At 37.1% G+C, this 72,089-nt stretch overlaps 4 protein-coding genes across 6 annotated transcripts; 1 reads left to right on the forward strand and 3 right to left on the reverse strand.

Moving 5' to 3' along the window:
* Window positions 1–6,708: 6,708 nt before the first annotated feature.
* LOC121806301 (patatin-like protein 2) lies at window positions 6,709–10,446 on the forward strand. Of its 2 annotated transcripts, XM_042206297.1 has the most exons (6): window positions 6,711–6,948; window positions 7,075–7,256; window positions 7,325–7,508; window positions 7,960–8,121; window positions 8,815–9,117; window positions 9,990–10,446. In XM_042206297.1, exons 1-6 carry the CDS (start codon window positions 6,781–6,783, stop codon window positions 10,212–10,214), a joined length of 1,224 nt encoding a protein of 407 aa, XP_042062231.1. In that variant the 5' UTR covers window positions 6,711–6,780; the 3' UTR covers window positions 10,215–10,446. The 2 variants fall into 2 exon arrangements, with proteins under 2 accessions (XP_042062232.1, XP_042062231.1); XM_042206298.1 differs by lacking the exon at window positions 7,960–8,121 and having other exon boundaries at window positions 6,709–6,948.
* Window positions 10,447–47,084: 36,638 nt separating this feature from the next.
* On the reverse strand, window positions 47,085–51,649 carry LOC121809034 (zinc finger MYM-type protein 1-like). Its single transcript, XM_042209584.1, has 3 exons — window positions 50,643–51,649; window positions 49,818–50,526; window positions 47,085–47,225 (listed from the first exon to the last, which is right to left on the reverse strand). Exons 1-3 carry the CDS (start codon window positions 51,647–51,649, stop codon window positions 47,085–47,087), a joined length of 1,857 nt encoding a protein of 618 aa, XP_042065518.1.
* A 1,548-nt stretch (window positions 51,650–53,197) lies between these two features.
* LOC121807484 (mitogen-activated protein kinase kinase kinase 5-like) lies at window positions 53,198–64,850 on the reverse strand. The gene is made up of 11 exons (XM_042207724.1): window positions 64,429–64,850; window positions 62,677–63,126; window positions 61,725–61,812; window positions 61,578–61,640; window positions 61,350–61,513; window positions 61,204–61,279; window positions 60,859–60,918; window positions 59,985–60,110; window positions 59,191–59,373; window positions 55,382–55,488; window positions 53,198–53,335 (listed from the first exon to the last, which is right to left on the reverse strand). The coding sequence occupies exons 1-11, from the start codon at window positions 64,809–64,811 to the stop codon at window positions 53,269–53,271; spliced, it is 1,767 nt and encodes a 588-aa protein (XP_042063658.1). The 5' UTR covers window positions 64,812–64,850; the 3' UTR covers window positions 53,198–53,268.
* Window positions 64,851–69,491: 4,641 nt separating this feature from the next.
* On the reverse strand, window positions 69,492–71,961 carry LOC121807338 (LOB domain-containing protein 36-like). Of its 2 annotated transcripts, XR_006051805.1 has the most exons (3): window positions 71,936–71,961; window positions 70,730–71,746; window positions 69,492–69,742 (listed from the first exon to the last, which is right to left on the reverse strand). XR_006051805.1 is itself a non-coding variant. In XM_042207559.1 (2 exons), exon 2 carries the CDS (start codon window positions 71,727–71,729, stop codon window positions 70,788–70,790), a length of 942 nt encoding a protein of 313 aa, XP_042063493.1. In that variant the 5' UTR covers window positions 71,730–71,746; window positions 71,936–71,961; the 3' UTR covers window positions 70,708–70,787. The 2 variants fall into 2 exon arrangements, 1 of the variants encoding a protein (XP_042063493.1); XM_042207559.1 differs by lacking the exon at window positions 69,492–69,742 and having other exon boundaries at window positions 70,708–71,746.
* Window positions 71,962–72,089: the final 128 nt, after the last annotated feature.

Genomic DNA, 72,089 nt, shown 5'->3' on the forward strand with positions numbered 1-72,089 from the left:
CGGTGAAGTCCCTATCAGAGAAACATTGGGAAGCTAGTGAAAAGATACTAAAATATCTTAAAGCCAAGAACACCTGGTCATAGACCTTTCTACTCAAGTGAAACTACTCCTACACTTAGCATTTTTTCCGATACGGATTGGGCAGCCTGCCCTGATACAAGAAAGTCTATGGCTGGCTATTGCTTGTTCATTGGCTCATCTTTGATCTCTTAGAATGCTAAGAAGCATAACACTATCTCAAGATCATCCGCCGAAGTAAAATATAGAGCCATGGCACAAGCTACTTGTGAGGTTGTTTGGTCTATTGCTTTGATGACTGACTTTAGAATCAAGATGAAAAGAGTGGTCTGATGAGGCTCGTTTCATGAATGTGTTCCGTGCCAAAACTTCTTTCAAATCCATGAACTAACGTCTATTTTTTAGCCAGATGTGTGTGAAATCCTCCATTTTCAGAAGAAATAACAAATCAGTTGGGCGGAAGCGCGAAGCAAGAAAAGAAGCAAAACACTGCGCTATTGAGTAGATCAAGTCAAAAATCAAACGGAGCTAGCAGGAGTTCCACATGAAGATAGAGCGAGAGACCCCACTACAAAATGTGAAGGACATGTCAGAGAGGATGGTACCATAGGGATCAGAGCCCTACTCCTCTCTATATAAGGAAAGCCCAACACAAGAGAAAAGAGAGTCCGGAGCGAGAGTGAAGGGGGGTCTCACAAGCACTCTTGGTTAGAATATCTTTAGGATTTCAACTCTCTTCTTGGGTTGAAATCGGAGCTCTTCACTTCTTGTTCTTGATTCCGTTGCACACACACACTTGGTCCTAGCTTAGTTTAGTTAGTTGGTAGTTGGAGCTGGTTCTCTGCGTTTTGTCAGCTTTCGGTTCTGTATTCCACTCCAAGAAGGGGCGATGAAACAATTTACTGCTTTCCTAGTTTGTTTTCAGCTTACTTTTGATGACATTGACCTTTGATGCTTTGGATTTAGTATTTTGAAGTTATGATTTCAATTCCAGCCGATGTGTTATGTTTTCATGCATGGTATTTCACATCTGCTTTTGATTACTGTTTTATGATGCATATCTTAGTTTAAAATGCTTGGTTATGTTTTGATTTGGCTAGATCTGATGTTTTATGTCTGAGTTGTCTTAGGATGTTTAGATCTGGGTGTTTATGTTTCATTTCTGCATGATCATGAGTTAGTTTTGTGTTATGTAGCGGCAACTTAGATTCTAGGAGTAGATTTAATTTCATGGATTGTTATGATGTTTCGTCTTCCTTAACTTCTCGGATCTGTTCTTTGCTCTGTTTTCCATGTTGATTTGTTAAAGAAGATGAAGTTATTAGAAAGTTTTTACTTTATCGTACACTTTGCATGGGACTGACAATCCCGTTTATTCGGTTCGTCCATTTATGGAAAGTTCAGTCGAGTTGATCAAGTAGACTAGTTAAGCTTTTATGAGGTTATCAATTTAATAGTTTAATCACTCCAGTCCAGTAGTTAACTTAACTCACACCTAGAAGCGTGGCAGCAGCCACTCCCATTTTGTGTCCAACATGCAAATTTCAAACGCCTCTTCTCTGTGGGATCGATCCTTACTTCCCTATACTAGTTAATAGTATTACTGGGTTAAGGTTTTGAAAGAACGCTCTCTTGCTATCTTATTCATCTCGCTCAAGTCGAATCAGTGTCGAGTTGATCAGCCTGAGCTTTTACTGGATCCACTCATCTGCAGTTTGCAGGTAGCAGACGTATGTAGGCTGGCTTGATCAGTTCGACGATCCAGCTTGAGCAGTCCACAACGAGACAAATACAAGAAAAAGGAACATAGCGACACGACATGCAAAGAGAGAGAGCAGTAACAACTTTCATGGTCCTACTCTTTTGTGACAATTAAGTAGCTGTGTGTATTAGTTCAAATCTAGTTTTCCATGAAGGAACGAAGCACATTAAACTTTATTATCATATAGTTTGTGAAAAGTTTCTACAAGGGATCATAAAGTCAATGAACATAAAAAATGATTTACAATTGGCAGATGTTTTTACCAAGCCTTTAAGTGTTGTTGCGTTTGAGAAAATATTGGCCAAGATGAACTTTAGTACTTTGTATAGTTCATCTTGAGGAGGGCTGTTGAACTAGTTGCGAGTTGATCAAACCAAGCTCAATATAGCCGTTGAAGGTGATGAGCTGGAATGAGCTGAATATAGCCGTTTGAATTAGTTGCAAGTTTGTTAGGTGGTTATTTGCAGCTGATCACACGAGTGTGGTGCATTGTTGTGAGTATAAATAGAAGGAAATAAGCGATGAAATAGCGATTTGTATGATCCATATTTTCAGTTTAATAAAAGTTGAAGATAAGGTTTATATTAAGATGACAACCACTTTTAAAATAATAATGTACCAGTAATGAGAATCATTTAGGAGCATATTCAATCTTAGTCTGCCACGTGGCAGATTTGCTTGCCTATGTATCGTAGATTATTTGATTATCTTTGATTTCGTATCACATATTGCTTGAAACCATGTGCTGAGTTGCTTGCCTACGTATCACAGATTGCTTGCCTAGGTTGTCATTTTAACTATGATGTCACGATAGTACTCTGATTTCGTATCTCATATTAATTGGAACCATATGTTGAATTGTTTACCTATGTATCATATATTGCTTGCATATGTATTGTAAATTGCATGTTACTTATTGTCACGTTGACACTTTAAGAGTAGTGTCATCCTCACTCACCGTGATAAAGATTGTGCCTACCGAAAATAAAACAAAAAATAATTTATCCTGTGGAATAAACAAGTAATGGCGTGTTTTTAGGAATATAACTCATATTCTTATCTTTCGTGCTGAAATTAAAAATATTATTCAGATTTTTCTTGGGAACAGTGCATTTTCTGGTGTATCAGATAAGGGACATAAATGACTTAAAATTGAATAAATATTATTTTAAATCAATTTTTATTATATCATAATTTAATGTGTAAAATCGCTGGAATGTACATAATGCCACCGCTCTCAATTTTCTCTCATTATTAATTTCTTTATCTAGTTCTTTCTTATAAAATGAAAATTTCTAATTATAAATTTCTTTTTCTAGTCCGTTAGTATAAAATGAAAATTTCTAGCTTACCTTTTTTTTTGGTTAAATTTTTCTGTCTACCGTAGGTATTGATCCATTTCTAGAATGATATAATAACCGATTTCTGATGATTTTAATCAAAGCAATGAAAAATTTGTAGTCAAATAGTATATTATAATGACCTTTTTGGAGTGCACAGGATATGATCTATTCCCCCGTTTAACACGTCGCGCCACCAGTCAAACTGTGGGGTTGGTCATAATTCACGTCTCATTCGGTTTAATTTAAATGCTTTTAGGTGAACGAGATATAATCATAATTCATTGATAATATTTTAAAAACTATTTTTTCTCTCTATAAAAAATTACCATTTTTATTAAAATCAGTATAGTCACTACTAAAATAACATTTTGGGAGAAGAAATAATAAATATAGTCATATTAAAGTGTGAGTATAGTGCATAGCAATGATCATCAGAATTTAAAGTGAATGGACAAAATAAAAGATTAAAAAGTCAGATATCAAATATATTACACAAAATATCAATAAATGATTAAAATTGGTAATATTTAAAATCTAGTAAATTTTATACTAATAAAATGACTTGGGTATGTCAACATAATAACACAAGTATATCAATAAAATTATATATTAAAAGTTATATTAATATACTGTACTTATTATGATAAATATGTTAATACCTCTTTTATCCTATTAAAATAATCTTCTTTTTTCATTTTAGTACGTCCCGTAAAAATAGTTATTTTTCTATTTTTGTAAAGTCTTTGCTTTCTTGTAAGTTGAGTCTCATTCTTTATTAGCAATACTTTAATCACTTTTTCTTTCGACAACTCTCATACTTTACCAATTTCGTATTAAAACCTGTGTCATCCTCAAAATTTCGATTATTATTGGACGGAGATGGTATTAAACTATCTATCAAAATATAAGAAAATTTATATAAAATTATCAACTTTATACATTTGACCATTATCAAACTTATGCAATTAGGATTTCGTTAGAATTCTTATGAAATTACTTTTAATTTAATGTATTTTAAAAAAATAATTTAAATCAAGAAAGTTATATTTGATGGGTGCATATATTAAAAGAAAATTTGACTCTATAAATTGAAAAAAGTTAGTAGAATGTAGATCCATACTTTCTATATACTACAATATTAGTTTTATAATAATTATAAGTATGATGTAATAGAATGTAAAGTCCATTTATTAAATATAGTGAAAGTGAAATTAAATAATCATAAAAAATACTAAAAAGAAAAAAATTAGATATTTAATAATAATTAAAGGGAGTATTTTATAAGTATTTTTCATAAATATCTGTAATCACTAACAAATAAATGAACATAAAGATAATGAAAATTTATGCACCGAAACCAAAGCGGCTACAAAATTTCAGTTTATTAACCACGATTACTCATAGCTCTTTTTGAATAATGTGTTGGAATCTTGTTTTAAGAGGTCCGGTCAATGAAGTTTGACCAATAATAAATGTGACGAGATATTTAATTTTGGAGAATTAAATGATATAGCGTCGATCTACGTTCCGCGTAGATGACCGTAGTATATTCACTTTCTTAAATCCGATTCCCGGTGAGTAAGAAATAGTGGATTAAATTTGGTCATATTGTAGCTTTTGATAAAGCTAGGAGTTGAAAGTGTAGGGAGTAATTAACTAGTGTTAATTATCCCACATAGGAGATGAGACACATCTTTAAATGTGTATTTATTAAGTGACTTATTACACTTAGTAATTATCGTGGACTAAGATGGGTGAAAGAGCCCACACGCGCGCCAAGCCGAGCTGCGCCCGTGCCCGAGCCCAAGCCCAAGCCATTGGACTTGGACTTGGACTTGGACTTGACAATTGGTCTTTGGGTTTGGTTCTTGGGCTTGGCCCTGGATCCAGACTTAATATTTTTTGGGCAGCAGCCTGATCAACCTGACATGCTGCGCCTTGATTAGCAGTTTGATCAACTCGGCCTGCTACGCCTTGAGCGATGGCTTCAGTAGCCTGATCAACTTGACCTGCTGCGCCTTGAGCGATGGCTTGATCAGCGTCTTGATCAAGTCGAAGTCCACATGTGACGGTTGAACTAGGGCGTGTACAACGTCTAGATTCAAAGTCGACCACTCCAGCTTTCAAACTCGTAACGGCCGGCGGTTACAGGCCCGCCATAATGAGCCATGATGACAGCCATCAAGGCTGAGTTGACACCTGCAGTGGACCAAGCCTATAAATAGGCTAGTCATTCCTTGCATTAGGAATAGAGCACAATAGCGCACAATTAGAACAAGCATCATACTCTCTGCATAGTCTTTATTTCCGAAGCTCTGCCCTCTCCTCCATCCAGTTCGCCGGAGCTCTATTGATTGCGGTGCTGCTTCACCAGAGACGTAGCCATTTTATCTTTGGGGACGACACGCCAAACCGAGAGCACTACTGGGGTGTATCTCGTCTTGCGGAAAGAGGACTCCTCGACTCGGCTAAGTTTATTTCCAGTTTTACAGTTTCGATTTCATTGTAATTTTCAGTTTTATTTCTTCCTTTTTGGGTTGTATTACGTCCGGTATTGTTTATGTTGGTTTCTGGATTACAAGAGATAAAAGCCGGGCGTAATACAACCCAAAAGAAGGAATACAGAATGGAAAACTGAAACTGAATTACAATGTAAAATTCGAAACAGATAAACCGTGAAACAGTAGTTAGCCGAGTCGAGGAGGCCTCTTTCCGCAAGACGAGATATGCCCCGGTAGTGCTCTCGGTTTGGCGTGTCGTCCCCAAAGATGAAACGGCTACGTCTCTGGTGAAGCAGCACCGCTATCAGCAGAGCTCCAGCGAACTGGATGGAGGAGAGGGCATAGCTTTCGACAGAAAAACAATGCAGGAGAGGGAGAGCTTATGATGCAGAATGCTTGTGTATTATATTCTAAAGATGCATGGAATGGCTAGCCAATAGGCTCAGTCCACTGCTGGGGGGTCAACAGCCACGATGGTTGTCATCATTGCGAGAGTGTAACTGCGCGTGTGTGCTCTTTCACCCATCTTGGTCCACTATAATTATTACGTAACATAAAGTCACTTAATTTAAGCACATTAAAATATGTGTTACTTCTCCTATGTGGGATAATTAACACTAGTTAATTATTTCCTAAGCTCAAACTCCAAGCTTTAATTAAAAGCCAATTATGCCCAACTTTAATCCACTATTTCTCACTCACCGGAAATCGGATTTGAGAAAGTGAATATACTACATTTATCTACGTAAAATGTAGATCGACGCTATATCATTTAATTTCAAAAAATTAAATGTCTCGTCACATTTATTATATGGTCAAAATCCATTGACCGGACATATTTAATCCATGATTTTACAGTTTATCTCTTGTAATTCGAGCATTATCCCCAACATAATGATTTTGTTTTAGACGCCAATATATTTGAAAACCAGGACTAATTAATTAATTATTGACTGGGAAAATGATAATGGAAAGATACGAAGATGGCATATTTGTTTTCACATGGACAATGACAGCAGTAGTAGAAATTTACCAAGAAACTTAAATACAATTAAAGACTACAAAATTTAAAGTCAATTTATGGTTGGGCTTTTTGTACATATATAGAAGCATTCACCTCGACTTCCTCCTCATTAAATTCTCGAAAGAGGAAACAATGGATAAAAAATGCATCTATCTTCCTCTTGTCGTCCTCTTGATAGTTTTTCCGACTTCGTATGCACAAACAAGAGCTAAAATGGTGACGGTTTTAAGCATCGACGGAGGCGGCGTCCGAGGCATTATTCCGGCCACAATACTAGCCCATCTCGAATCCAAACTCCAGGTTTTCATCTTTTTATTTTACTGACTGGTTAATATCTAAACTCAAAGATTCGAAGTACTATTATCATATACTATATTATTTTTAAATAGAAACTCCTATTTGCTTACTAATGTTATCAAATACTAGGAGTTAGATGGTCCGAACGCAAGAATTGTTGATTACATGGATGTGATTGCCGGAACAAGCACCGGGGGGCTTATCGCCACCATGCTGACGGCCCCTGGCGCCAACAACCGGCCTTTGTACGCTGCGACGAACATCACTAACTTCTACTTGGAGCAATGCCCCAAAATCTTCCCGGAAAAAAGGTGTGCAACATTATTAATACTACTTGTTTTTTTTTTGTGTTTTAATTAGAAATTATCGGTGGTTTTAGCCGGAGAGGCTTTGTGGGGCGGCTGACGAATTTATTCGGCGGCCCCAAATACGACGGAAAGTATCTAAAAGGGATGGTCCAAGAATTGCTAGGGAACCTCACTATGAGCCACACATTGACGAATCTTGTTATTCCTACCTTTAACATCAAACGCCTCCAGCCAGTTATCTTCTCCACCAATGATGTACGTAATTTATTAGTACATCCCTACTATCTTAATTTTAATTAAGATCATTCATTGATTTATATGTACACTAGTCCAAGCATGGACCCCTATGCATATAGTTACTATCGCACTTAAGTTTACATACTAGAGTGGGTCGTAATTTCATTTATACAATAAATTCAATTATTTTATTATTTTATATTATAATATACTCCCTCTGTCCCATTAAAGATGACTCATTTCGTTTTGCACACTTGTTTCGTAAAAATCATAATAAATAGTAAAGTTGAGGAAAAGTAAAGTAGCTTAGAGATTAATGTAGAAGAGAGTCACTTCTATATTATTCTCTCTCTTAATTTACTTTCCCTCTACGTTAACTATTTATTATAATTTTTACAAAACATATGCGAAAAACGAAAGGGGTCATCTTAACTGGGACGGAGGGAGTAATATGTTATGCATCATACAGGGTAAAGCAAATGTTTCTAAAAATGCTCTATTATCCGATGTGTGCCTTGGCACCTCTGCGGCTCCAACTTATCTCCCACCTCACTATTTCGAGATCAAAGACGCCGGCGGGCAAATACACACCTTCGACCTCGTGGACGGCGGCGTGGCAGCAAACAATCCCGTGAGCACCTACATATTATTACCATACGTTACAAATTACTCCTTTCGTCCACGAAAAATAGTCTCATTTTGCCATTTTGGGATATCCACAAAACTTAGTCTCATTTCTAAAAGTGGAAAATTTCTCTCTTATACTTTTTCCACTTTTTTCCCTTTTGTCATACTTTACCAACTTTTTCTCATCCTCTCTCTTACTCAGGGACGGATCTAACTCCACAAGGGACAAATGCCCCACCTAAAAAAATCATATATGCTCTTTTGATCATAGAATTCAACGTCGAACTAACTTTAAAGACCGAGCTAAAGACCAAATCTCAGCCATCCATTTATCTAATCTAGGGGATGATTTTACTTCGTTGTATACGGACTTCATTATTAGATCGTTTTACTTCATCACAGAAGACTGAACTAAAATGATCTTAAATGAACTGTGTTATCTATTAATGAACTATATTTTGGTTCGATGGTTCGGCACTAAAAAGTAGTTATGCCTATATCATAACCCTTTGATCATAGAATTCTTGCCTATATCATAACCCTTTGATCATAGAATTCTTGGCTCCGTCCTGCTCTTACTTTACCAATTTCTCATTAAAACTCATACGATTAGCAAATGAAACTATTTTTGTAGGCAAAGTAGTAAATGGGCATTTGAATCCTAATATATTGAGTTTTGGAAATGTGGTTTCCGCAGACACTAATAGCCATTACACACGTCTCCAAAGAAGTATTGCTGGGAAGATTCAAACTAGAAGACATGCAGCCCATGGACAGCACCAGAATGTTGGTGCTGTCCCTCGGCACCGGCCTCGGTCGGGTTGAAGAGAAGTACAATGCAAAGGACGCGGCCAAATGGGGCCTGCTCCGTTGGGTATACAACGACGGTGCCTCCCCAATACTTGATATTTTTGGAGACGCTAGCTCGGACATGGTCGACATCCATGTCTCCACCGTTTTTCAATCCATAAGCAACGAACAAAACTACCTGCGAATTCAGGTATGCAAAATAACAAATGAATCTTCATCCATCATCAACTTGTTTTTGATAAACTCGTCGTTGAGGTTTTGTTGCAAATTTATCATAAGAAAACGAAATATGAGACAATTATTTTCGGCATGAAAACTAAGAAAGTGTTGTTTAACAATTTAAGTCAAAAGAAAATAAAATAGGACACAAAATAGAGTAAAATATAGTAATAGATATATTACTTTTTTTTCTTAAAAAACAACTCACGTATAGTGGAACAACCAAAAACACTAATACGACTCACTTGTAGTGTACATCTATATTAATGTATGAAAGAGTTTTGTTTTAAAAAAATTAATTTTTGTTTATTTAATACTCTTCGTCCTGTCATAAACGCGATGTGTTTCTTCATGGCACGAGATTTAAGAAAACAATATTTAAAGGATTAAGTTGAAATAAAATAAAGCAGAAGAGTGAAGCGAGAATAAAGTAAAAGACAGTAATTATGTTATTTTTACTAAGTAATTTTAATATTATTTATTCTAAAATTAATTGTAAATAAAATTTTGATTTATATTTCATTAATTTTTATTAACTCTCATTTATAGTTTTTGAAACACGGACCGAATCAAAATAAGATAATTAATTATGGATATTTCGCATGTCAATCAGAATGATTCATTTATATTTTTCTCTATAGAAAAGAAATTATTTTATCAAAGTTTAGTGGTCCCATATTTCATTAATCAAATAATCAAATTCTATACTATGGAAGACGAAAAAAAAGCTAGTTAAATTTATTTACGTATATTGCTTGAAGAAAATAATCTAGTTAACTAATTATGTGAAAAGTTCCATAAAAAAGATTGCATTCCAATAATTTGAATGTTTGATTTGAAAAGGAGGATGGCTTGGTGGGGGATGCGTCGTCACTGGATGTTGCAACCGAGAAGAATTTGCAAACGCTTGTGCAAATCGGCGCGGATCTGCTGAAGAAGCCGGTTTCGAGGGTGGATCTCGAGACGGGCCGACCGGTCCCGGTTCAAGGAGAGGGTACTAATGGAGATGCTTTGGCTCGATTCGCCAAGTTGCTATCCGATGAGAAAAAGTTCCGCCATTCCAATTAGTTAAACAATAGTAATTTTCAATATAATAGACCTATACTACTTTAATGCATATTCCATTTTTCTTTTTTCTTTTTTTGGCTAATAAATACTATACAAGGTTAATTGAATATGTATACTTAATCCTAGTTTCGGTTATGGTTTGTAATGGGTGATTCGTGATTTCATTTATTCTATGCACTTTGTGATAATTTGTGATGGGCAATGAAATGGACTTGAACCAAAAATATGTAAATTTGGGTGTCCCCACTATTATGTTAGTTGCAGAAAGTCTGCCTTTGATTCACATGCGTTTGGTCTAATCTTTATAGAAATAGCGGTGCAATCGAACAATATCCATCCAAAATATCTAGATCGTCCCATTAATTGTCTAAGTGTTTTTTTAAAGAGCAATTCACAATGGTCGTTCTAGTGGGCAGATTAGTGGTTGTCATATATGACAATCTTAGTCCGATCCTTCCTTCTGTAGGATGATTCTGCCCTAATGTCCGCCCTATTAATTATCCATTTTCATTAAATTTTTAATGTTATTATTCTTTATTTTTGATGTCATATATTATAACTAGTAAAATTAAATATTAAATTAAATAAAAAACATACATTACTTAATTTAAAAAAAGAAGTTACAAATTTTATATTTAATTTTAAATTTTTTTATTTTCAAATAATAAATAGTGAAATATAATATACTACTCCCTATTTCTCAAAGGGAGTATAAAATACAATAAATTTTAATAAAACACTTACATTAATTAACAAAATACTTACATTACATTACCATAAAAATACATGCTTACATGAAAAAAGTATAAACAAAAAAAATCGAATAAAATGAGAAAAGTATAATAAATGTCAAAATTAAAAATAAAATGTTGAGTTTGGGGGTTGGACCAACAATCTTTATGATTATTTAAGACACATTTACCACTAGGCTAAGCATATACTCTCTCCGTCCCATAACAATATGCACACTTTCCCTTTTAGTTCATCCCACAAGAATATGCACTTTCTAATTTTGGAGCTCTTTTCTTTCTAATAAGGTGGGACCCATTCTCCGCTAATAATATTTTATTTACTTTTTATCTCCACCCTCTCTTACTTTACTAATTTTGCATTAAAACTCGTGCCGAACCCAAAATGCATATTCTTTGGGGACGGAGGGAGTATTTTGTATTGAAATCAAACAAAGTTTTACATAAAGCAACAAAAACTCTGTTTTAAGTGTAAAACTAATTGTCCCATATCGAAATCACAAATAAATTTGGAGTTGAAAACCTATCCATAAAGCTACCATTATCCCACATTGAAATCACAAACCTATCTATAAAAGGTTTACTGAAGCAATGCAAAACTTGCTCATCCAGTGTGAAGGTGTCATGACCGCATTTTGCTAAGGATAGCGAAAGCGGGTAAACCGCGACTAATAAGAATGATTTAAGAAGCGGAGAAAGAAAAGGGGTAGAACTTGAGAATTTGCACAAAGGCCAAGTCGATTAATATCATAAAATAGAAGCCGAAGTATTCAATTACAAGTCGATAAACATCTCATCAAATAAATCAGAGTTCGATGGTGAGATTCTAAAATTCTCACTCACAAAAGCACAGCGGAATAAGTTCTTGCAAAACGACTTTGTGTATGAAGACACGAATCGTTGGAAGATCCACTTGATTATTTAATGACATCGACTCCGATCATTACTCCTTCGTCTTTACGTTCAACCTGCACATTTATAAATACATGCAGGGCTGAGTACAAGAGTACTCAGTGGACACGTGCCGAAAAGTAAAATATACACTATATAGTTGTGATCCATCTACAGTATCGCACGAGGGTTTTTCCTAAAAGGCCTGAGCATACTAAATTCATTTGTGAGCTAAAAGTTCGTCCGATCAGACTAAGTTCTTTCATCATTCATAATTCGTCATATCTACACATTCAAGCGCCCATCATTCCATTCCATCGTACCGGGAAGGTGGCCACCTTCCACGGACACAGAACCGGCCAACCCTCTCGATGGCTCACGTCTTTCAACGTGTACACAAGTCTGTGTTGGGATTTTACCCACTCTCATACCCGAATTCGATTTACGTTTTGAGGTTACCAAAACAAAAGAGGCACTTAGCCCCACAGATAGACATCATCAAAACAAACATTTTATAGCATGACATCAACTTTGAAAGGAATCATAGCTCCATTTTGAGAAAAGATGATATTTTATAATTTCACAAGTACTTGATTTATATCCACACTAATTTGCTAGATATTTAAAAGAAAGCCTACCTGGTATTCTTATTCCTCAACTTAATTACTTGCTTTGGCCTCACTCGCCCTTGAGCAATTTATCATTTGAAAATAAATAGCGTAGCACGCTAATTAGTACTTGAACTATTTTCTTGAGAATAGAATGCATGCATTCTATTGGATAGCATCTATATCTTAGTCTCGGTTTATATGATTTTCTTAATCCTACCTCGGGCTTCACTACTTCGCAAAATCTAATTATTTACTTTAATTATATCCGGAGAAATTCTATTTTCTCTAACACAATTACTTGGGCACTTATTTTTAATAACATATGGATTCTTGGGAAATCCCTTTCTAATTCTTTTCTTCGGGTTTTCTTAAGACCGCCCATCGCGCCTCCAACTTTAATACTTTCCTTCTTCAGAATCTAAATAAGTTAATTCGGAAATTAATTCATCAAGCTCCAACTCAATTCTTAAATTAATCCCTATCCAAACAAAATAAATTCTCAAGCTCAACAATTAAAAGTTCTCTGTCCAAACTTATTCCACCAATTAAATCCAATCACAGCATAAATAATCTCAGCCCAATTTAACTAAATAGCCCTCTGGCCCAATTCACCAACCAATTAAAGATGGCCCAAATCTCAAACTTTCTTTTATTTCCAATCCGTCGGTCCATTCAATAGTTAAAGCCCAAATCACTTAATAAAAATCAGTCCAAGCATACTCATAATAAACAAATAAAAAAAATAATTATTGTATTATAATATTTATTAGTATAATTTATATTTTCGTTGATGTTTTCTATGGTGACATTTAAACATCAAAAAAAATTCGTTTCCATCCAATATACAATATTGAAAATATTGATTATTTCGAACCTCTGCTGTCACGAACATCGAAAAATCTTATAAATATTAGCGATAATTTAGACCCCCCGTTTTAAAATTTCTGGCTTCGCCACTGCCACCATCACTTATCATGTTTATGTGTGTGTAGTAGGAGATGGAGTAAGAAATGCCATAGATGATTTCTGCGTAGCCACGCCATCGTGATTCTTCATATAGTATTATTATACGTTCTACTCCTTTGGTCCAATATCCATATGTCAATACTTGTATAATATATATACTACCCCTTCGTGAAATATTGTCTAATTTTACTATTTTAGTCAGTCCATAAAAGATTACCCACTTTGCTTTATTTAATTTTTGGTAATAGGACATCACTTTCCACTAACTCTTTACACACGTTCTATTATAAAATAAATATACAAATGTGAGACCCTCTTTCACTAACTTTTTCACCTCACTTTTCTTCACATTTTTTAAATCCTGCGCCAATCAAACTTGAAAAATATTTCATAGACATGAGGGAGTATAATATTACTTCTAATTAAAATAAAATAAAAACTCCTCATTTCCTCTGGCATTTTATGTCACCTTATTCTAAGTTGTAGGAGTATTTATATTTTAGACATTTTACTCCCTCCGTTCTATAGTGGTGGAGGTATTTCTTTTCAGCAAGAAGATTAAGAAAAATGTGTGTAATGTATTAAATAAAAAGATAATAAGTATGAGAGAGGGAAAAGTAAGAAAAATGTGTGTAATGTGTGTAATGACTCCACTACTATGAAACGTACCAAAATGGCAATATGACTCTATTACTATAGAACGGAGGGAGTACTTAATTTCAACCTGAGCCTAAATTCTTGTTTAAATGAGTGGGACAAACAATTATTGTTATTTCCAAAGTTCACCTTTCGGCAATAAGAGCACCCGCAACGCATCTCGTGGGTGTCTCTTATCTCGTCCATCCGAGACGAGACGGACGCAGGACGCGTTGCAGCATCTCATCTCGTCACCATCCCGCCGAGACGCCTGTCCCACCGAGACGGATGGAGAGCCGTCTCGCCACGCGCCCGCGCGACGTGGCGCACGCTGGTGCCACGCGTGACGCCCACTCGCCGGCCCGCGAGTTGGCTTCGTCACGCTAACGCAATAAATCATTTTTTTTAAAAATTCGAATTTAATAAAAAAATCAAACGGTAATATTACCATTTTCGACCTTTTTTTATTATTTATTTTTTTTACTCTATAAATACTCATATTTCATCCTCATTACACACACAAACACACATCTATTCTTCCCAAATCATTTCCATTTCCTCTCCAATTTTCATCTAACCTCTCCAATTTCAATCACAAAATGTCCGGCGACGGAAACTCTAGCGGTAGCGGCTCCGGCGGGTTTGACATCAACGCGTTTGGCGACTGGGGGGCATGTACAATGTATTGGGAGGTTCGGGTTCCAGTTCGTCGACGCCGGGAACCCAAGGCTCGTCGACGCCGGCGGGGTACTAAAGTTCATTTTAAAAGGGTATGACAGTTGTGTTTCTTTCGATGGTGAATTCTGAGGTCCAGAGGATTCGCTAGAGCACAGGGTCTAGGAGATCATGAACTTTCAGAATGCAGTCGTTGTCACAGCAACCCCCTACTTCAAAACCTCAACCCTCTACACTATTGGCTATTATAGGGAAGTCGGGATCGAATCCACGAGGATGAAAGGGTTAGAATGCATTGAGAGGACTTTTGGATGGTTCGGTTGCTGCCACGCAACATGAGGGCTGAGTTTTAACTACTAGGCATGAGAAAGTAAATCTAGTCTATTCTAACTACCACACCTGGAGAATTGGAAGCACGTAAAATATAAATGCATTCATGATTCGAACTAAATGCAACTTGAGAATATTCACCAAATTCCTGGGTCAAGTAAATGAGTTCCCTAAATTGGCTAGACACAAAGCATGCAAAAGTAAACGACAAACAGGTTTCCCTAATTGGCTACTGACAGAAAGCTGCAACTAACAAACTAAAGTAAACTCGATTATAACTACCGATCGACTTCATCGTCTTCAACAAATGAACACGAAATGAACCAAACAAAACATGACTACAGGGCATACTCCAAATCAAACGATGAACACTGTGATCAAACTAAAAATTATCAGATCTAATTCACTGGACCGAGTAAATCAGCAGTAACAGAGTTTTCCATGCAGATCTAAACACACGTACTTCAGAGTCAAGCAAGTAAAAGAGATCTAAGCTAAATCTGTCAGATTCACCACCGGCTAAACCAGATCCACAACTTCCAACACCATTTCTACTCCAATTCAATAGATCCACTCCGATCTCAACGACCTCAACTCCGATCAACAACTCAATTGCGAAAAGCATCCAAATCAGCAAAACAGAACAGTAATCAACAGAATCAGACGAAAACAGAAAATGAAACTAGATTAACCATAAACTGCAATTCAAGTCACAAAACAGTCGCCGAATTTCCGGCAAGGAAATCGGCGAGATAGAGTACGTGCGAAAAGTAAATTATTTCTTCGCTTCTTATAGGAGCGGTGTTACACTTCCAAACTGAACAAAACACCACACTAAACTACTCCAGATCTCCCATGGACCAAGTGCGTAAACTAAGTGAGTGAATTTTTTAGAGTGAGCTGGAATACCCAAGGAAATTTTCTAACTAAGTGCCTCTTCTTTTTCTTTAGCTTCCTTGTATTTATAGGCGTGGCTCAAATCCCTAAGGCAACAGACTTCGTAATTTGACAATTGTGCCCTTAAGGATTTCACTATTTTTCTTCACTTTTTCTCTTCTATTTTCTCTGCCCTGGTGATTGCTCTCCCTTCCTGGGTCTGGCAGATTTTTCACGCAACTGGACTTATAAATGCGCGTTAGCATCGTAGAAAACACAGAATTTATATCTAAAATAGATGCATGAAACGAGACTTGTCAAACTGCTCACACTTAAACCATACTTGTCCTCAATTATGAAAGACAAGAAAGAAAGAAAAAAAGGCAAGTTTCGATGCATCCTCCCCTTTCAACCGTCCTAAAACGTAAACTCCTAGACCTAGGAAAAAATAATGAAACACACAGAAATCACAAGACAAAGAAAAAGAAAACACATAAGTGCATAAATTGGTATTTTTCTAGCAGCCATCCCCACAAGTTTAAGGTCAATCCAAGCATTTACAGCCTCAGATACTTCCCCCTCCATTCTTCTATCTAGTCAAGCTATCAGTTCGTCAAGATAGCCTAAAATTTTACCTTCTGTTAGATTCACACGATCACTCATTCCTCACCAGGGACGTTACGATCATTCGCTCTTCATTTTTCCATACCATTGATGCCTTAAGATTGTTGCCACAGAATAGTTCCTTAAGGTCTTTCATTAGGTTATAATGGGGCTAAGGGGTTACGGTGTATATCGGTGAGAATCTTAGGGTCCTAAGTTGAGAAGTACAGGTAAAACATGATACGAACATGTGAACTCAGGGGCAAAACTTGGTAACAACCTCCCCGTGTATGATTTTATCTTTCCCAGCATATTGGAGATGTTCCCCTGGCTAATTAGCCTTATTTTCCCTACTTTATTTTCACTGGGCCATAAAATTTTTCTGCCCTTCTCTTCTCTTTTTTTTATATCTGTATTTTTTTCTTGGGTCAGGTAACAACTGTTCTTGCCCATTTTTTGCATTTCTAATTTTTTTCTTTTTCCTGGGCCTGATAACATATATATATATATATATATCTATATCTATTTTTCCCCATATTCTAACATTTTTCTCGGGTCAAGTTACAACTTTTCTTGCCCGTTTCTTTTTCTAACTTTTTTCACATTTTCCCTTGTTTCTCAATCTATCTTCTACCTCTACCATCAAGCTACTCCATCCCTTCCCCCTTGTTCACATGGCTTGAAGGCTAAAGGTTCCAACAAATGGATTCAGTTTAGTATGGGCCCAAAGAGTTCACTTAGGGGTGCCTTTCCAATGAGGGAGGTTCAGCAGGTTCAAAAGAATTAAGCTCAAAATGGTTATCCCTATTGCCTTAGTCCTTACTACCTATGTCATTTTTCCTTTAGCATCAATGGCAGCCACTATCTCTCTTTTTTTTTAAGTGTTTAGTAGAAAGTGTTCTACTTTAGGCTTATAACTCACTTTTAAGAGGGCTTCACAGTAAGCTTAAATTCAGGTGTTTTCTATCGTTCTTACTTCTTCCAACTGACTTAGATTTATTAAGGAAAAAGGGATTCACAAAGTAGCACGTGTCATCTCTTCAATTACTCTCCCTAAGGGGCTTTTGCTATGTATTATACCAGTTATGCAAACACAGAACCTAAAAAAACTTCTGCTAACTCTTAGACCTAACAGAATATATACAATACACTTGCTGCACTAACTGCTTCCCCCCTCCCACTTCATTTATGCTTGTCCCTAAGCAATCCTTATGAAGTGGAAAGCAGGGCTGTTAGTGGTGACATAAATACAAAAACATAAAGCACAAACTCCTCACACTTAGACCAAGTATTGGGCTAAGTGTAAGAAGGCAAAACTCAACAAAACATGTACAAAACAATCTTCTCACACTTAGGCTAAGCCATGGGCTAAGTGTGAGCAGATACACAAGAACATAGAAAATAACACATACTAAGCACACAAACTTCTCACACTTAGGCCAAGCGAATGACACTTTAATCTTTGGAGTCTCCGTCATCTTTCCCCTCATCATCTTCGGTTTCTTGAGCGAATGGCACTTTAATCGGCGCGGTACTGGGCTCGCCCCTCTTCTCAGAGCGTAGGGGTTGCTTGACAGCGGTTACCGCTGGTTGCTTTCCTTTGCGAGTGCGCTGCATCTCATAGCCCTTGTCTGCACCATCCTCCTCCTTCCACTTCGCTCACTGGGCGATCAGACTTTGATTCCCTCGGCATCGTGGTCGTTATCACCTCATCCACTTGTTTATCCTCCTGCATTTTTCCTCCGTCCACCTGAATATCCTCATTCCTTGGTTCCTCAGCTTCTTCTTCACTTTCTCCATCTTCTGCAGTCTCATGGCCTTTGTCATTTTCCACTAAACCCTCATCCTCCGCAAAATCATCTCCTTCCTCATCTGGTTTAACATAAATCTGGAAGTATCCAGTGTATTCGTCCAGGAAACAGAAAAACTTCTTGTCTGCCAATCTTTCCAACATTTGATCTATGAAAGGCAACGGAAAATGGTCTTTCCGCGTGGCCTCATTCAGTTTCCGGTAATCGATGCACATCAGCCAATCGATTACCAATCTTGTGGGAACCAACTCATTTTTCTCATTTGTCACCACTTGGATTCCCGACTTCTTTGGTACCATATGGACTGAGCTTACCCATTTACTGTCGGGAATGGAGTATATGATCCCCAATGACAGCAGCTTGAGCACTTCCTTCAGGACTTCTTCTCTCATATTTGGGTTCAACTTCCTCTGCGGGTCTCGGTGGGGTTTCACTCCTTCCTCTAAGCGAATATGATGCATGCAAAGGTCAGGACTGATCCCCACTAGGTCTGATAGAGTCCACCCTATGGTTGTCTTATTCTTTATGAGCACTTCTAGTAGTTCCTCTTCTTGCTCCCTGGTCAGATTGCTGTTGACGATCACAGGGAACATTTCATTCTCTTCTAAATAGGCATATCTGAGGCCTGGGGGTAATGTCTTCAGTTCTTTCTTTACTGAACTTGTATCCTGGGGTAATGGGTTCTTCTTTACCTCCTTAGTGATTAATCCTTCAGGCTCAGGTAAATTTTCCACCTTGGCTACACAAGCTTACCCCTTAGACCCGACAAATTCAGGGCTCTTACAGAATTCCAGAATTGCTTCGGCTAACTCTTCATCTGTCATTCCCAGTGTGTTTACTGCACTGCACCAATTGGCCACCTCCTTGTCAATAAAGTGACTCAATTCTGAATTTTCCACTTGTTCATGCATCAATTCAGTCTCAAGAAATTCTTGGACCAGGGGGTTAATCACATCTACAGCATGCATATTTTCTATATCCAGTGGCTTCTTCATAGCCTCATCAATGTTAAAAGTAAACTTCTCTCCATGATAATCTAAGCAAATAGTTCCATCAAAAACATCGATGATTGTCTTAGCGGTGCGTAAAAATGGTCTTCCTAAGAGCACTCTGCTAGACTCAACTGGTATTCACTCATCTTGATAACATGGAAATCAACAGGGTATAGAAAATCATGCACCTTAACTATTACATTTTCTAGCACGCCCTCAGGACTGATGCATGACATATCGGCTAATTGAATTACCACCTTTGTATCAACCATTCTTACTCCTTCCAGTTTCTTATAAAGCGAAAGCGGTAAAACATTTATTGATGCACCCAGATCTCACATAGCATACTCGACTTTAATGTTCCCAATCGAAATGGGAAGGGTGAACATACCTGGGTCAGTACGCTTGGAAGGCATCCTCCTCTTCTGAATCACTACTGATACGGTCTCCCCAATCACTATTTTACCGCTGGGTTTGGTCTTCCCGGCGATGAACTCCTTGATAAACTTACTAAAAATGGGCAGCTTTAGAGCTTGGAGAAATGGCAGATTTATTTCCAGCTTTTCAAAAATTTCCATAAAGTCCGCAGGATCCTTTTTTTTCTTCCTAAGTTCCCCTCTATAGGGAAAAGGGTTTCACTTACCTTTCATTGTTGCTAACGTCACCCTTGGAAGATTCTCCAATTTCTCTCCTGATTTCTTCCACCTCCGCCTCAACTCCTGGACCTGAGAAGTGTTGGTCAGCTGCTTGGAGTACTGGTTTATCAACTTTTCTGCTCTGGTCATCGTCCTCTGTTCTGATCTCCCCTGTTTCAGCTTCCCCTGTTCCGGTTTCCTTCTCAAGTGGAATTGGAGTGGACTTTCCATCTTTCTTCATACTTGGACTATCATATCCTCACCCCAATCTCAGGGTTATCTGGCTCATGTTCGCCCTATCTGGTGGTTTCACTGAGGCAGGAATCCTTCCCTCGTTCCCGCGCATCTCACTCAAAGAAGTCGCGATTTGAGAGAGCTATTTCACTAACATGTCCATGGCTGCCTTCTGCTCAGTTTGCGCATCTTGAAGCTTATGCACCACGTCGTTGTTGGATTGCATATTGTTCTGATTGTGCTGCTGCGAATTCGCCAGATCATTCACCAATTCGTCAATGCTATTCGGCTGCCTGGAACTCTGCTGGCTAGTGTTCGGTCCTTGAGGGTGGTTTTGGCCATGCCCCTGATTCGGCCGGAAGTTCCTCGGACCTCCTGTGTTGTGATATTGCGGATTCTGTCCTTGTTGACCTTGAGGGTTGGGCTGAGAATTCTGAGGTTTGCCTTGGTAATTCCTTTGGTGCGGCGGCACGTATGAACTCGCTGGGTTGTTCTGATTCCTGTTTGCCCAGTTGGGATGGTCATTTTGCTGCCGGTTGCCCCAATTGTTCGCCTTCTGATTTCTGTTCATCCAATTCGGTTGTCGCTCTTGAGGGTGTGGATAGTTGTTGCTCTGTTGTTGGGGTGGTAGATTCAGATCATTGTCGGACCATCTGAAGTTTGGGTGATCCCTCCAGGGTGCATCCCTTTGCCTGCCTGGGTTCCATCTTCCGTTAGGATTCCAGCTTCCCATGGCATTCGCCTGAGCCTGGATATCTCCCTCGCTTTGCTGACCATAGCACTGGTACACTTCCTCTGGACCTAGCATTTGTTTGATCTTCTCTCCTGGGTCTGAGGAATTGTTCTTTCCTAAGGCAATCAAAATTGCTTTCTCCAGCTTATCTATCCTTGCATCTATCTGATCTTCACTCTGCACGTTCACTGCCTCCACACTCCCCCTCTTAAGGATGGTGCGAGGTGAGTCGTACGCCTTCTTAGCATCGATTAGCCTTCCCAAAATCTCTTGGGCCTCGCTTACTCGTTTCTTGGTAAAATTTCCCCCGCTCGAAGAGTTTAGTAAATCTTGGATTCCGGATAAAAGATGTTGTAAACCTCTGCTTCACACATTCGATTGTTAGGGCATGAATCGAGCAATCCTTTGAATCGCGACCAATATTGGCTTAGAGACTCATCATAATCCTGTCGGCATGCTAGAATCTTCTTCTTAATTGCATTCGTCTTATTCGACGGGATAAAGTAGTCTAAGAATAGTAACCTGAAATCCGCCCATGAGCTTATAGAGTTTGCCGGCAGCCTCAGTAGCCAGGTGTTCGCCTCTCCCTTCAGTGCGAAAGGAAGAGCACGTAGCCTATAATCTTCCTCGATTGAGTTGGGTGGCCTCTTCTGAATGCTGCAGAGCTTGCAAAACTCGTGTAGAAACTCGTAGGGACATTCTATCTTGCGGCCATAAAAGTGTGGCATCACTGCCAGTACATTGGTCTTGATGTCTATCAATCTCTGAGCTGGGGTGATCACTATTGCTTGAGCTGGCTCGCCGTTCAAATGAGCATTGAGCGAGCCGATCTCTGGATCGTTGTCAGGTTCAGCCGCCATTCTGACGGTTCCTTCGTCTGAGTCTGCAGTCAAATCAACTTCCTCCTTGATGGGTAGGACTAGGTCGTCGTCACTTTCTGAACTCAGCTGGACCGGATCTCCTATTGTCAACCCAGATCAGGTAGTAACAGGGGAGACTGTTTTCTTTATCTGCCAACTAGTTTGAGCGTCTCTCCAACCAAATGAGTTATTCCAGTGTTCAGACCTTGAGCCTTTGCTCATAAACTTAAAAGAAAACGAAAAACAACAAATTAAAACTATGTACGCCAAAAATCCCTAAATGCACACGTAAACAACGCCATCCATCCCCGTTAACGGCGCCATTTGAAGTTCGTTTTAAAAGGGTGTGACTGTTGTGTTTCTTTTGATGGTGAATTCTTAGGTCTAGAGGATTCGCTAGAGCACAGGGTCTAGGAGATCATGAACTTTCAGAATGCAGTCGTTGTCACAACAACCCCCTACTTCAAAACCTCAACCCTCTACACTATTGGCTAGTATAGGGAAGTCGGGATCGAATCCTCGAGGATGGAAGGGTTAGAATGCATTGAGAGGACTTTTGGATGGTTCGGCTGCTGCCACGCAACATGAGGGTTGAATTTTAACTACTAGGCCTGAGAAATTAAATGTAGTCTATTCTAACTACTAGACCTGGAGAATTGGAAGCACGTAAAATATAAATGCATTCATGATTCGAACCAAATGCAACTTGAGAATATTCACCAAATTCCTGGGTCAAGTAAATGAGTTCCCTAAATTGGCTAGACACAAAGCATGCAAAAGTAAACGACAATCAGGTTTCCCTAATTGGCTACTGACAGAAAGCTGCAACTAACAACCTAAAGTAAACTCGATTATAACTACCGACCGACTTCATCGTCTTCAACAAACGAACACGAAATGAACCAAACAGAACATGAAAACAGAGCATACTCCAAATCAAACAATGAACACTGTGATCAAACTAAAAATTATCAGATCTAATTCACTGGACCGAGTAAATCAGCAGTAACAAAGTTTTCCATGCAGATCTAAACACACGTACTTCAGAGTCAAGCAAGTAAAAGAGATCTAAGCTAAATCTGTCAGATTCACCACCGACTAAACCAGATCCACAACTTCCAACACCATTTCAACTCCAATTCAATAGATCCACTCCGATCTCAACGACCTCAACTCCGATCAACAACTCAATTGCGAAAAGCATCCAAATCAGCAAAACAGAACAGTAATCAACAGAATCAGACGAAAACAGAAAACGAAACTAGATTAACCATAAACTGCAATTCAAGTCACAAAACAGTCGCCGAATTTCCGGCAAGGAAATCGGCGAGATAGAGTACGTGCGAAAACTAAATTGTTTCTTCGCTCCTTATAGGAGCGGTGTTACACTTCCAAACTAAATAAAACACCACACTAAACTACCCCAGATCTCCCATGGAACCAAGTGCGTGAACTGAGTGAATTTTTTAGAGTGAGCCAGAATACCCAATGAAATTTTCTAACTAAGTGCCTCTTCTTTTTCTTTAGCTTCCTTGTATTTATAGGCGTGGCTCAAATCCCTAAGGCAATAGACTTCGTAATTTGACAATTGTGCCATTAAGGATTTCACTCTTTTTCTTCACTTTTTCTCTTCTATTTTCTCTGCCCTGGTGATTGCTCTCCCTTCCTGGGTGTGGCAGATTTTTCACGCACCTGGAATTATAAATGCGCGTTAGCATCGTATAAAACACATAATTTATATCTAAAATAGATGCATGAAACGAGCCTTATCAGGTACCAACCACCCCATTTTGATGTGGATGCATACGCTCGTCCCCCGCCCCGAGGTATTCACAGGGATTATCCCAAATCATGGAGGATTATCCGGATGAACCCACTCCGGAAGGAGGATGAGGCGGTGGAAGCTCCAGGGCATTCGACGCCATGGAGGAAGAGGCGGAGGCGGCCGAGGAGGAGGAGGAGGATGTAGGTCGGCATCTATACAGCCGCAAGGACACGATGGCTGTGTACAACGCCTGGATCAGCGTCTCGAACGATCCCATCGTCGGGAATCAACAAACCTGAAAGTGCTTATGGGAAAAGGTCACCGAGGCCTACAGCGAGATTAAGCCGAAGAGGTCCCGCCGCCGCACATTGAAGATGCTTCGCGCTCACTTTGACCGAGTCGACAGAGAGGTCAAAAAATTCTACGGCATCTACAAGACTGAAGCGGCTCATTACCACAGTGGAGCCACGGGAGCCGACATTCTGAGATCGGCTTTGCGAGTCTATTTCGACGACACCGGCAAAGAATTCAAACATGTCGATGTTTGGGAGGTCGTCAAAGATGAGGCATGGTGGGCCGGCGGTGTCCAGTCCAGCACGAGCTCGACCTCAAAGCGCACGAAGCACACGGCGGGTGACCAATACTCGTCTAGTGGGGGTGGTTCAGGCAGCGCTGCACAAGAGGTTGTCTCGCAGGAGGTTGAGGGCACGACGGACGATGCAGGGGGGTCCTCCCGTGGGCGTCGTCGGCCGCAAGGGACCAAGGCGGCGAAGACGGTTAGAGGGAGGAGGGGCCGAGGCGAATCAAGCCAGGCGGGCACCCAAGGGCCGTCCTCCTCCTTAATTTCCATGTACTTCAACGCCACGATGGCGGACACTTCCCGCATGACGCCTGCCCAATTTCAAGCCCATCATGCTGGCATTGTGTATCTGGCGGGACAACTTGGTATTCCGCCTCCACCGCCTCCGGGGGATGATTCGCCGGCGGAGTAGTTTTTATAATTTCTATAAAATTGTATTTTAAATTATGTCTTTTTTTGTTTATTTTGCCACGAATTTAATTATGTATTTTTTTAGGATTTTAAGTTGTAATTTTTATTTTATTTAATGAAGTGTGTTTTTATTAATTGAATCTGTTGGAAATAAAAATAAAAAATGAAATTGAATGAATAGTTAAGGGGTGAGATGGTTAAGAGACAGATAAGAGATGGGGTGAAAAGTACAGTGGGGCCCATGAATAGTTAAAAGATGAGACGGTTAAGAGACGGATAAGAGCCAGCGTTGCGGATGGCCTAATTAACTTGTTACATGTTGTTAACTAGAAACAAATATCAAATGTATAGAATAAAGTTTATGATAACAATGCTAAAATCACCAATGAACAAATATCAAGTGTATAGAATAAAGTTTATGATAACAATGCTAAATTCACCAATGAAAGGTATGCTATTCAATCAACACTACTATAAATCAGATAGAATCAATCATAGACTTAAACAGAAAAGGCAATGGGAGAAAACATAGTCGATTATAGCAACGACTTATTGACAGCAAAAACTGCAGAACTGGAAAAGGCAATGGAAGATCTCAAACAAGCTAATGAAGAAGCCGTGCAGTCATGGCTCGACTCTCGACCGCTGATCGATGAGCTCGAAAAGAGGCAAGCCGAGCTGAACGCGACGAGAGCCAGCGTTGCCAACGCGAAAAGTGTCATTACCGAGCTTCAAGCGCAGCTGGGAACGACAGAGATGTTCATCAAGTCGGCCAAGGACGAAGAGCATAACACACGGATGAAAACGAACGTCTTGAGCCAAGACGTGCACGCGATGCAGGAGGAGACGGAACAGCTCAAAGCGAAGATAGTTAGGAAGCGTAGGAAAATAGCGAAACTGAAGCTAGGGCTGCGGCTCAAGAGGCAGACGCTTGAGACGTTCGAGCTCACTTGTGAGGCAGTGGAGCTCGAATCACGTGCCTTTCGCGCCTCGTTGGCTCAAGCATTGTACTACATTGATAACTCTGAGGCCGCGAATGTGATGATCCAGCTGAGTCAAGAGGAATACGGACGTCTGAAACAGGAAGCCAACGAGCGAATCTCGGAGGCAGAGAGGCGGATTTCAGAATCTGCGGACGAGAAACTTGGAGCGGAGAAGGCCAGAGACTCGGCTTTCAGGAGACTACAGAGCTTACATCCTCACAAGAGATTTCGTCAGAGCAATGTGAGAGAACAAACAACTGAGATGGAGAGACCGCGTAACCCGAGCATACGTAGACATGGGCTCAGCACTCCAACACGAGCTAATCCGCATCAGAAATCGAAAAACTACTATACTTTTCATGTAAAGAAAAAGGAGTCTATCTTTTTCAGGATTAAAACTTTCATTGTGCCATGTTTAACAAAGTAGTTTAAACGACGTGCAGTGTAAAGATTGGTGTGATATTAAAAAATACATTCCTTTGCTTCCATTTTAAGCTTAAATAAATAATAATTATAATTTCATGAATTAGAGTCGGGCGTAAATTATAAGCTTCAATATGAGTTTTCTTTGTCGATTCTTTCCTAGAATATAAAAGAGAGTGAGTTTTCTTTGTCGATTCTTTCCTAAAATATAAAAGAGAGTCGAACCGCACATGGTTTTGATAAGTATAAATAGGACCATTGTATATTAATTCCAAAAGAAATACTCTCCGTCTCAAGGTAGTTGAAACATTTCTTTTGGGCACGATATTTAAACTCATATAACTAATGAATTAATTTACTTTTCGACTATGGAAATGGATCCTAGACTTGATTTTATCATGTGGGAAAGTAAAAAAGTTAACATGAATTCATGGGAAAATTTCTAAGGATATTTACTAATTATAAAACATTTATTTCACTTAAAATATTAAGCTCTGAATAATAAGTTGTGAATAGTGATGGAACATTAGTAATTTTATTTGAACGATTTAATGAGATAAAATCGATAAGAAGTGAATATATATCATAGATGACGATGTATGGAACGTGTATAATTTGAGAATTAATTTTAATGATATGGTAATTTTTATGAATTTATTTAAGTTATTAACATTGGCTGTGAATAGTGCCGGGTGAATAGTAACTGAAGTCTTATCCACTTTAATTATATAGTTTAATGATGATAAATAAGTAATAAAATGAAAAAAAGGGTGGTCATTAATGGTATGCAAAGCAAGTTGATTTAAATTTAGAATTTTATTAGCCGTTTAGTATATATAGTGAAATTGTAACATAATGGAGTTATGTTAGGAATAGTTGTCAGTTAATATTGATAGATGATGAATAAATGAGATTAGATTCTAAATATGTCGCATATAATGTTAATGAGGGCTATTGAATAATAATTGAAGGAATAAGATTGAGAGTAAATGAAATATAGAAATCAAGAGCTATGTTAAAGCTTATAGAATAAATTTGAGGTTACGAGATTATTACGAGTTTTGTGTGAGTAATAAAACAAAGCGAGAAGCCTATCGGCAACAGTAAAAAGGGAAGAAAGATTAGCAATGACTTGAATATTAAAGTGGTAAAGGGCTTAGGCTCATAAGTCCATCAGGTATTATACTTAACATTAAAGAGCCTAATTCTCTTACGTGGTGCTATGTGCTACTATGTGTTAATCGTAAACTTATGATTTCGTGTGAATTATTTATGCAATTTGTGATATGTTATTATAGTTGGTCATGACGTATAAAATATGGAAATATCGGATGAAATATGGTAATGAATGGATAGAAGAATGAATTGGGAAAGAGATGGATTTACGAGTGAGCTTGATGACTTATGTGATGCCACGTGCTTGGTTGATGTAGTTGGGCATGATTGGCATCTGATGTGATGTGATGTGGTTTATTCCATCAGGCCACACGCAGTGGCAAAGATATGTTTTGTGCACCATTTACTCATGGGGCTATACGGCCAGACGGTTCATGATGATATATGATGATGAATTGCCCCATGAGAGCTATAAGGTCAGACAGTATATGTATATAGGTGCACTATGTTCACTCATGGGGCTATACAACCAGGTGGTTCATGATGATATATGATGATGAATTGCCCCATGAGCTATAAGGTTAGGCGGTACATGTACGAGCGCACTGTGTTGTACCTTATACGATCGGCCCACACGCGATGGAAATATTTATGATTTCGATCGGGCCTCATGCGAGGGCATATTATTTTCTGTGTACCCATGGTGTCACCGAGCACGTGGATGAGGGATTAATGATATGATGTGTGTGCTATTGGACTTGATTATGTGAGGTTGATCGATGTTGATTTAATATTGGTGAAATTATCTGTGTATCCATGTGGTTAAACCGAGCACGTTGATGGACCTATGAATGTGATATATAAAATCAATGTGATATGATTGTGGTATGTGGTTTGGTATGATTATGAGCGTATTGATACTTATAAACATGACATTTAAACTTGTGGTTAATTGATTGATTTTGACTAGGGGTGAGCAAAAAAATCAAAAATCGAATATCCGAACTGAACCACACGGAAATTTTGAAATTCGGTTAGGTTTTTTGTACGGCTCGAAGGAAAAAAAACCGAAAAATCGAATTATATTTAATTATTTATTAAAATATTATATATATAGGGTTGTGATCAATGTCAAACTAATTTCTGGGACCGAACTAGAGACCAAATCACATCCCTCAGTTATTTTAATCTAGCGCTTATACTAATTACAACCACATCTCATTATTTTATTCAAAAAAATCTGACAAAGGCTTTACAATGAGTTTTTTTTAGTAAATCTCAATATTGGGCGGTTATTTCTGATTCAAGCCACCAAATATGGAAAAAATCTTTACTTCACTATTCACGACTAAACTGTGTGTTCTTAATCTTAATCAAATCTTGCAATTTTTCATCCTCAATTCCATCGTTCAAAAATCTCTTTCTGAATTATATGCGTCAGTTTTTCCAACATTCGACTTCTGTTGGAGAGTGATTGCAATCGAGCACAATTGAAGAATGCGAAAAGAAGATGATGAACACACTCAATTAACAGAAAAGGAAATCTTGAAATTCTTGGATTGAATGAATGTGGAGCTATTGGTTACAACCACACGAATCTCACATTCATCTCTATTAATACCTTTCTAAACAAGGAGGATCAAGAAAAGCCCTAACTAAAGAAATGAGCTAAAGAACTATGATTAGTATATTATTTCATTCAATTTGTTTATTACTTCATAGATTATTTAGTTTATTTAGCTTTCTATATTACTTCATTCAATTAGCATATTATTTCATTCAATTTGTTTATTACTTCATTCAACTAGGTTATTTAATTTATTTAGCTTTCTATATTACTTCATTCGATTAAGTTGTTACTTCATTCAGTCAATTAATTATTTCATTCAACTAGGTTATTACTTCCATCAACTAGATTATTTAGTTTATTTAACTTTCTATATTACTTCATTCGATTAGGTTATTACTTCATTCAGTCAATTAATTATTTCATTCGATTAGGTTATTACTTCATTCAGTCAATTAATTATTTCATTCAACTAGGTTATTACTTCAATCAACTAGATTATTTAGTTTATTTAGCTTTCTATATCGCTTCATCCGATTAAGCTATTACTTCATTCTTTAAGTTTATTACTTCATTCAACTACATTATTTAGTTTATTTAACTTTCTATATTACTTCATTTGATTAGGCTATTACTTCATTCAACTAGTTTAGTACTTCGATCAACTAGGTTATTTAGTTTATTTAGTTTTATATATTATTTCATTCGGTTAGGCTATTACTTCTTTGAATTAGTTTATTATTTTATTCAAAAAGATTATTACTTCAATCAACTAGGTTATTTAATTAATTTAGCTTTCTATATTACTTCATTCAAATACGTTATTACTTCATTCCACTACCTTATTACTTCATTCCACTAGTGACAAACAAAATTTTGTTCATTTTAAATGAGAATTAGTCCACATTACTAGTTATTTGATTTACTGTAACACATAAATAGTTCAAACCAATCGAAGTTTAGTAGAAACAAATACATAAACAGTGTGAACCGAATAAGATTTCAAAATAAATTATTCTAATCTTATTCGGTTGAGCATCTTGGCATCACGCTTCAGGTCTAATACCATTGAAGATACATATTAAATAAACATCCAAAATGGTTCATTATAACTACAAAACATCTCATTATAAGCAAAAAACACTTCATTGAACTATAAATAGTTCATTGCTACAGAACTTTGGTTCACCACAATACATAAACAACTCATTCTTCCTTCTTTGTATTTTTCAGCAACCATTCTCCTTGCTTTACATTTCTCTGAGTATGTTTTGCTGCTAATTGGAGAAGTGATGTTGTTGTACATGCAAAATGAACATTTGTTTGCTGCTGAGACCAAATTTTAAAGACCGAACTAGAGATCAAATTAGAGCCATTAGATCTAGTTTTTTGTGAGATGTGCTGCTGTGTAAATTTTTTTCTGTCTTCATTACAAGCTCATTTTACTTCATTGTATTAGGTTTATTACTTCCATTCTCAATCTGCCTCCTTTCTTAATTTTCAATCTCTTCCCCTCCATTCTCAATTCCGGTTTCCACTCTAAGTCTCTAACCCTAAAGGCTAAATCTCACGAACTCTAAGCCTCCAACTCGTCGCCTATCTCTGTTCCAGCCCATCGCCTCTAGCCATCCACGCCGTATCAGCCCTCTAGCAGTGCAGCCGTGCTCCAGCCATCCACGCCGCCTTCGGCCATGCTCCAGCCATCCACGCCGTCTTCAGAAGAAGGTAAAAACTCAAACTTATCTATTTTCTTCACAGCTCTCAAATTAGTGTTCAAAATTAAAATACTTCTAAAGTTCTTTTATTTAGGCATTTAAAATTAATTATTGCAAGTATTGAAGCCGAATTCATATGCTTAAATTAAGTGTTATGATATTTAAAAATCGGATGACCCTAATCATCCAGATCTGCGGCACCAGATTCAAATTTTTTTGTTATTCTAATTTTTCTCAACCTCTCTACTGTTCAGTAGCATTTTTTTAAAACATTCATGTATTCCCTGCTTCATTGTTAATAACTTATGAGATTATTTTATATTTCAGATTTTACGAAGTTGATTCAAAGCTTATGATAAAAAACTATGGCCAAAGCTTATCCCGTGGAACGGAGAGGATTGCAGACTTGGGAATGGATTTACTTTGTTGATTTGTTATAATTTGTTGTATATTAATTAGATATCATGAAACTCTATTTTTTTATGGATTGGCCAAAATATTTATTTTTGTTGGATGATGGATGTTATTTATGTTATGATTTTTGTGTTATTTTTCGGTTTTATGTTTTTAGGCTTTTTAAAATTGCACAAAATTTTGGTTTTTCGGTTTAGTTCGGGTTCTTAAGTTCGGTTTTCAGTTTTTCAGTTTTCAGTTTTTTTTTTATTTTCCGGTTTCGGTTCGGTATTGATTTTACCCTAAATTCGGTTTTTTGGTTTCGGTTCGATTTGGGCAAAAAACTGAACCGAAACCCGAATGCACACCCCTAATTTTGACATTATGTTGTTTTGTTGTGCACTGTTTGTTTTGAGTATATGCTAGCTATTGGAATGTGGCATGTATAGGATCATAATACTTGTAATAGCTTCCACGGTGTTTGTAAACAATTTTAGAACTCTCATGAATAGATTAATGGTTTAAGGTTGGATTTTTTTAAAATTGCCATACTTTATGGTACCGGAATTGTGACATCACCTACTCGGCCGGCGGACGATCGGGTGGGGGTGTTACATGGTTAGTGGTGATCAATGTCCAGTTTGATAATATCTCGAAGAGGCGTTCGGAAAAAGGCTTTATTATTCAGAATCCAGATCGACTGAAATTTATTCAACTAATAATAAATAATGTTTTTGAACTAGCACTGTTGTTCTTGCAAGTACTAACTATCGATTAAACCCTTGAGCAAACACACACTGCATCACATGGAAACATACACGATTTAAACAATATTGATTGCACAAAGCATATATATTAATTGCTTATGTAGCAAGAGAAAAACATACGCATTCTTTTCACCAACACTTAGCACTTAAAAGGATGAGAAAAAGACGGGCGCTACAAGCACACCTTGCCCCTCGCCAGGTATCATATCATTCCGTCATTTGTATGCCTGTCACGACCGCCCTTCTAGGGTATAATAAATGCGGCGATCGTAACCTAACAGGACTTAAATGCAACAAGGAAAAAGAATATGGTTTTATAAAAGGGGTTTGACCAAGATAATTAATGAACAAAAATCAAAGAGAGAAGGTCAGGGTGACGCTTTGACAGACAGACCAAAGAGAAAACAATTATCATCATTGATATTCAAGATAACACGGGTTCAGCGTACTCCAAAACATAACATGTCTTTAGATTCTAAACGGAACTCAAAATAGTGTCAAGATCAAACAATAAGTAAAACATGTTTCAGCGGAAGCATCCAAGAGAAGAGTGAAGTTATGTATGAAGACACAACGACACTCACAGATCAAGGATAAACAATTCATTCTTCAATTTACTTGCTCAACACCACCATACTCTCGTCGCCGCTCAACCTGCACATAGGGAAAACATATGCAGGGCTGAGTACTATAAAATACTCAGTGGACTCATGCCGAAAACAGTTTATCAAAATATTATTTATCATGCCATACATACGTAACCATCGGGGTTTAGCTTTAGAAAGGCCCGAGGCACTCAAAATCATTTCCCATTGTAAAAGTCGACTGATCGGTCATTTTTCCATAGACGTTAGCCATATCTGCCAATACATGACTTGGAATGTGGCCACAAACCAAGTCACTAGACCGGTCAGCCCGTACGCTAGCACACAGTCTAACATAGGTGTACACTAATCCAAGTAGGGTTTGCGGCCCTACGAGGACCCGAATTTGGTTTAAATAATAGTGACGAAGCCACATCAGATAGGCACGTTAAAATCAAAACACTGCATGATAAACATAGTTGCATTTCCATCGATAAAATCTTTAGGACATTGTCCTTATTTAAAAGAAAGCCCACCTTGACTGCTTAGATTTCAAGTACTTCCTTCCCCTTGTTGTCACGCTGAGAACGCGAGTTATCACCTTTAAATTATGTGTATCACAATCAGTCTCAGTTTCTGACTCAAAATCATTCATGTCCCCAACGTTCCCCCTTTTCCCATCAATTTGTTTTATAAACATGAGGAAACACTCCATAACATACATCAACGTACAACACATCACTACATCATAGAATGGGTTCCTTAACACATATGCATCATGTATATCATTCAAAACTTAAAAACATAGATTATTCTTGTATGACGTAGATCTGACAAAAAAAAACGCAGTCCTTTTGTAAAAACCATCAAAAATCCATCCGACCTCCGTTGGGGCTGAAATTTTACCACAATACAGTAAACACATCAAATATCTCCCATTAAAATTTCACATTAAAATCACATATTTAGGTCGGTCAAATCGAAAACGAAACTCACTGGACGAGAATACAATTTCTGGCAGAACTACATAGTCTACTTTAAAAATTCCTTAAAAATTCATCTTTCGTCCAAAAGGGCTGAAATTTACACACAACACAGAAGACACCTTGACGTGTACGCAGTTAAAATTTCGAACCAAAATAAGATCGTTTGGTCAGTCAAACACACGTCGGAATCTACTGTTTGAACACCATAGTTGTCATGCTTCCAAATTTCGAATGAGGGTTTATCAAATATTCATCCAAACACATATATTCATGCTTCCAACACATAATCATGCTTCAAAAAGATCTCACCATCATGTTCTCATATATTCACATAGCATTCACCACAAATCATCCATAAGTTCATTCATAAACAACCATAAACGCATAAACATATATTTTTCTCATGCAACCATCAATCCCACCCGATTAAATCTTAGATCTACGATCTCTACACTCAATATATGCATGAAGGAATCAAAATCAAGGTTTCAATGGAGAGGATGAGGAAAAGAAATTCAATTATACCTTTCTTGATTGAAACGATCGGTAGAAACAAAGTAAAATCTTGATTCTTCAACAATTCTTGAGGCTTCAACTTAAATTCTTCAAAAAAAGGTGAAGAGTTCTTGGAGAGAGATAGAAGAAAAATTGAGAGAGAGTGGGAGAGCGGAGAGTGGCGTGTAGTTAGTGGCTAGGGTTAAAGTTTTCCTCCCTTATTTATAGAGATAATTTCCAAGATTTGATTCTCCATAATTAATTAAATGAATAATGTGGAGTTAGAGAAAGAGATGGAGAATGGCGTGAATTATGAGAGAAGAATAAGGAGAAATTCAAAATCAAGGCTATTTAATTAGCCTATGATTTAATTTGGTATTTCACGGAGTAGAATAAAATAATACGGAGCAGAACAAAATAATAATTTCCACCATTAAAAATAGGGAAGTAGGCGATTTTTATTCCTCTCCCACAAGGAATTAAATTCAAATCCTAATTTAAATAGGATATGGCAAAATCTCCTTATGTATGGTAAGATTGCTAGGATATTTGTATTTATTCATGGAAGGGAATAAATAAGAGATCAAATAATATAATAAAATAATTTCCTTCTCCCATAAATAGGAGATTTTTGAAATATCCTTTGGAACAAGCATAGGGGTCGAATTCTCATGGAGAAAAATAAGGAATAATCGGGTTTTGGATTTAGTTTGGATAAATATCCCAAGCAATTAATTAAATCCAAGGAAAAATAGGATTTCTTCTCCAATAATAACAGGGGTCGAAAATGCCAAATGAATACTGATGCTTCTATTTAATCTCACTCATCCCTTAAGAAATAATTCGCCACAATATATTTCACCCCGCATAGATTATTCACACAGCCACGTCACAATTTCAACCATTTTCACTTCCACCACATATTCTCAACACTTTGACCTTTCAATGGTCACGTCATATGTTCCACATCTTTGACTATTCAGTAGCCACGTCATATGCTTAACGGATTTGACTAATCAAATCAAATATAAATTCCAAAACGCAATTAGGTCACACAGAAAATCTGCAATTAATTCACTCATCATTTAATTCACATACTTCACGACATTAAAAGCATTAAGGGCAAAAATTTTATGCTTCGCAAATTAGGGTTCCGAAAGTGGGGCGTTACATTCACCCTCACTATACCTGGCTTTCTGAGGCTTGGGGGTAGCGCCAAACGGTATGCAACAGGACCCACTCCTTCAAGGATTTCATAAGGCCCAATAAATCGCGGTTTTATTTTTCCCTTGACACCAAAACGCGTTATCCCTTTCGACGGGGATACTTTGAGGAAAACTTTGTCGCCGGTTTGAAATTGTAAGTCGGTTCGCCGGGCATCCGCGTATGACTTCTCTCTGTCTTTATCCTCTTTGATTATTTTTCACGAATTTGTCGAACAAATTTTAATCATTTCTTTAACTGCATCAGGTCCAAGGTCCAAGTACTCTTCGTTCGCCAAGTTCATCCCAATAGAGCGGCGATCTACACATTCTATCATACAAGGCTTCGTACGACGCCATGTTTATCGTTGCTTGGAGACTGTTGTTGTAAGCGAATTCGATCAGCGATAGCACTGATTCCCAACTTCCTCCGCGGTCGAGCACCACGGTTCTTAACATGTCCTCGAGAGTTTGGATCGCCCTCTCGGATTGTCCATCGGTCTGCGGGTGAAGCGTCGTGCTAAAATTCAATCGAGTTCCAAGCTCGCGATGCAGACTCATCCAAAATCTTGAAGTGAATTTCGGGTCACGGTCGGATGTGATTGTCACTGGGACTCCATGCAGTCGCACTATTTTCTTTATGTAGATCTGAGCTAGCTTGCGCGATCCATGCGTTACTGGAATCGATATGAAATGCGCACACTTGGTGAGTCGGTCTATAATTACCCATATGGCAGTATTCCCTTTTTACGTCTTTGGCAATGCCGTCACAAAATCCATGGCGATGTGCTCCCATTTCCACTCGGGAATTTCTAGTGGTTGCAACTTTCCGTACGGTCATTGATGTAGAGCCTTCACTTGCTTGCAGGCTAAGCAGCGCTCCACAAATGCCGCTATGACTCTCTTCACGCCATTCCACCAAAAGGACTTTTTCAAGTCTTGATACATCTTCGTGCTTCCCGGGTGAGCGGTGTATGGAGTCTCATGAGCTTCACTTATGATCTCGTTCTTGAGTTCCACGTCGTTTGGTACGCACAGTCTCCCTTCAAAAGTGAGGGTGTTGTCGGACTCCTCACTAAAACTTCCAGATTTTCCAGTTCTCACTTCAGTTTGAATTTCTTCAAGTTTCGTATCCATCCGTTGTGCTGCAACGATTCTCGTTCTTAGATTAGGTTCAACCACTAAGGTGGCAATTCGATATTCCACTGTTTCAGGTGCCCTTACCAGTTCCAATTGCATTTTACTAAACTCTCGTATTAGACTTTCCTCTTCCGTCAGAAAAACAGCTAGTTGCGAATGGTTCCTTCGGCTCAAATCATCTGTCATTACATTTGCTTTGCCAGGGTGGTAGTTGATGCCATCGTAGTCCTTTTCTAATTCGAGCCATCTTCGTTGTCGCATGTTCAAATCTTTCTGCACGAAGAAATATTTCAGGCTCTTGTGGTCACTAAAGATTTCACATCGAACTCCGTAGAGATGGTGCCTCTAAATCTTTAGGGCATGCACTACTGCTGCTAGCTCCAAGTCGTGGGTTGGGTAGTTCAACTCGTGCGGTCTCAATTGTCGTGACACTTAGGCGATCACTTTGTTGTTCTGCATCAACACGCATCCTGTTCCCACCTCGAATCGTCGGTGCAGACTACGTAGTTCACTCCAGGATCCGGCATAGCTAACACTGGTGCGGTGGTCCATTTCTCCTTCAAGAGTTGAAAACTTGCCTCAACTTTGGCGGGATCCACTTGGGTTCCTTCTGCCGATACAATGTGTCCAAGAAAGTTTACTTCTTTCAGCCAAATTCACACTTGCTAAATTTGGCGTATAGCTTCTCGGTCCTCAACGTCTCCAAAGTGATTCGTAGATGCTCCTCGTGCTCCTTCCCGTTCTTCGACTAGACCAGGACGTCATCTATGAAGACCAAAATGAATTTATCCAAGTTCGGATGGAATACCCGGTTCATCAAGTCCATGAATACCGCAGGTGCATTCGTTAGACCGAACGGCATCACAACGAACTCATAGTGACCATATCTTGTACGAAATGCGGTTTTCGGTATGTCCTCCCTTCGAACTCTCAGTTGGTGATATCCGGACCTTAAGTCCATCTTTGAAAACACGCCTGCTCCTCGGACTTGGTCAAATAGGTCATCTATCCTCGGCAGTGGATACTCGTTCTTGAGAGTCAATTTGTTCAACTCTCTATAGTCGATACACATTCTCATCGACCCGTCCTTTTTCTTGACGAAAAGCACCGGTGTGCCCCACGGTGAGACACTAGGCCTAACGAATCCTAGGTCCATGAGCTCTTGAAGTTGTATCTTGAGTTTCTCCAACTCTTTAGGCGTCATTCGATACGGTGCCTTAGACACAGGTGCGGCTCCTGGTTCGAGGTTGATTGTAAACTCCACTTGTCGATCTGGCGGCGGTCCAGGTAACGCTTCGGGAAAAACGTCTGGAAATTCTCGCACAACAGCGACGCCTTCCACTTTCCTTTCCTCCATCTCCTCTTCGTGGAGATATGCAGGACACCCTTTCTTCATCTTGCGGTAGCTTGAAGTGCAGAGATTATAGCAGTTCACCGGTTCATCGAGATTCCATGGTACATGATGGGTTCCTTTCCCCGGAGCTTGTAGAGATATTTGTCTCTCCTTACAACGAATCGTCGCAAAATTCACGGTCAACCAATCCATCCCTAAAATTACGTCGATATCTCCCATCGCCATAACTTGCGGATCGTGAGCGACTAACTTAAGGTTTCCCATAACGATTTCTATGTTTGAGCATGTTCGAGAGATTTCTATTGTCCCACCCACTGGTGAAGAAGATACCATCTTATGTTCAGATTTGCTAACAGGCAAGCTCCATGTATTCACACACAAATCAGATACGAATAAATGCGATACGCCCGTATCAAACAACACAACGACAGGAGTGTCGAAAATTTCACCCATACCTGTCAAGTTTCCTTTTTCTCGATCGCCTTGCTCCATCTTCGGTTGTTTTTGTTCCAATGCGTACGTTCTAGCTGGAGACGGAAGTCTTGAGTGGGTTGTTGTTGTCGTGACAGCTGGTCGCGATTTCCCATCGATTCACTCTGCGGTGCCCTTGATTGCTGACAGGATCCTTGATCGTTCTGCCTCGATCCTGATCCTCCCTTCTTGCTCGGACACTCCCTAGAGAAGTGACCATTCCCACCGCATTTGTAACACTTGGTAACATTTTGATGCCGACATTCTCCGAAGTGATACTTAGAGCACACGTTGCACTATGGTGCCCTGGATCGGTAGTCTCCTCTCTGACTAGAAGTATGTTGTCCTCCTCCGTGTTGAGATCGATGCTGACTCGACTGGTACCGTTTTCCGTCGTATGGAGTCTGAGACTCATCCCACTTCCTTTTCTCCCGGGAGTGGTGTGTCATTTTTGAGCATGTCTGACTATATAAACTTATTCCTTGTGTATATCTGAGTCGACTACTGCATTCCCTACCGTCTAGTATCAAGGATTCGAAATTTGACCCAACAGTCTTACTTGGATATAAACAGATTTCAAATTGTTGCTACATTGCTAAGGATGTCTTTAGTCGGGAAGGCTCCAAAATTAATCAAGGAAACAAGAACAACAATGCAATGATTGAGTTTCATTGGACTCAACCCGTCCATTCTGAGAATTAAATGGTTTTAGAGGTATCAAATAAAACCCATAGAGCTTTGAGAATTTACTTCTGATGAGAGCTCGGAAGAACATGAGATAGGTCACGGTTCAATAACATCAAGTTATTGGAAAAGATGAAATCACATCAATGGGTTCGCGGGTTTGTTAAAGACAACTAAAAGTGAATGGAACTTTTCAGAAATTTAACACGATCAACCCGTTAAGGAAGAAGAGAACATGATAGCCTTACCTTGGTGTTGCAAAAAGAAAAATCATTGAGTATGAAACAATATATGTAGTGAAACCGAGCTAAAAAAAATTTCACTTCTGCAAGAAAGAACTTGTCACATACATGGTTACAAAATAAAGAGGTGAACCAGTAGTTCCAAGAATAATATTCCATTCTTTGAAGAAAACATGTCTAGAGGTGTGATCATACTGAAGGTCATAACTGCAAACAACCTTAGGAATGAAGTTCAATGACGGAAGTTCATAAGGTCAAAATATTATCCTTATGAATGATGAATAAAAGGAGACTACTCAATCAAGCTATCCAACGTTACAAAGGCAAACACAAACTTTCGAGACAAGTGAGTCATGACTCGATATAGGGAAACAAAAAAAATAATGGACATTACTTGCAAATTGGGAGTCAACCAAGGTGTTTAAATAGACAAGGGCTCACGTTTATTCAAAACGTCCCGAAAGGAACTTAGAATCCAAGTAAGTACTGTTGAAAGTAAAACGTTCATTCTTGCTACGAGGGTCGCACTCCCTCGCACATTTTCGCGAGCCTGAACATGGTAACATCGTTCTATGAAATCGTGGATTCCAAGTTGAGATTTATCGTATCGTCGAAATTAATAACTATTTTTGATGGTCGCATCTTCAAAGTCTTCTTGCTATGCCACGTAGTTTTCGAAATGCATTGTCATTGCACACGTGGTCTTAAAGTGTCGTAAACGTCGTCGTACTTGTGCCGCATCGCCACTTTGGCATGGTATGCAAGACTGCATAGTTTTATTATATCTTAGGTATGATCTCGCCATTGTGAGGATACACCAAAGTTCGAAATATATACTTTCGTTGGTTTTATCACTCAGGAAAGTGATATTGCAGTTGTCAACTTACAACTAAGTTCTAGCACGTTCAGTGTGGCCTACCTCATAGGCACTCTATAATTTCAAGTATAGCTTGAAGTCTCGTACTTCAACGTATATTTGATCATTACCTAACTCAAGCTTCATATGGCTCCTACGTTCGCAACGAAGTTCAAAAGTTCCACATTTCACTTTAATAGTGGTTCTCCACAATACCTCATACTTCATCGGTCATAAATTTTCACCACATAAACGTCATCCATATATTGCACAATCAACACATTTATTCGTATAAATCATTTGGTGTTCGGTAGCATAACAAACATCGTACATTAATATATGTGAATAGCAACACTCAGTCAATCAATCATCCATGGAATCACATTTCATAAATCATGCAGTTCATGCTCATCTGTATCACAATCACAACTCGCAACTACACGCGTATCATGCTTTGCATTTCACAGTTTCATAGTCATGAAATTTTAACCGCCTAGGCATAAAATTTTGTCGTTCCTGGAAGCAACATGTATTTTCTTCAAGTAAATTTTGCAGTTTCGTGGACGTAATAGCAAATCTCAACATCAACCAATACAAGTTCACAATCATACTTCAATATCCAGCACATTCAACGCCATCATGCCTCACTGTTACACTAAAGCAATTGTATAATCTCATAGTGTCTCCCGGTTCATATCTTCACAATATTTTCCAAAAGCCATAGTATTTACTTATTTCTCACTGGTGTTGTTTCATAGTATAATCAAGTAATCACACTCATACTTCACGTTTCACAATTCATGTAATTTTCAATCATTTAGAATATCATCTATCCAAACTCATAGAAGTCCAATCACATATTCGCCGATTTTCCTTATCGGGGTGTGCACAACAGTATTCATCATTTTTGGCATAGTCGTATTAAGCAATTTCATATCCATGTATTTTCATCATCCCACACTTCCAAACAACATTTTCAAAGACGTCATATTATCTTCGATTCCCATCGAAATAATTTCATTTTCCACCAGAGAAATATCCCCATCACACTTTCCAACATTTCACACGTTCAGATCAAACTTATCGAAACGCTTGTTACCTCATTCTTCATGGTTGGGCGGAAACGAGTCGTGGTCTTGAGCCTTCGACGGTTATCAATTAGTAAATTTACACATGAATAAACTTTGACTCAACAAGGCTCTTCGGTCCAGAGTAGAAAGAACTGAGGCTCTGATACCAAACTGTCACGACCGCCCTTCTAGGGTGTAATAAATGCAGCGATCGTGACCTAACAGGACTTAAATGCAACAAGGAAAAAGACTAGGGTTTTATAAAAGGGGTTTGACCAAGGTAATTAATGAACAAAAATCAAAGAGAGAAGGTCAGGGTGACGCTTTGACAGACAGACCAAAGAGAAAACAATTATCATCATTGATATTCAAGATAACAAGGGTTCAGCGTACTCCAAAACATAACATGTCTTTAGATTCTAAACGGTACTCAAAATAGTGTCAAGATCAAACAATAAGTAAAACAGGTTTCAGTGGAAGCATCCAAGAGAAGAGTGAAGTTATGTATGAAGACACAACGACACTCACAGATCAAGGATAAACAATTCATTCTTCAATTTACTTGCTCAACACCACCATACTCTCGTCGCCGCTCAACCTGCACATAGGGAAAACATATGCAGGGCTGAGTACTATAAAATACTCAGTGGACTCATGCCGAAAACAGTTTATCAAAATATTATTTATCATGCCATACATACGTAACCATCGGAGTTTAGCTTTAGAAAGGCCCGAGGCACTCAAAATCATTTCCCATTGTAAAAGTCGACTGATCAGTCATTTTTCCATAGACGTTAGCCATATCTGCTAATACATATGTCACGACCGCCCATACTAGGGGTACTACAAACGCGACGATCGTGATACAACACTTTTAAAAGAAGCAGCGGAGAAACTTAATTAACTTAAAGAATGAATAACTTTTTTTTGTTTTAAAGAAGCTTAAAGTTATAATTTTACTATTAAATAAAAATGACTTATGATAAACACTTTTAAAAGAAGCAGCGGAGAAACAATAAATATTAAAACTCAATCAACTCCTAAGAAAACATTTAGTTTAAAGAGCGGGAGACATCATTTTCAAGTAACATTGTAAATACTCGTTTCAAGCCTGACACAACCAAAACATACTCAAACATAGTACGGAAAAGATTAAAGTAGTGAAACATAGTTCAAAAAAAAATATAGCAGCGGAAATAAGGTTTAAAGAGAGTCAATGATAACGCCTATGTATGAAGACACAACGCATCCAAAGGCAAACTCAACATCCTCCGCAACATCCTGCTCAACCTGCACATAAGAAAAATAACATGCAGGGCTGAGTACTTGTTGTACTTAATGGGCTCATGCCGAAAACATTTTATATTAGTTATGTCATCCATACCAGTGTTCTCGAGTTTTATATGTAGTAAGAAATATCACGAGAACACAAAAACAATTCAATTCTGCCAGACAATTTATCTCCCCACTTTTCACATCATTCCATCAATCACAATCATCATATCATAGTGCGACGAAAGTGTGGCCACACTATTCGCCCACGAGACCGGCCGACTAGCAAGGACGGCTCACGATCCCACCAGTGTACACAGCCTGATAGGGTTTGCGGCCCTACTCAGACCCGAATTCATTTCACAACACAACCCTATAGCCTAACGGAGCAAGCTCAGACGAACTAGGCATCAGGCAACAATCTCACAAACAAAAACCTGGCATGACATAACAGTTAAACCACCCTTATAACACCACATAATATTTTCGGAAAATAAAGAGGTTTGAAAAGAAAGCCCACCTCGATTGCTTAACAACACAATTCCAACTTATGCAACTCTCGTTCCTCGAGCTCACGTATACTCAATCACCCTTGCCAACGACAACACAATCAACTTTCCATAAACTTATGTTATCATGCATGTCCTATTGTTCCTTTTTATCGTTTCCCTTAAATTACCCATCCCATCATTCATCTACATAAGGAAAAACATGCCATAATCTTTCTCAACGTGTCACACATAATCACGTCATAGGATACTTTCCAAAATCATACATGCATCATATAGTTCATCAAACTTAGCAACAAGTGATATTTTCACATAACAACAAAACTGGCAGAACTGCGCGGTTGGATTGTAAAAATCACCAAAAATTCATCCGACCTCATACTTTCCCAAATCATACACGCATCATAAAGTTTCACACTCAAATCATGGCATTTGGTCAGTCAAAACATTTATACAACTCTCTGGTCGGAATATAAAAATTCTGGCAGCATTGCGCAGTTCATTTAAAAAATTCACCATATATTCATCCGATGTGCAATGAGGCTGAACTTTTTCCAAGACTCAGAAGACACTTCAAATGTTCATTTAATTCAAGAATCACATCAAACGGAGGTCATTTGGTCGGTCAAATAGAATACGAAACTTTCTGGGCGAGAACACAAGTTTCTGGCAGAACTGCGCAGTCAACTTCAAACATTTATTAAAAATTCATTTTTTGCACAAAAAAGGCTGAAATTCACAAGAGACACAGAAAATACCTTGAAATTTACTCAGTAAAATTTTCACATACAAATTCAATCGTTCGATAGGTCAATTACACATCAGAAACTGTTGTTCGAACGTCACAGATTTTGAGACTCATAAATTCGAAATTAGGGTTTCTTCCTCAATCATCCAAATACAATTTTTCATGCTTATAACACAAAATCATGCTCAAAAAGGTTCTCATAATCATGTTTGCACATAAACTCACATCATGCACCGAAGATTCAAATCAAACTTCACATAAACTCAATCAAAATCGCATAATTATCAAAGTTCTCATGCAAACACACTTTCCCACCGATTAATTTTGCGATCTATCATTCCTACACTCACTATATGCATGTAGGGTTCAAGAACAAGGATTATATGAAAAGATTGAGGGAAAGTGAATCAAATATACCTTTCTTGATGAAAACGAATCGGTAGAAACAAGAATTGATGCGATTCGTCGGAGACTCTTGAAAATTAACTTCAACGGATGCAAGAACAAGGATTGAATGGATGATTTTTGGAGAGAATGTGTGTGGGAGAGGAGAGGCGTGTGAGAGAGAGAGGGAGAGAGGAGAGTGGCGAAAATTTTGAGGGAATGGGGGCTAGGGTTTAGTTTAGGTGATTATATAGTCCTAGGTTTAATCCCAAAAAATTAATTAATTGTGGAGGAATAAAATAGAGGCCGATAATTAAAATCTCACAATTAAAAAGAAGGCATAACTTTCAAAATTTATGGCTGGGAATTAACAAGGAATTATTTGGTATTTACTTGGAGAGAAATAGATCCACAATTTAGGAAATAAAATAATGAATATTCCATAAACAAGGGAACAAAATAAATTAAATCTCCAAGTAGGAAAAATAATGAGGGGGCCGAAAATTCAAGGAGTGTGCACAAGAAAATTATTTAAATCCTCAATTAAATAGAATATGATTTAAATTTGGTAGTTTCTTTATAGGAAAAGACTACCATAAATTAGGTAACAATTATAATCTCCTCTACAAAATAGGGGGGCTGAAAATTGGCTTAATTAGCCACAAGGAATAATTCAACTCTTAATTTAATTTGGGTGAAGAAATAAAATGTGACATGATTTAATTGGATTTAATTAAAAAGAAGTGAATCAATAAGGCACCAATTAAATTAAGGAAAAATAATTCATCCTCCTATTAAATAGGGGATTTTTCAAAAACTCCAAAAGAATAGGTTAGAGTTCGGATTTCATGTTGTACAAATTAGGGATAATTTGGTTGGTATTTAATTTGGATAAATATCTCAAAACAATTAATTAAATCCAAGAATTGTAATACTATTTCCAAAAACTAGAAAGGGCCGAAAATTCCAATGAATTGGCAAGGAAAAATATATGCATGATCCAATTAAATTATTTCCCCACATTGGAAAATATAAAAAATATCAACAACTTCATTCCACATCACCCACGACAATTATTTCACATAATTCACTTAATCGCATAAAAACAAAAGTTTCATAATTGAAATTTCAAATCAACTTATTAAATAAACATCACAAATTTTTGGGATGTAACAACATAACTTGGAATGTGGCCACAAACCAAGTCACTAGACCGGCCAGCCCATACGCTACAGTCTACCATAGGTGTACACTAATCCAAGTAGGGTTTGCTGCCCTACGAGGACCCGAATTCGATTTAAATAATAGTGACGAAGCCACATCAGATAGGAACATTAAAATCAAAACACGACATGATAAACATAGTTGCATTTCCATCGATTAAATCTTTAGGACATTGTCCTTATTTAAAAGAAAGCCCACCTTGACTGCTTAGATTTCAAGTACTTCCTTCCCCTTATTGTCACGCTGAGAGCGCGAGTTATCACCTTTAAATTATGTGTATCACAATCAGTCTCAGTTTCCGACTCAAAATCATGCATGTCCCCATCGTTCCCCTTTTCCCATCAATTTGTTTTATAAACATGAGGAAACGCTCCATAGCATACATCAACGTACAACACATCACTACATCATAGAATGGGTTCCTTAACACATATGCATCATGTATATCATTCAAAACTTAACAACATAGATTATTCTTGTATGACATTGATTTGACAGAAAAACGCAGTCGTTTTGTAAAAACCATTAAAAATCCATCCGACCCCCGTTGGGGCTGAAATTTTTCTACAATACAGTAAACACATCAAATATCTCCCATTAAAATTTCACATTAAAATCACATATTTAGGTCGGTCAAATCGAAAACGAAACTCACTGGACGAGAATAAAATTTCTGGCAAAACTGCGCAGTCGACTTTAAAAATTCCTTAAACATTCATCTTTCGTCCAAAAGGGTTGAAATTTACACACAACACAGAAGACACCTTGACGTTTACTCAGTTAAAATTTCGAACTAAAATAAGATCGTTTGGTCAGTCAAACACACTTCGGGATATACTGTCCGAACACCATAGTTGTCATGCTTCCAAATTTCGAATTAGGGTTTATCAAATATTCATCCAAACACATATATTCATGCTTCCAACACATAATCATGCATCAAAAAGATCTCACCATCATGTTCTCATATATTCACATAGCATTCACCACAACTCATCCATAAGTTCATTCATAAACAACCATAAACGCATATACATATCTTTTTCTCATGCAACATCAATCCCACCCGATTAAATCTTAGATCTACGATATCTACACTCATTATATGCATGAAGGAATCAAAATCAAGGTTTCAATGGAGAGGATGAGGAAAAGAAGTTCAATTATACCTTTCTTGATCGAAACGATCGGTAGGATTCTTCAACAATTCTTGAGGCTTCAACTTAAATTCTTCTCAAAAAGGTGAAGAATTCTTGGAGAAAGATAGAAGAAAAATTGAGAGAGAGTGGGAGAGTGGAGAGTGGCGTGTAGTTAGTGGCTAGGGTTAAGGTTTTCCTCCTTATTTATAGAGATAATTTCCAATATTTGATTCTCCATAATTAATTAAATGAATAATGTGGAGTTAGAGAAAGAGAGGGAGAATGGCGTGAATTATGGGAGAAGAATAAGGAGAAATTCAAAATCAAGGCTATTTAATTAGCCTATGATTTAATTTGGTATTTCACGGAGTAGAATAAAATAATAATTTCCACCATTAAAAATAGGGAAGTAGGCGATTTTTATTCCTCTCCCACAAGGATTTAAATTCAAATCATAATTTAAATAGGATATGGCAAGATCTCCTTAGGTATGGTAACATTGCTAGGATATTTATATTTATTCATGGAAGGGAATAAATAAGGGATCAAATAATACAATAAAATAATTTGCTTCTCCCATAAATAGGAGATTTTTGAAATCTCCCTTGGAACAAGCATAGGGGTCGAATTCTCATGGAGAAAAATAAGGAATAATCGGGTTTTGGATTTAATTTGGATAAATATCCCAAGCAATTAATTAAATCCAAGGAAAAATTGGATTTCTTCTCCAATAATAACAGGGGTCGAAAATGCCAAATGAATACTGATGCTCCTATTTAATCTCACTCATCCCTTAAGAAATAATTCGCCACAATATATTTCACCCCGCATAGATTATTCACACAGCCACGTCACAATTTCAACCATTTTCACTTCCACCACATATTCTCAACACTTTGACCTTTCAATGGTCACGTCATATGTTCCACATCTTTGACTATTCAATAGCCACGTCATATGCTCAGCGGATTTGACTAATCAAATCAAATCTAAATTCCAAAACGCAATTAGGTCACACAGAAAACCTGCAATTAATTCACTCATCATTTAATTCACATACTTCACGGCATTAAAAGTATTAAGTGCAAAAATTTTATGCTTCGCAAATTAGGGTTCCGAAAGTGGGGCGTTACATCCACCCTCACTAGACCTGGCTTTCTTCGAGATCGTGCAGCTCGACTCTGTTTCCTAACGCACAGATGTCGCCTTTGAATTCTTGTTGGACCCGCCGTCAGCCATCATGGACTTGCTTGCAACGTCATCCGGGCATGTTCGAGCTTGCGACCTGACATCCGCGGTCCCGAGCATGGGATCACCGGATCTATCTACCTGTGAACTTGAGAAACAACATGAAATAGTTTAGCCAAGTCTTAATTCATTCTCGTTGCAAGTACTACTACTCGTTCGAAAGAAAGATGGTTCATCAGTTTTTTGTGGAATGTCTCTCTCTCAACGCAACTACAACACCGGACCAATTTATGATTCCCACAACTGAAGAATTATTTGATGAATTGGGATAGACAACTTTGTTTTATAAATTGGACATGCGCTCCGACTACCACCAGATTTGCATGCATGCTGATGATATATTCAAGATATTTCACCCATGACGGCCAGTATGAGTTCCTAATGATGTCCTTCAGTCTCACTAATGCTACGTCCACATTTGGGGCTGCTATGAACAATATTTTCAAACCCTTATTTGTGATTGTTTTATTTGACGATATCTTTATTTATAGTCCCCTGTTGAAAGAACATGCAGCCTACCTACACCGCATCCTTCATATCCCGGCAAAAAACAGTTCTATGTTAAGTAGAGTAAATGCGCATTTGTCTCTATTGAATATTTAGGTCACCTCATTATAGTCGGCAATTAAAAGCGGGCCTTGCCAAATTAGACTACATAAATCAATGGTCGATACCCACTACACTCAAACAACTTAGGGGCTTCTTGGTATGATGGAATGAAATAAGGAGGGAATGGAATGGAGATGGGAATGGAATTGTTGTGCTTGGTAAGCACAAGGAATGCAAAAGGAATGAAATTATTATTCCTTGATTGATTTCATTCCTATGTTTGATAACTACAGATTAATATAGAAATATGTTTAAAACTTCACACACTACACACACTTCACACACCACACATTTAACACACTACACACACTACACACTTCACACAATTCACACACTACAAACACTACTCACATTTCACACATTTCAAGCATCCTATTTTTTATTTTTTTTCAGCTTTTACATTTTTTTTCGATCCAAAAACCGAATCAAACCGAAAAACTGAATTAAATTTGAAATTTTAGATTGTGTGAAGTGTGTGTGTAGAGTGTGTATTTCATGTAAAATTTGTAAGTGTGTACAATGTGTATATTTTGTGTAGTGTGTTTATTTTGTGGGCAATGTGTGTATTTTTTATGAATAGTGTGTGTAGTGTGTGAAGTGTGTGAAGTGTGTGAAATGTGTGTAGTGTGTGAAGTGTGTGAAATGTGTGTAGTGTGTACAGTGCGTGTAGTGTGTGAACTGTGTAGTGTGTGAAGTGTGTGTAGTGTGTGAAATTTGTGTAGTGTGTAGTGTGTAAAATGCGTGAAGTGTGTGTAGTGTGAGAAATATGTGAAATGTGTGTAATGTGTAGTGTGTGAAGTGTGTGTGTGGATTTTTCAATTATTAAATATTTTAAAATTTTAATTTTATTATAAAATTGTGATGATATTAAATTTAAATATAATATAAAATAATATTTATATAATTTTGTTAAAATTTAAAATAAGAAGAAAGGAATATGAAATGGAATGGAATGACCATTCCTTAGCTAAATGGGTGGAATGGTGATTCCTAAGAAAAAAATTTACCAAGCAAAGGAATGAAATGGAGGTAGGAATGTAATTCCATTTCCCCATTCAATTCCATCATACCAAGTAGGGCCTTAGGAGTTTATTGCTAAGCTCGCCAGTTTCGTGATGAGCATTGTAACGTTAGAACACTACTTTATTATGTGTTTAATTCATATCTTCCTGTCGAGATAATTATAGATATTTTCTCTTTAAACAACATTTCATAGTAGGAATATGAATATCTAGTGGCGGATTCAGGATTTTTCATCTGGGGGTACGACTCGTATGATATATAATTACATAACACTAGAAAAATAGAAAACAATAGTAAAATAATATTTTAAAATATTATTCAATTTTGAACTCATGTATTTCAAAATAAAATAAAATAAAAACTATAAAATATCTAATTTATTTTTCTACGAGTCTTCGTTTCTTCAAAGCGATGGACGATATCATCATCAGAGACTTGTAGGAATATTTCTTTCTCAATGAAAGTCACCAAACAATCATTCAAAGGTTGATCACCAATTCTATTTCGCAACTTATTCTTCACAAACGTCATTCCAGAAAATACTCTCTCTACACTTGCAGTAGTGACCGGAAGAATCAAAATCAACTTGATAAGCAAAAAGACAAGGGGATAAGCCACATCCCTCTTTGTTTCAACAAGCTTCATTGAAAGAGAACTAATATCTTGCAAATTCTGAAAGTCATTATCTCTTTTCATATCTTCCATGAATATATCAAGTTGACACTCAAGAGTCCTCTAATCAATGCTTGAAAAATCGGAAGGATAAAAAGTTGCAAGTTTGAGTACACTTTCTTTGTCAAAAGAAGAGAAGCCATGTCTAGGATTGAAGCAAGCCATGCATCTGATCAACTCCATATTGACTTCATCAAATCGATTATCAAATTCTTGAAGTAATAAATCAATTATCTCTATAAACACATCAATGCGAAAATGATGACGATATGTAATTTGTTGAACAAAACGTTTTGATCTTCCATGAGGCATATAACAGGCTTCTAAATCTGGAACAACAATGCCATGATTATTGCAAAATGAGATTACCTTGTTTAAGTGAATCTCCCATCCGTCCTCCCTCATTTTCTGTAGTTGACATTTGGTTAAAGAGACAAGCCTCATAGCATTAATAATATCTTGATCCCTTCTTTGCAAAGCAAGACACAAATTGTTAGTATACCCAAATATAGTAGTCATTAGTCGTGCCATAAAAACAAAGTGAAATGACTCCATTGAGTAAAAAATGCTCTGAGCTTTGCACTTATCCTCCGATTTAGAGTCATCCTTCCCAATAATCATAAGAACCTTAAAAATTATTGAAAATAGGTCCATGACATTCAAAAGAGTTTTGTAGTGAGAACTCCAACGAGTGTCTCCGGACCTCTTTAATCCAAGTTCTTGATTTAACCCAGACCCTGTTTCAAGTTCGTCAACTTCCAACGCTTGAGCAAGTTTTTGTGCTTGAATTTCGCGAATCAATTCGCTTCTCTTGCAAGAAACTCCAACAACATTCAACAACATTGCAACCGTATCAAAAAGCCAAGCACATTCATCGTTCTTTTTGGCAATGGCTACTAGAGTCAGTTGAAGTTGGTGGGCGAAGCAGTGGACGTAGTAAGCACTTGGAGTATCTTCCATAATCAAAGTCTGCAGTCCGTGTATCTCACCCTTCATGTTACTAGCCCCATCATATCCTTGTCCTCGAATCTTAGATGGAGTCAATGAATGTTCCATAAGCAATGATATAGTTGCACTTCTAAGAGACAAAGTTGTGGTATCACCAACATGAGCAAAACCAATGAATCGTTCCACTACTAGCCCCTTTTTCTTTGAACATAGCGTAGGCAAAGAGATAATTGGTCCTTTTGGGACACATCACTTGATTCGTCGGCTAATATAGCAAAATAGTCAACACCTAGTTCATCCACAATTTGCTTAGTTGTTTCTTTAGCACAACAATTGATAGTATCCTTTTGAATAGTTGGAGATATCAATTGACAATTTCCGGGAGCATTTTCCAAAGTCACCTTTGAAACAACTTCATTGTGTGCCCTTAACCATTTCAGAAGTTCAAGGAAATTTCCTCTTATTAGGGATTCACTATTTTCTCTATGTCCACAAAAGCTCAAACCTTGTCGTAGTAGATAACGCAAACATGAAATTGAAGCCTTCAAACGAATGTCATACTCTCTTATAGTCACCTCGGTGGCATTATCTAGAGAAACAATAATAGACTTTTTTTTGCCGTCTCTTAAGTTCACATATTTCTCATAAGCAAGATTGTGAGCACTTTTTACTCCACCAATATGCTTTATAAATTTGTCCGGCTTATTCCACGACTTGAATCCTTTGTTCACATATGCATCTCCCCCTGCAGTAAGTCCAACTTCATTCTTAAACAAGTAGCAAACAAAACAAAATGCAGCATCTTCTGTAGTGCTATATTCAAGCCAATCCCATATATCAAACCAATAAGGCATAAATCGATGTGAACCTCCAATATATTTTCTAGGAAATTTATGAGATCTTGGCTGACAAGGCTTTTTAAGAATATATGCTCTCCTGACTGCATCTCGCTCATTTGGAGGATATTTCATTATACTGTCTCTTTTTGCAGGATCATGATTAAGTTTTTCAACATCATAAATCAATTCTTTTTCCTCTAATTGGACACTTCGAGTAGAAGATACATTAGCATTTGAAGGACTCACAGTAACATTTGGAGGAGACGGAGACACACTAGCATTTAAATGAGTCACAGTAATACTGGGAGGAGTCAGAGAAATGCTAGCATTTGAAGGAGCTTGAGACTCACTAACATTTGAAGGAGTGACATTATCATTTGGAGCCGAAGGACTTGAACTATCATGAGATTTCATTCTTTTGAACATATTTCGAAGATGAGATTGTTTTCTCATTATTCTACTTTCTGCAAAAAAAACATTAGAAATATACAAAGTTATATACTTTTACTAATACAACTTTAATAAAATCATTAGCTATTGACTCAAATTTCTGGATAATGATAAATCTGAAAACTAAAATTATTAAAAAACTTTAAAAGAAAACTTTCGAAAGTGATGGCCAGCAAGTCACAAACTAGACACTATCCACTTCCAAATTAAATATAATTGTATAAATACTAGTAGTACTATTTTGTCTTCTTTAGAAATTAGAATAGACTGAATAATTTAAACAAAACATTAAATTAAAGTTTTAACTATATGACAGCACTGCAGTAAAGATGTTTAATAAAGTCATAGAAATTGGAGAAAGATATTAAATATTAGGCGGTGGAATTGGGAACAAAATTTATCATTGCCATTCTCAAATTTAATAGTCTTCCAAAAATCAAGAAACAAACCAGGATATTGGATGGTTGGATCGATTTTTCCGCCGTTGACGAAGCGAGAGACTGCTCCTGCTGCTGCTGGTCGCCGTACGGGAAGCCGAGAAGGTGGAGGGCTGCTGGATTGGAGGCTTAGTCTGGCGATGGGCGGATGGAGGTTTTTTAGAACTAGGTTTAGTTTTTTAATTTGATTTCATTCTCAAAGCTTATATTTTGATTTATTTCCATATATCAAATGTATCTTCCTTCAATATTCATCGCTATCTTTTGGAAATTTTTGTATAAAATACGTCACTAACAAAATCATATGTATAATAATAGTAGTAATTTTTTTATGGGGTACGTTTATTATATATATATATATATATATATATATAGGATTGTGATCAAGATAGAACCATTCTTAAACGTAGAACAAATGCCAAACGGAGGTCGTTAGATCTTTTAATCCAATGGTGTTGATTTGCACAACAACTTCTCATTACAACCAAAACTATTATTAATGGGTGAATGCAGATAAGTGAAAAAATAAAGCATGCATGGACTCTTCTTCGTTTCATTCATTCTTCCATCAACATGTGAGTTTTTCACATGTTGAGTCCGGAATGTCATGAAAACATAGTCTAATATGTATGATTTTTAATCTTGACCGTCATTTTTTCCTCATCCAATGAATAAAATATGTAGAGTTCTAGGTTCTACACTTAAGAATGGTTCTATCTTTAACGCAACCCTATATATATATATATATATAATAGTAGTAAAAAAATTTGGGGGTACAACCGTACCCCCTTGTTATGAATTCCGTCCGCCACTGTGAATATCTACCACTTGTACTTGTATAAAACTAGTTGACATCTGAATTTTTATACATTTAACTGAAGTGCTTTTCGTCTGTCATTCCTGAAAAAAATATTTACAAACAAAATACATAATTACACTTGTTGAGATTCATCAACCTCATGAACTCTTCTATTTTCTTTTACTTTCTTTTCTGCATGGTACAATTAGGCTATAGCTACATTCCATAGCATTGCATATTCACATGAGAAATTGAGGCATTAATGATAACCACACGGCGAAGGCGACGTAGAAGTTTATTTCCATGCGAGAAGGAATTGTGAGCAAGCATGAGAGAATGTGCAACACCTAAATGGGATCTTTTGAGATGGGAATCGTCATTGGAGTAAAAGATTGGTAGACGGCAAAGCTCAAGCTACAAAACAAACATCAACCCGACCTTGTAATACATGGAAACCCTAAAATAAAGTGAGTCGTATATAAGGGTAGTGATCAAATGCAAACTCTAAATACTGTACAAATTCCAAACTATGATCTGGACAGTTAGAAAATGTCAATAGTTGACAAAATAATATCAACAAAAATTGTCAACACGGTTTCAACACAATGTCAACACAACATCAATCGTTGATATTGTGTTGACATTTTCTTTTGCTATTATTTGTCATCTGTTGACATTTTCTAACGGTTCAGATCATAGTTTGAAGTTTGTAAAATATTTAGAGTTCTCCTTTGATTACATCCCGACATATATATATATATATATATATATATATATAGGGATGTATTCATTTCCTTTTCCTATATTTCCTCCTTTTTCCTTCTTAATATCAGCCATTAGATTAGAGAAATGGACGGTCAAGATCAACATTGGGTAATTAATCCCGTGTTGCATTATTTGTCCTATTTTGTGCATTATGAGGGTACAATAGGAATCTAATAATGGCTGGAAACCGCTACGAATAATGCACCACATGATCACGAGTAATGCATATAATTGAATATATAATGCACAATATGTGAACTGCAATGCATACGAATAAGATGTACCATGTTATGATGTTTGGACACACGTTTCTTGTTTCCCCTAAGGGTTTAATAAGCTTAGGGGCTAGGGTATACTACGTAGACACGTATGTAATCTTCACATGGTAACGAGTAATGGATATAATTGACTATATAATGCACAATTTGTGAACTGCAATGCATACGAACAAGATGTGCTATGTTATGATGTTTGACACACGTTTCTTGTTTCCCCTAAGGGTTTAATAAGATTAGGGGCTAGGGTATAGTACGTACGCATTAATAACAAATTATAAAACGATACGAATAATTCACCAAATTGTCACGAGTAATGGATGTTATTAACTATATAATGCACAATATGTGAACTGCAATGCATACGAATAAGATGTACCATGTTATGATGTTTGACACACGTTTCTTGTTTCCCCTAAGGGTTTAATAAGCTTAGGGGCTAGGGTATAGTACGTAGACATTACTAAATGCACGTATGTAATCTTCAATCCGTTGATTAACCCATATACACAATACCTCTAATAATGCATAATATACTGAGATAATGACAATTAACAGCTACATAATGCACTACCTAAACCAAATAATGCACATACGTATATTCCAATAACAACAATTTGTTAGTAATGTCTACGTACTATACCCTAGCCCCTAAGCTTATTAAACCCTTAGGGGAAACAAGAAACGTGTGTCAAACATCATAACATGGTACATCTTATTCGTATGCATTGCAGTTCACATATTGTGCATTATATAGTTAATAACATCCATTACTCGTGACAATTTGGTGAATTATTCGTATCGTTTTATAATTTGTTATTAATGCGTACGTACTATACCCTAGCCCCTAATCTTATTAAACCCTTAGGGGAAACAAGAAACGTGTGTCAAACATCATAACACAGCACATCTTGTTCGTATGCATTGCAGTTCACAAATTGTGCATTATATAGTCAATTATATCCATTACTCGTTACCATGTGAAGATTACATACGTGTCTACGTAGTATACCCTAGCCCCTAAGCTTATTAAACCCTTAGGGGAAACAAGAAACGTGTGTCCAAACATCATAACATGGTACATCTTATTCGTATGCATTGCAGTTCACATATTGTGCATTATATAGTCAATTATATGCATTACTCGTGACCATGTGGTGCATTATTCGCAGATACCAAAATGTGGCAGTTACTTTTCCGTCAAATGTCAATAATAACCCTGTAATGCATACAACCACCTTCTATAATGCAACACGGAACCAGTTTTATAGAATCAATCTGATTCGTTGATGCCTTAGATCTAACGCGTAATATTAAGAAGGAAAAAGGATCTAAGATGTGAAAAGGAGAATAACGCTCCCCTATATATATATATATATATATATATATATATATATATATATTCAAGAACAATTCTTACTTGTTATTTAGTGTTTTCTCCTTGTTAGTAATGTTGTATTCTGATTCAACCAACTTATCAGGTTCTGATGTACAACAACTCTGATCCTTTAGAAACTGCACACTATCCTGTTCAATAAATAGCCATTGTTATATTTATTTATAATAGATGGAGTATTAATTTTGAACCCTCTCCATCCACCCAAAATAATCCCATTAGTGAACGGAACAAGTTTTAATACTTAATTGATAAAGTATGAAAGAAAATTAGATAAAATGGGTGACATAGGGGAAAGAAAGAGATAATGTGGATATAACATGAGAGAGAGGATAAAAAGTGTAATAAATAAGGAGTAACTTTCAATATTTAGTAAGTAATATGTGACTTAGTTTGGTGGATGGATGAAAATGAAATTATTTGGGACTTTATTATGGACTGGGGCAGTGAATTTTGATCTATCTAATTATTTTCTTAAGTATTTATGCACATATATATTTAGTTTAAGAAAGTATCTTTGGAAGATGTGTTGTTTGCTAAAAAAGAAATTACACACTTATACTTGGACAATCAAAATATAAATAGGACTCCATTCTATTGGGATAGAGGTAGTATTTTTTGTGTCCCAAGTGCTCGTATTTCTTTTTATGCCTTCCCATCTAAAGTAAATCATTTCTTTTTTAGTAACATATAATAAAATTATTCTCTTATTTTGATATCTATCTACTTTATTCTATCTACATTTCTCTACTTTATTAACTCTCCACTTAAATCTCTAAACATCATTTTCTTAAATAATGTGAAAAGAAACATCTCGGTTATAATGAGACAGAGAAAGTATATTTATGGAAAAAAGGAGTACGTACTATTTTAGAAGTGTTTATTGTTATTGCTACATATCTTATGTGAACTTCTTATGTGAGAACCACTCTCGTTTGACACACGTTCAACGTTGTTTGTTTCGATTTATATATTTAGTTTGATTCTAATACATTTTTGAGTAAATGTGAATTTTGGTCCTAAACATATAACCAAAATACGAATTTAGTCCAAAACATTTACTTTTTGAAAAACAGGTCCATAACAAATGAAATTCTTGTCGGAATGGTCGTTTTTTGACGGTTCCGTCAAAAAATTAACGGTCATGCTACTGTATAATTAGGGTTGACCGTTAGATTTTTGACGGAGCCATTAGAAAAAGGACTACTACGTTGACATTTTAATTTGTTATGGACCTGTTTTTAAAAAAATGAATGTTTTGGACAAATTCGTATTTTGGTCATATGTTTAGGATCAAAATTAACCTTTACTCTACATTTTTTAACGTTATTGAAATTTTTAATTCACTAAATTCATAAAAAAATCAAAGCTTGATTTGTTATTTTATAAATTTATTTAAAATTATAGAGAAGACAAGCAAATCGACCTTTGATTTTTATGAATTTTGTGAAATTATAATTTTAATAACATTAAAGAATATATTAGAATCAAACAAAATATAAAAATCGAAACAAACAACGCTAAATGTGCGTCAAACGAGAGTGGTGCTCACATAAGGTATGTAGCATATTATTCCTCTAAATTAACATTCTCATCTATTTTTATTTTATGCATGTTGAATAATTTAATTAATTTATGTTTATTCTCGAAAGAAATAGCTCCAACTTTGACTTTAATATGATTTTTAGCCTAAATTTATACCACTTCACTAGATATTACACTTCTTTTTTTAGTTACTCCACAAAAGATATCACATTTTCTATTTAAAAAAAACAAAATCACGATTAATACATTCAATCACACACTCTCTTCATTATTACTCCAATTATCTTTTTATCTCCCACATTAATAAATTCAAATATATTTTCTCTCTCTACTTAACGCACTAAACAATAATCCTTCATTCTCATAAAATTGCAATTTTGGGAAGACATAAGTTTTAATGCACAATTGGTAAATTATGAGAGAGATGAAAAAATATTAGAGGGAATAATATTTACAATCATAGCATGGTTTAATCCTCATTAATTGTCCAATTTTATTTTTACTATTTTTGATAAGGGGATCACATATTTAACTAATTCATTCCACTCACAATTATTACTTCATCCGTCCTAGGAAAGATGATACTCCCTCCGTTCCATGTTAATAGAGTCGCTTTTCTATTTTGGGAAGTTCCAAGTTAATAGAGTCGTTCCTATTTTTGACAAAAAGTAGTTCTCACTTTTACTTTATTCTCTCTTCATCTCTCTTACTTTATTCTCTCTTACTTTTTCCATCATCCATTTAACACATTATTCTTAAACTCCGTGCCGAAAAGAAATGTCTCTATTAACAAAGAACGCAGGGAGTACCTTTTTGGGATGACATGATATTTTATGCATTATTATTTAAAGAGTTTAAGTAGAGAGAAAAAGATTGTTGGGTATTATAAAGTAGAAAAGATAGAATAAAGTAAAAGAGAGTAAAAATTGTTGAATGTTTAAAAGTATGAGAGAGGATTAAAATAAAAAAGAGAAAAAGTAGTTATATATTTTAATTGTATCCTAAATAAGTAAAAGGGTCGTCTTTATTGGGACAGATAAAAAAGGAAAGTGGCATGTTCAGTAGGACAGAGGTAGTATAAACCTAATACTCCCTCCATCCCTGAAGAGTATGCACCATTTCCTTTTTCGTTCATCCCCAAAGAGTATGAACATTCCAATTTTGGAAACTCTCTTTTCTCTAATGAGGTGGGACTCATTTGTTCACTAACAATACATAAAAAAAACTTTCTCTATCTCTCTGTCTCTTACTTTACCAATAATGCATTAAAAATTGTGTCGAACCCGAAGTTCATACTCTTTTGGGACAGAGGGAGTAGTATATATAAGTATGACTCACGTTCCAGTGACTTTTTCCTTTCACTTTTCTTAACAAAACAAAAAAATTCTTAATCGCACCGGTCAACTATGGAACAGGTAATAGCAATTGGAAGAATAATTGTTTTCTATTTTGCATTGATAGCTCGGTTTTAAATTTCGGCCACTTGATGTTGAGTATAATGCTTTATACTCCCTCCGTCACACTCTAAGTGAACAATTTTCTTTTTTGGGATGTCCTAGTAAAAATGTCACATTTCTAAAAACAGAAACATCACACTCTACTTTTTTTCTCTCTCTTACTTTATTCTCTTACTTAGAGGTACGGATAGAGTATTAACAAATTTAGCATTCGAAAAAAAAATAATGATATCATGTGAATCGGTTATAATTCCTACGGCAAAAAAAAAGATACTATAATCCCTCCATTCGTGAGTAGGAGTCTTAGGTTGAGGTCAACACAAATTTTTAATAAATATAAAGGATACTAAAGGAAAAAATATAGTAGAATGTGGATAGGTTACAAACTCGGCTTCTAATTACGGACAAATGGAGTAGATGTTTTATTTACCTCAGTTAGCTGAAATTTAAACATAGATTATAAAGTGAACAATGCGATAGTACTTAATTTGTATGGTATGAAAATATAGGTTACTTTTATGAATCTTTTGTACAACCTCAGTCTAAGAAACATAGCCTTAGTAATAGATGATGCAAATTTTAATATAAAATTTATAAACTAAGAAAGATAAAAGAGAAAAAATGTTTAAAATATTATTAATAGAAAATAAAATCCACCTTATTAAAAACAGAAATTTACCATAATTAATAGAGACTAGCATTAGTGGACATGCCAAAATTTAACATCAGGACTATTTATTTTATATTTGGATATAAGATATAAGTAATATGTTCATATAAAAGTATGTGATGTAAAATTAAATGAAAAAGAGTTAGCAATGGAGAAATAACCTTTGTTGATTGGGTGGAAGCGTGAGAGTAGTTGTTGACAAAGGGATGGTCTAGCAAGTTAGTGGCCGTTGGGCGGTCTGCTGGATTTCTCCGAAAGCAACATTGCAAGAAATCTTTACCCTCTGCAGACATTGTTTGTGGTAATGGTGGAGTCTCCTTGAGAACTTTGAATAAGGCTGCAGCCTGTGCAAGAATTGATTTAATCAAATCTTATTCACAAATACTATAATTAGTTAATGGGTAGTGTTCAAATATTGTAAATACTCTAAATATTGTACAAACTCCAAACTCTTCAACGCAGTATCAACACAATGTCAATATGGAGTGTGATCCGTTGCTAATTTTTCTTAAGTTACTAACTTGCTAACTCATCAACATAGTATATTAAAAATGTCAACACGGTGATAATGAAATGTGAACATAAACTTAAGTTGATATTTTAATACATTGTGCAGACATTAATATTTAAATGTCAACACAGTTTATTAAAATGTCAACACAAATATGTGTCGACATTTTTAATACACTACGTTGATGAGTTAGCAAGTTAGCAATTTAAGAAAAGTTAGCATTATAACGCACCCCATGTCAACATAGTGTAAAATTTCAAGATTTTGATGTCAACACAATGTCAATACAGCATCAACCGTTGATACTGTGTTGATATTTTTTGTTATTTATTGACTTTTTCTAAGGATCAGATCATAGTTTAGAGTTTGCATTTGGTTACATCACATTGGTTAATAGTCACAATTCGAAATGGAATTAATTGAGATTATATTATATATACTGACCCCTTCGTACTCACTCCATGGAGGTTTTCCATCCATCATCTCAATGATGGTGCATCCTAGACTCCATATATCCACTGCTAAGGCCATGTCCCAACTAGCATCTGTTTGCATAGTGGTTTGCAGAAGCTGCATCCACAATATTAGGACCCGTTTAGTAGATAAGATGTGATAACTTTTTTTTTAATAAACTCCTATAGAAAAGATGAAATTACAATTGATTTCAAGAAGGCTCGAACTCAGCACCTCATATAATAATGTCTAAGCTCCTTGTCGCTAGGACAAAAGCTCTGAACGATAAGAGAAATGGATAATTCATCCGTTCCACGGTAGTGGATGCGTTTTTTTTTTTTTGACACGTGATTTAAGAAAAATGTGTTTAGCGAGTTAAGTAATGGAAGAATAAAGTAGGAAATGAAAAAAGGTACAGAGATGAAGAGAGAGTAAAGTCGATGAGAAGAAATGACTTCCCTACTATGAAACGTACCAAAATGGCACTCCCTTTGTCACGGCTAATATGACACACTTCTTATAGAGTCATCACGAGATTTTAGAAGTTGTTGGTTAATGTAGTTAATTGGAGATAGAATGAGTGGCTGTAAGTATTAAATGGACAGAGAAGAAAGTTGCATATTTAACTGGAGAGAGAAACAAGTGGTTTGGTGTATTAATATTAGAGAGAAAGTTACTAAAATTAGGAATATGACATCTTAGTTGAGTCAAACTAATTGGGTTGTTAGAGTCACCATGTTAATCTAATTGTGCTACCAAAGAGATGTTGAGTCCATATAACTCTTGTATCTTGTACTCAACTATTCTATCAAATGGAGCCCAAATATATAACCAACCAATCAAAATTAAACTTTGTTTCACCTACCTCTGGAGCCATCCAGTATGGACTTCCCTTCAAGGACAGGTTCGCTGTTTGTCCATGCATCTGCCAAATCCAATTTCATCTTTCAAACACACCACTAATAATCTCAACTCAAATTTTCAATTATGAAAAGTTGGGACCATGTGGTATAAGACCTAACCATCGAAATACAACTATGGATTAATTGTGGTCTGGTTTTCTAAATAAATACATCAACTGGATTTTTTGGCCCGAGTTTAATTTTTGTTGATCGATAACTCGATTCTCCAAATTCCGGGAAAATTCCAAAGGCGCACCGTTAGAAAGATCTCAACAATAATTTTCGAGAGGTAAAGTGAAATAACTCACATGCTTTGCCATCCCAAAATCCGCAAGCTTCACAACTCCACATGCATCAACAAGTAAGTTAGCACCTTTAATGTCCCTACAAATTAAGGCCAAGATCCATCAAACAAATTTAATCAACAAACAAATTTAACAACATGATCACCTACCTATGTATAGTTTTTTTGGCGTGCAAGTAAGCCAATCCGAAGAGAATATGACGAGTAAAATTGCGCACAACAGATTCCGTGATGGCTCCACAATGGTCATTGATGAATTTATTGATCGAACCAGGGTGCACGTATTCGAGATAGATTTGAAACTTGTCACCAATCTGAAATAGTACATTTTAATTACATTCTCACCTACAAATTCATAACAATCAAATAGTTACTCACCACTTCACTCCCATAATACTGCACAATATTTGGATGCTTTAGGCGGCTGAGAACCTTAATTTCCTGTAACCAATTAAAACCCTAAAATGGGCAAAAATATATATATGTATTTTCATCAAAACCCTAAAATGTGGTAAGCAAAAAGACCTGCTCCAATTGTCGTATACATTCTGCAGACTTTGAGTCATCAGGTAATATTTCAACTTCTTTCATTGCACATAAGGCTCCAGTCTCTCTATAATCAAGAACAACATGTTATTAGCAAAGAGTATAAGATGGACTCGTGAACTTGTAAACTATGTTCACTTCACAAAATATAAGCTTTTAAACAATTTAGGAATGCCATTTTAGCTCAAAGCCTCAATCATTGATCACACCATATGACAAAACTGTTACTCCATCTGTCCACGATTAATTGACACCAATTTTTTTTCTTTTTTGTCCGTCCACAATTAATTGACAGCCTTACTTTTTAATACTTTTGGTAATGGACCCCACGTTCCACTAACTTATCATACTCACATTTTATTATAAAACTAATATATAAAAGTACGACTCACATCCCCTTAACTTTTTTAACCCACTATCCACTATATTCTTAAAACCAGTAACAAGTCAAATGAGTTCAATTAATCGTGGACGGAGGGAGTAGATCTTATAAGCTCTCTCGGATACACAATATTCGGAATTCGTACATAACAACAATTGACACCCTTCAATTTTCATTTCTCTTTCAATTTTCACTCCCCCACTTATAATTAAGGGTTACTACTTGACTATAAATCATGAAATTTGATCAAATTCTGATTTTGTCCTGTACCTTTTAAAATTTGAATGACAAATCATAGAAGGTGGATGCCAAATCACAAATGATAAAATTTGAATGACAAATCACAAATCATAAAATTTGAATGATCAAATTCTGATTTTGTCATGCACCTTTGTCCTGCAACAATTGAGAAATTTTTTAAACATTGTGATTTATTTTTCAAATGTTGAAAAGTGGATGCAAAATCAGAATTTGACCGGACTTCATAATTTTCATAGGCAAACTAACCCTAAAATCAAACACTTTGAAATAAGCTTAGCCATGTAGTACCTGTTTGAAGCCTCATACACACTCCCAAAGGTGCCCCTCCCAATAAGCTTCCCCTTTTGCCATTTAGACTTGATGGGTTCAAGTGTAGGTGCAAAATCATGTTTCGCAACATGCAAGGGGATGGGAGTGGATTTTGAGGCTCCGGTGAGATCACGCACGGGCGACAAAGGAGGGAGGGGCAACGGGTGCCCTGGAGTGAATCTGGGGCTTGGAAGAGGGGAAGAACCGAGGCTGGATGAGTGCCTGTGGTGGGGATTCAACGGCATCTCTGGCGCCAACCAAACTTGGAACATAGCAGCTTGTGGTGTGGGGTAGTAAGCTCCCCACATGTCACTCCGGGCCGGGCTTAGCTCGGTGCCTGAATACGGGCTGCATGGAGCGCTGCCGTAGCTCTCAAAGGGTGTTGCATTTGAGATTTTCCTCTCTGGGGACTTTCTACCTATTTGTTTTCTGCCAAAAACAAGTTCAAAACTTATACCACATTGCAATAGCAGACCTCAAAACTTATTTGAGTCATTTCCCTTTATATATAAAACAAAACGTCCAATTTAGTTTACTTTATTCATCTTAGTTTACTCTTTCTTTTCTTTCTTATATCTTCTACTTAATTCCCTCTCTTACTGTATTATTTTATCTTCATTAAACCTACTTAATGCAATTTTCTTAAATCTCACAGTGAAAAGAAATGCCTCATGTAATATGGGATGAAGGGGGTGTTAATTAGTGGTGTGGGTCTCATTATCTACTAACAATAATTCAACCAACTTTTTTCCCTTTCATAATTTTACTAATTCCACATTAAAATATGCTTCATCCCAAATGTGTCTATTTTTAGAGTTACTCTCTCACTCCCAAGATAACCCCTTCCTTAGGTAGCGCATGATTTTATGCAATCTAAGGAGTTAAAAGAAAGAGGAAAAAGTTGTTGGATGTTTAAAGAATGAAAAATGAATAAAGTAAGAAAAATAAAACATTGTTGATTGTTTTATAGTAGGAAAGTTTAATCAAGTAAGAGAGATTAACGATTGTTGAGTGTTTTAAAGTAGTACTAAAGAATGATAAAGTAAGAGAGATAAAAAAAGGTAAGACAGATGTAATGTAATTTGAAAATTTAAATTATTTCCTAAATAAGGGTCATCTTGACGGACAAAAAAGGAAAGTGGATCTTGTTCGACTGGTCGTAGGGAGTACTATATTCAATTCTAATTTAACAATCAATTATACTCATCCGTCCATCATTAGTTGTCACTAATTTATTTTTTGGCCCGTCTGCCAACATTTATCACACTTATTCCTTACTATTTCTTCCGTCCGCCATTTATAATCCTATTTTCACTTGACTTTGTGAAGAAAAATAGGAAAATGAGTTAGTGGATTGGGGCCCCACTTTTATATATTGCTTTTAAAATAAAATGTGAGTGTAATTATTTAGGTGAATGATGAGATCCACTTTCTTAGAATGGAAAAGGGTAAATGAAACTTTAAATCGCAGACACTCCGATATAGTAAAATGAGATATTTTTTCTCGAATCTTAATTCTTGAAATGGGATAGAAGGAGTACTATATTTATTTCCTAAATTTTATAATTTTTAAAACCAATTTAATGTGTTCATACTAGATTTAGTAGCCCAAAACATATTTTTCATATCTTTAACTTCTAATTTGAAACTACTACTTAGTAAAAGTATAAATTAGTAATTTCAAAAAATTACAATGCATTTCATTGTATTGTGTGGCCATTGTTATAATACCTCGTATGAACACCGTCGTCCTCCGCCGTCTCCCTCTCTCTCTCTCTCAACTTCTCCTCGCCTTCTCTACGCGCTCTCACCACATCCGGCGACGGCAGCGGCACGCTTCCCGAGTCGTGCCTGGGCTCGCGCTGCAGTACGACGTGGAGGTCCGGCAGCGGCAGCGGCAGGGGCGACGGCGGCGCAGGGCGCGGGGATTGGTTCCGGCACCTCTCCGGCGAGGCGGCGTCGAGCGGCTGGAACAGCTTCTTGGCGCGCGTGAGGATGCGGTGGCGGCGCGAGGAGAAGAAGCCGGGCCTCCCGTTGGCGGAGGGGATGGCGCTGTCGTCGCGGGACTGCGGTTTCGGGACGGGGGTGAAGGCGCCGTGCCACCAGTTAGGCATGCTTTGATCACGGCGGGGAGAGGAAGGGAAAGGGGGAAGAAGTTTGGCCCTGTGGTGGGCCCCAACAATGTCAACAATTCACAATGCATGGGTGGACAATATGTTCTTTTTCCGGTTTAAAAGGGGATTATAAGGGAAGGAGATTTCAAGGGACCTCCATCTTGTTTTTCTAGATACATACTATTTATAATGATTTCTACACCTTATGTTAATGTTATGTTGTTTTATGAGTAAGTGTTGGTAGTTATCTTACTAACCGCTAATTATGTTAATAGTATGTGTCATAGATGTCAATACGAAGATATTTGTATTTCCGCGATAGGAGTCCCGTTTTTTCATTTTAGTATATCCACAAATAGGAGTTTCGGTTCAATTTTACTATAAATGGTAATAGGGTTTCACATTCCACTAACTCATTCTACTCACATTTCATTTAAAACTAACAAAGCAAGTGGAACTCATAGTCCTCTAACTTTTTTCCGCCTACTTTTCTTAATATTTCTTAAAACCAAGATATAAGACTCCTAATGATGGACGGAGGGGGTACTATTTATAAAGATTTCTACACCTTATAATATGTTATGAGTGAATAATTCTACACATTCCTTAACATTGTTCTCACAAGACTCGATCACAATGACCATACTATTGTGTTGTTGGCTTGTTTCCTAAGTTATATGTGAGATACTTTCTCCGTACGCGAATAGGAGTTCATTTTTTTCAATATGGGTTTTGAAAAATATTAGGAAAAGTAGGTAGAAGAAAGTTAGTATGAGTCTCATTTGTATATACTACTAGTTTTAAAGTGGAATAAGTTAGTGGAATGTAGAATCTCTTTACCATTTATAGCAATAATGAATCGTGACTCCTATTCGCGGACGTACCTAAATGAAAAATGAGACTCCTATTCACGAATGGAGGGAGTAAAATACAATATTTTTATTACAATAATGTTGATCAGATTCTAAAATCAATCCAAATACATCTATGAATCGCATTTGCACGATTGTTTCCTTAATCTTATGAACTTCTCAAGTATTTTTACATTTATGTTTAATGGGATGTAATCCCCTTACTAACTTTTCTTAAGTTGCTAACTTGCTAACTCATCAACGTAGTGTATTAAAAATGTAAACACGATGATAATGAAATGTCAACATAACCTTAAGTTCATATTTGAATACATTTTGTTAACATTAATATTTAAATGTCAGCACGGTTTATTAAAATGTCCACACAAATATGTGTTGACATTTTAATGTGATCGTGTTGACATTTTTAATACACTACGTTGATGAGTTAGCAAGTTAACAACTTAAGAAAAGTTAGCATTATAACGCACCCCTATATTTAATTAGGTGTTAGTTTAATGCTCGTATTGTGATATACTGTTTATTTTGTAGAATTATTTTATTTGCAGGTATCTACTAATAATCTAGGGTTTGTTTGGTTTGTAAGACTATATCTCGGATTTATATATGTAGTATATTTGGTTCATGATATTGAATCTCACAACTTATCCTAGATGGATAATTATGTGATAATTAGTCATACGTAGCCTCTTCAATTAAAATAATCTCACAACTTAATCCTTGATGGATAATCATGTACTAATTAATTATAGTTATCTCTTCAATTAAAATAATCTCACAACTTATTTCTAAATGAATTATCATACTCCCTTTGTCCCAAAAAAATTGACAAACTTGTAAATGACACAGGTTTTAATGTGCAATTGGTAAAGTAAGAGAGAGATGAGAACAAGAAAGAGAGACAGGAAAAAGTAGGGGAATGAGTGTTGGTGGATTGTAGGATCCACATTATAAATGATGTGTATGATTATTATTTGTTGAAAAACTTTTCATAAATCAATTTACTTTATGTTGGTGGTATATATTTTACGTGTAATGTTGCATAAATCAATACACAAAACATAATTAGTGAGCTTGATCCAGTCAACTTTGTCATGAAATGTGACAAAGGATAATATTAAAAAAATTATCAAGGAAATAGTGATTACAATTAAATGTTTCTCAGGTGCCTCAGGGCATCAGCAGCGGGGCGTCCAAAGACGTGCCCTATGCACCGCCACGTTAGCATTTTATCCTCCTATCCTTCCACTTGCAATGGGGCGCCCTATAGGTTTTACTATTGTTTTGTTAATTAATTTAAATGCAAGCTAATTAAAAAACACAACTATTAACTAAAAAATGACAAATACTACATTAATTAAAAAAAAGTTACACGAGTTAGAAAAAAAGTTGTCTACTCTACAAAAGTCCCAACTTCCGACGCAGCTCATCGATCAACCCCTGGAGGTATTCGGCTCTGGCCGAGTCCGTACACTTCATGAGGGCGTTATGCGTGTCCAACAACGTCCGCGCCATAGGGGCCTTTGCCAACTCCGTGTAGGCAAGTGCCGTCGGGGTCGGGGTCGAGATCAGGATCGGCGATGGGGGCGGCTTGCGAGGAGGATGTCGCCTTCGCCTTCTCCTTGTTCTTCGCAGCCTTGACGCCGACGGGACGCCGGAAGGACATCGGTGTGCCGGAACTCTCATCCCCCGAGTACGTCCGGTTGAGGTCCACCGGATATGCGCCGCTTTCGCTGCTCGTGTAACCACCAGCATCGGTGCTCTTCGTCCTCTTTGCCGCACCGGTGTGCAGAATCCCGCCTTAGAACTTCTGCTTGTCCTTCAAGAGCGCCCAGATATTGAAATGCTTGAAGTCGCCATACAGGGACTAGTACGACAACAACGCTCTATCGCGCACATCGCTCAAGCTCTCGCCGCTTCCCTGATCCCTCGAGCACTTCTCGTACTCCGCCGCGAATAGGTTGACTTGCTTCATCACCTGATCCCAGTGCTTGCTGAGCTGCTCCCTATGACGCTTGTACGCGCTCTGCGGCTTCGCCTCATTGTAGCACTCGGCGATGCGCTCCCAGTACGCGAGCTGCTTTTGCTTGTTCGCGAATATCGGGTCCTCCGATATATCCACCCAACACCTACCCAAGACGAGGGTTTCATCCGGTTGGTAGTTCGTACGATCGGGGGCGTACTCTTCATTCGTTGCCGGAGGTGGCAACTTGTATGCCCGGTGCTTGGTCCGCTTCTTTCTGGCGAGGGCGGCAGCAGCGGAGGGGGCGGCGACGCGACGGAAAGGGGCGGCAGGGCGAGTTGGAGACGGCTCCATGTCAGAGAGACCGTACGAATCCATACTGAAATCGGCCAACGTGCTCCATCTCCAAACATCGGGCTATTGGGACTTGAGTATTCACCGAAATCCATTTTATAGCGTAATTTGAGAGAGGAAAAGTGAATCCAAAGGTCACAAATGAAATGTCGGGCTGGGGTATTTATAAAAACAAAATTTTCAAATTTAAAAAATAAAAATAAAACAAAAACGCGTTGCCCACAGTGGGCGGACAATGGTGTGGATGATGCCCTATCGTCCGCGCTTCGTCCGCGGATTAAGCTTAGGGCTGGAACGACGCATCGTCTGTCGTCCGCACACCCACAATGGCGGACGATGGTCAGCCCGAGGCATCGGGCGGCATATCGTCCGCCCCACTGTGGATGCTCTCAGGAAATAAAATAAAAAGAGAAGAAAATTCGAGTCAACCCTCCAAATCATCAAAGTTTCACATGGATCCACACAAATCGCATCATCTAATAAGTGAGTGCTAATCAATTTTCTTGAACCGTACGATTTTGTTGTTGTGAGAAACACATGATAACTCATATGATCAGCCAACACGCAGTTCCATAATTCATTACTACTACTACTATATATGATCCCATCCTTTTAGGGTAATTTAATATGCAATTAGTAAAATAGTAAGAATAATAATAACAAAAAAGAGTGAGTATTAATGTAATATATTAATTATGGAAAATGAGTTCACCATTTTATTCCATAAGAATAAAAAAAACTTATCAAAAACAAAAATAAATATGGGATGAGACACATTAAAAAAGAGTTATATTTATAAGACCGAAATAATATAATTAATTATTGATACAAACCTATGCTTACATCTATTAAAATAAGATGAAAAAGCACTAGTAGTTAGACAAAAGTATCAGAGATAATGTTTTTATATCCATGGACATGCTTTATTACTAAAAACATGTAAACTTTCAAGTTTCAATCTCACAGAAGATATTCCGTTTTCTTTTTTCATTCGTTCTAACAAAAATAATCACTTATTTATTTAAAAATTTAAAAAATAATTAAAATATTCAAATCTTTTTCTTCTTACTTGCTTTATTCATTTCTCCTCGTGTAAAACATCCAACATTTTTTCTCTATATTGCTCTAGTTTTTCTCTCTTACTTGATTCATATTTCCTACTTTAAACATCCAACAATCTTATCTTTTTCTACTTGAACCTTTTAGAATAAGAGTCCATAAAATCTAATACCGTCTCAAGAAAGGGCCATCTTCCTTAAGTTAGAGGGGAAATAGTAATTTGTTTTGCTATATCCTCTGAGAAAAGTCACTAAACCAATCATTAAATAGTTATGATGCCACAAATATATAGACCGAATAAGAAGAATTGACAACTAAACATTGCACCAATTCCAAGGGAAAAGATGGCATGTGACTTGGATGCGAATACACAAACACGCACACCCATGTCAATGTTAAGGAGAGGAATAGTATTGAAGAAGAATAAAGGGGATTGCGGCAAAAACAAGTAACCCCTTTGAAAATGTAAACTGAAATTAAACACTAGCATTAAATCCTACTTCTACTTTTCTAATGTATCAACTCCTCAACTACAAACTGTTAAATTCCATCAAATCTAATAGTAGAAAAAATACTGGTGACTTACGTACATGCGAATACCTCCACGATTTGTCTATAGCTCTACTCCTCATCTATGTATCATCTCTCTCCCCTTTTGCTAGCTAATTACTCTATCCAATTTTCTGCAAGAAAATATTATTCAGTATCACTGAAGGAAACAGCTGAATCGATAAAATTGAATGGATAATTAGTAGTACTATCATTTTGCCATTTCCGGATGTATGTGGTTTAAAGTCACGTTTACTTTTTTCCATTTTAGGTAGGTGAACCCATCATTCAACTAACTCGTTACACTCACATTCTATTATAAAACAGATACCCCTCCATCCTATCTAAGTTTAGTCAAAACTTTTGGTTACGTAAATTAAGAAATTGTGTTAAAAACTAGGAGAAAGAAATAAAATATGAAAGATAAAGAGAGAGTAAAGTACGTGATGAGATAAAGTGAGAGTAATTGGATGTTTTGTTTTTTTGCCGAAAAAGGAGAAGACTCAACTTAGTTAAGACATCTCAAAAAGGAATACGAATCAACCTAGTTGGGAGGGTGCGGTCCACATTCCACTACTCACTTTCGTACTTTTGTTTACAAAGTCAAACAATTTCTTAAAACGAGTCAAAATGAGATTATAAATGATGGGCGGACGAATCAAGTAACATGACTAGTCATTCACTATAGACTTAAATAAGAGTGTATTACTGTTAGACCATTGACTAAACCAGTTAGATTCAGATCTAACAACACCATTATGGCAGAGTTAATTTTACATGCATCATTTATTCCATTGTATCCAAATTTAAAATTCCACTAAATCCCTAATAAACCAATCACTATAAAGCTTTACCCTTTCACACTAGTCATACAAAAAAAACATTAAACGGAATGAATGCAACTGGAAAAGATCAATTCATCATAGTAAAAGTAGGTCAATTCCCTATTGTCAACTTAAACATGGAAGGCAAAAAAAAAAAAAAAAAAAAAAAAACTTAAACATGGAAGGCCAGCCTTCAAATTTCTAATTCAATTCTTGAATAAGTAAATTATAGCTGGTGCACATCACATTTACTATTACTAAAAAGGGATGTTAGGGTTTAGAAATGAAATAATTTACCTGGAATAAGGGTGAGAGAGGGCATGTGAAAATGTATGCTTGGGAATTAGAAGATTGATTAACAGGAAGGGCCATTACAAGGGTCGGTCTTCCCCTTTCCCTTCTGCATCCGGCGCTCGTTGTCCTGCTGCGCCTCGATGTACTCCTGCAGCTGCTGGAGCTGCAGTAGATGGAGCGGATGCAGCTGCCCTTGCTCGTACTCGTGCTCCTGCTCGGGATGCTGAAATTGTTGGTGGCTTGCTTCGTAAGAGCTCCCCAATGTCAACGACGGCTGCTGCATTGCCCCACCACCGCTGCTAATCTGGTTTAATCCCGTGGCGGTCACTGCCCCTCCTCCTCCCCCCTCGCTGTTGAATCTCATAAATTCATTGCTCCGGTTATGATGTTGCATCATTTCTTGCTCCCGAGCCACCTCCAGATACTGCTGCTGCGCCACCAGATGTGGTTGTTGTTGTTGTTGTGGTGGTGGCGCCTGATCTCGTATCATTAGTTGTTGTTGATGTTGATCTTGCTCGAGGATTAAGAGTTGTTGTTGTTGTTGGTCACGCAGCACGAGCTGCATCCCCATCATCGCGGGCACATTTTGGGGGATGAGCTGATGATAGGGCTGCAGGGCGTGCTGTTGGGCGAATCCGGGATGGCTCAGCATTGGGGCCATCCCGGACGGGCCGATGTAGGACGCCAATTCCTTCTTGGCGTTCTCCAGATTGACGTGGAGCTGGCTGAGCCGCTGCTGGAGGAGGGAGATGAAGCCGACGCAGCCATAGATCGGGTCGCGGAGGCGGTGCTCGGCCTCGTACGCCAGCGAATTGACCGCGTCCTCGCGCTGCGAGGCGCTCAGCTCGTTGAGCAGCTTCGAGACGTTGCTGGCGCCGAACACCTTGTGCACGTTGGTGAACTTCTGCGGATTGTCCGGCGGGAAGTACGGCGCGAACACGCACTCCTGCGTGCACTTCCGCCGGAGGCACTTGCACGCGGCGCACGGCGAGTTTGACGACATCGTTTCGATTTTATCCTCTTCAAAAGGGGGAAGGAAACATTGTTAGTCATCGATAATCAATTGAGCTTCGAAATCGGTGATTTAAATTGCAGTTTAAAATTGAGTAAAAAATTGAAAGCAGTAATTGGGGAATCGAAGCTGACAGATAAAGTATTGTTAAATTGAAGGCGAAAGTCAGAAGATGATGAAATCAAGTTGAATTATACTTTAATGGAAGAAATGTGAATGCATTAACTGTAGAAGCTTCAAGGAAACGCACTGATCGCCGGAAAATCAAGTTGAATTATACTTTAATTGAATAAATGTGAATGCATTAACTGCAGAAGATTTAAGGAAACGCAATGATCGCCAGAACTCTGT

Source organism: Salvia splendens, chromosome 6, assembly GCF_004379255.2.
Source record: "Salvia splendens isolate huo1 chromosome 6, SspV2, whole genome shotgun sequence".
NCBI classification, from domain to species: domain Eukaryota; kingdom Viridiplantae; phylum Streptophyta; class Magnoliopsida; order Lamiales; family Lamiaceae; genus Salvia; species Salvia splendens.

Coding starts and splice junctions, on each gene's coding strand:
- LOC121806301 (XM_042206297.1), top strand. CDS start 6,781: ATGGATAAAAAATGCATCTATCTTCCTCTTGTCGTCCTCTTGATAGTT. Junction 7,257..7,324: donor AAAATCTTCCCGGAAAAAAG/GTGTGCAACATT, acceptor CGGTGGTTTTAG/CCGGAGAGGCTTTGTGGGGC. Junction 8,122..8,814: donor GCGTGGCAGCAAACAATCCC/GTGAGCACCTAC, acceptor TGGTTTCCGCAG/ACACTAATAGCCATTACACA.
- LOC121809034 (XM_042209584.1), bottom strand. CDS start 51,649: ATGAAATCTCATGATAGTTCAAGTCCTTCGGCTCCAAATGATAATGTC. Junction 50,527..50,642: donor GCCGACGAATCAAGTGATGT/GTCCCAAAAGGA, acceptor TTTGTCTCTTAG/AAGTGCAACTATATCATTGC. Junction 47,226..49,817: donor GGGAGATTCACTTAAACAAG/GTAATCTCATTT, acceptor TCAAGTTCACAG/GTAGATAGATCCGGTGATCC.
- LOC121807484 (XM_042207724.1), bottom strand. CDS start 64,811: ATGCCTAACTGGTGGCACGGCGCCTTCACCCCCGTCCCGAAACCGCAG. Junction 63,127..64,428: donor GACGACGGTGTTCATACGAG/GTATTATAACAA, acceptor TGTTTTTGGCAG/AAAACAAATAGGTAGAAAGT. Junction 60,919..61,203: donor ATTTTGGGATGGCAAAGCAT/GTGAGTTATTTC, acceptor TGGATTTGGCAG/ATGCATGGACAAACAGCGAA.
- LOC121807338 (XM_042207559.1), bottom strand. CDS start 71,729: ATGTCGTCAAACTCGCCGTGCGCCGCGTGCAAGTGCCTCCGGCGGAAG.